This window comes from Pinus tabuliformis, chromosome Q (assembly GCF_031772625.1).
Source record: "Pinus tabuliformis cultivar Carrire ecotype Pingquan chromosome Q, CPIR1, whole genome shotgun sequence".
Lineage (NCBI taxonomy): Eukaryota > Viridiplantae > Streptophyta > Pinopsida > Pinales > Pinaceae > Pinus > Pinus tabuliformis.
The window spans coordinates 196,555,387-196,627,475 of NC_142296.1; positions in this window are offsets into that span (position 1 = coordinate 196,555,387).

The following is a 72,089-nucleotide window of genomic DNA, read 5'->3' on the forward strand; positions in this document are numbered from 1 at the left end:
AACAATGAAGATAATCAGGTAAAGCAGGGACGAATTACAAACAGAAACTATCAGGGACAATCCTTCTTAAGGGTGAACAAAAGCTACAACCAACCACAGGTAAAATCTTCTCAGTTTGGCACAAGAATAGATGAAAATAGAAATTACAATCAGTTGGCTGGTAGATTCAATAACCGCAGAAGCTTATTCAATGGACAATGCTTTTCTTGCCATAACTTTGGTCACAAAGCAGCTCAATGTGTTGCATATAAAACAATCATGACTAGGGAAGCTCAAAAACAAAGAAGTATGACAGGGATTACAAAGAGGACCTATAACAACTTTTCAGTTCTTGAAAATGAAGTTGAATGTTCTATTTGCAATAATTTTGGTCATAAAGAGTCTGAATGCAGGAGCAGGTTTCAGGAGAAAAAGGAACAAGCCACGAGCACCAAAAAATGGAGAATAAAAGAACCTCAGACAGAAAGATGTGGGATAGCGTTTTATGCAGAAGGACAGGAAAATCTATGGTACATTGACAGTGGATGTTCGAAACATATGACAGGTGATAAAGAAAAACTCGAATCTTATTCTACTTTAGAAAAGGGAAAGAAAGTTTCTTTTGGAAATGATACTCCTGCAACTATAAAAGGAAAAGGTATTGCTCCTTTGAAAGAAAAGGTTAAGGCTGGAAATGTTTTGTATGTTGATGGATTGAAGCATAATCTTCTAAGTGTCAGCCAAATGTGTGATCAAAAAACCGAGGTTATTTTTAGATCGAATGGATGTCTTGTTCGTGATCTTGATACAGGTAAAACAGTTCTCAAAGGCAAAAGAACTCCAAATAATCTGTACATATTTGAAGAAGGACAACAACAATGCTATCTTAGCAAAGATGAAGGTTACTCTCAAAGGCGAAATGATGAAGAAGAAGAACCTCAAGAAGAAGAAGAATCTCAAGAAGAACCAGTGGAGCAGACAAGAATAGAAGAGAAGACTCCATCCAGATATGTCCAAAAGAATCATCCAGAAACTCAGATTGTGGGGCAGAAAGAAGCAGGAGTACAAACAAGAAGGACACTTGCAGAAGCTTCAAGCTACTTGGCTCTACTCTCCTCCATTGAACCACAAAATGTGAAAGAAGCATGCAAAGATGAATGTTGGGTCAAAGCAATGGATGAAGAACTTGAGCAAATCGAAAGGAACAACACTTGGGAATTAGTTCCTAGACCAAAAGATAAGAATGTAATAGGAACAAAATGGGTCTTCAAGAATAAGTTAAATGAAAATGGAGAAGTAATCAGAAACAAGGCCAGACTTGTTTGTAAAGGGTATGCACAGCAAGAAGGAATAGATTTTGAAGAGACCTTTGCTCCTGTGGCAAGACTAGAGGCCATCCGAATGTTCCTTGCTCTCTCAAGCTTTCAAAACTTCAAGGTATTTCAAATGGACGTGAAATCAGCCTTCCTGAACGGAGACTTAGAAGAAGAAGTATATATTGAGCAGCCAGATGGGTTCATTCTTGGAAATGATCCAAACCTTGTATGCAGATTGAAAAAGGCACTCTATGGGCTCAAACAAGCTCCAAGGGCTTGGTACTATCGATTGGACAAATATCTTCACCAACAAGGCTTTTCAAAAGGATCAGCAGATAGCAATCTCTATATAAAAGTTGAAAATAACAAATTGCTAATTCTTGTTGTTTATGTAGATGATATTATTTTTGGCAGCAATGAAGAGACCATGAGTCAAAACTTTGCCTTGGTTATGCAGAAAGAATTTGAAATGTCACTTCTTGGAGAATTGACATATTTTCTTGGATTGCAAATCCAACAAAGTGAAGGAGGTATCTTCTTGTCTCAAACCAAATACCTCAAGCAGATCTTGAAGAAGTATGGCATGGAAGAGTCAAAGCCAGTATGTACACCCATGGTTACAGGATGCAGCCTCAGTGCAAATGATGAATCAGCAGCAGTCCACCAACCCACTTATAGATCCATGATTGGGAGTTTGCTTTATTTGACAGGTACTCGACCAGATATTACACATGCAGTAGGAATGGTTGGAAGATTTCAAGCCAACCCAAAGGAAACTCATCTTCAGGCAGTCAAAAGAATCTTCAAATATCTTCAAGGGACCCAAAACTATGGCTTATGGTATCCTAGAAATACTGATCTCACTCTTCATGCTTACACAGATGCAGATTGGGCTGGAAGTGTGGATGATAGGAAAAGCACAAGTGGAGGTGCTTTCTTCATGGGTTCCAGATTAGTATCTTGGTTCAGCAAGAAACAAAGTTCGATTGCCTTATCTACAGCTGAAGCAGAATATGTGGCTGCAGCATCTTGTTGCACACAACTTCTTTGGATGATGCAGACCTTGCAGGACTTTCAAATCACTTGCACTCCACCTGTCTCTATCTTATGTGATAATACAAGTGCAATCAGCATTTCAAAGAATCCTGTCATGCACTCAAAGACCAAGCACATACCAATCAAGTACCATTTTCTTCGGGAACAAGTGCTTGAGCAGAAGGTCAAGTTGGAGTATGTTCCTTCTAAAGAGCAAGTTGCTGATATTCTCACAAAACCACTGCCCAGGGAAACTTTTGAATATCTCAGACAAAAGCTGGGAGTAGTTGATGCTTCATCCTGTTGTTGAAGTTTGTTTGTTCTACAGAAAAGTTGGTATACGCAGGTTACGGAAGGGATATGAGCGTATACACGCGGATTCATACTGGGTAAGTCGCGTGTATGCTGGACGCTTGTTGCAGAAATAATATCCGCGTACATACGCTGTTTTGTACAGGATAAAACGCGTATATGAAGTTCTGAACAGCAAGGGAAAACTCTGAAGTTCTGAACAGTAATAGGAATGTCAGAATTCTTCAGACACAGTTTCAGGGAGTGCAACAGGCACAGGTTCAGGGGGAGCAGCTCAAAGTCTCATAAAGCATTGTTGGCATTCAGATGTTTTGGTTGATTGGTTTAAGAAGGAGCTCAGAAAGAAATTCTAGTTGCTAATCTAACAAGATGTTTATCAGATGCTGCTGGTGTCCTTCCTAAGTCTTGGTCTAGATCTGTTGTCTCTATGTCATGTATCTCTCTTGTCTCTTTTATGGTGTCAAGGTCATGTAACGGCCTTTGTTGGTTTCCCCACTATGCCTGGGATGAATGATGAAATGTTCATGTATTATCATGGTTAGATATTGATGTATCCCCACTTGGTTGGGTGGATGAGTCATTTTTTTGTATATCCTCACTTAGTTGAGAAATGGATGTATGTATGAGTCTTTGGTGATAGGAAGGTCTTTTATGATGTATAGAGTCATGTTCTTCTTGAAGAACATCTTTTGCAGATCTTGCCTACAGTCAAGGGGAGCATGAACAGCACTTGGTGAGCAAGATGGATAGATTGGTACTCTTTGGCATTCACAAAGGGGGAGCACACTTGGAGATTTCAGCATGTACTCAGGGGGAGTATGGACAGCAGTATGGACAGCAGAAGGATTACCAAGGAAGAGAATATCTTGGTCCTCCCTTTGCCCTTGATGTCAAAGGGGGAGAGTGACTTGGTGTGGTGGTTGCCATCAAGTCCAAAGGGGGAGATTGTTGGCATTATGGTTCAAGTGTTGTCCTTGATGGCAACTCACCCAGTGGATGGTACAGGTGCTCAAAGGTTAGTACAGGTGATGGCAACTTAATCAGAAGACAGATCTCAGTACAACATGGCAAGAAAGCTCATACACGCTCTTTCGTTAAGCCCAAGTCGCGTGTACACGCAAGTTCGATTCAGAAAAAGCGCGTGTATGTGGAAAGGTTCCTTTGGTTCATGGTGGTTAGACCTTGGAAGTTGTGCCTATGATTTCGGACCATTATGTCTCGACGGGCGTGTCGATCCCTAGTTTTAAAGTTGATGGTATTGTGTTACTATGGTTTTGGCTCTTGGTATTGAGAAAGGCCTAAGGCTATATAAGGAGAAGAAGATCATTAGGCAAAGATCATCTTTCGACAAGGCATGAATATCTAAGAGAGAAAGAGATCTGATATGCAGGTTCTGAGTTGGTTGATCTGAGCTAAGGAGAGATCTCATCGGTTGATGGAGAACTAGATCTAAGGAGAGATCGGGATCAAATGGTTTGAAATGCACTATCATGATATGGTTGATTATGCGTATTTCTAGATCTGCATATTGTCGCAATGTTACGTTCTGAGTCTAACTAATATCTGGTACAGCTGCAAATTGAGAAAGTTTATTTTTAGATCTGTACGCAGGTTGGCTTCGGTAAAAGCGCGTGTATACGCGGTTTCTGTTCATTAAAGTAGCGTATATCTTTTGAAGCTTGATTTGAGTTTACAGTGGGGTCTGACTGTTATTACAGAGTTCTGTAGTCTGCTCTGTGTTCTGGTAACTGGTGATTGACAGGGTTCAGTGGTTCAGTGATTCAAAGTTGGGTTGTTTTATGCTTCAATGATCTGTTGTGAAAATTGAATGAATTGTGGTCTTCAGATTGTAATGTTGTGCTTCAGGAATATCCAAGTCTGAAAATGTATGAAAAGTGATACCTGGAAGAAGGAAAATTGTAGGTCAGCACCTACGTACTAGTATCTTGGCTAGTACAAGAGCAAAGGGGGTTGGAGCTCCCTTCCAAGGAAGTTTGGAGAACGAGAGAAGGTTGAAGCCTTCTGCAGGTTGTAGCCTGCGTACTGGTATAAGGCTGCACCAGTACAAAAGATTGTAAACTGAAGTTTCATATTAAGAAAGATAGAGACAACTTGCAGCAGGTGGTTTTCACCCACATTGGGTTTCCACCTTATATCTTGGTGTTCATGTGTGTGGCTTTTTATCTGTTCTGTTATACTGCACATGTTTACTGTTAATATGATGAATAATGTCCTGATGCACTTAATTGAAGAATAAGCCAACTAAATTGTGAGTTTTCTGCTTATACGCTGTTTTACTTCGTCACAGTAGCGTGTACACGCTGGTTCACTTAACTGAAGTAGCGTATATGTTTTTGGGCATTTGAAAAGTTTGATTAATCAGATAATACTGATTCACCCCCCCTCTCAGTATTATTTCCAACATCAAGCCCCAAAACTTGACTAAGCCAAGTTTACCTAAACCACCCTAACACATGCCACCTGAAATAATTTGTTAGTGATCCATCTTGTTTTGTTTTTTTTAAGAAAAAGTACCTCTTAATCAATCACAAACAATTTGAGGACTTGAAATCATAAACACTTTGTGGTCATTATTGAAGCTACTTCCAATAGGGTAATATGCCTTCTAATGGCATCTAGCCTTAACCTCTTTTGAATGAAGAATCCCTCTTTTTTGCCCCTTTATTTTCTTGGGTAGGTAGCAAAGCCCATTATAAGTTAGCTTTCAATAAGTAGTGAAAACATCCATTAGTTTCTCTTGTAGATGAAAAACCTTGCTTCTTGTTTTTTGTCCTTTTTTTCTTCCATAGGTGGCAAAACTCATCCTAACTTAGTTTACACAATAAAACCAATGAAACTTTTTTTTTTTTTTCCTTTTTTTCTTCGCAAAACTCATCCTAACTTAGTTTAAAAAAGAAATAGTGAAAACAAAGATCAATAACTAGTATATGCCAATATAAAATTATTCATAATTATTATTAAAAAAACCACACTACTTAAAAAGAAGAAATATAATGGTACTTTAATAAAAAGGCATATTTTCACTTTTACTGGATAGGTTCCTAAAGACCAATAATTTTACTCATAGTCCTGGCATGTGGATCTAAATCTTCAAAATAAAATTAAAATATAGATCAATTTAAATAATATTTTAGAAAAAGCCAATATCCAGTAGTTATCTTCCATTTTAATAAAACTCGTGTATTCTTCCACACTTGCTCAATGCGAAGTAATATACTGTTAGCCAACGGTCACTACGTCCACAATCTAAACGCTCTTACTGTACATTTTGTCAGAACGACTGAAACTATTTCATAATCGACATGTAACAGCCTGCACTTGAGTTGTACAAGTTGAGGAGAATCATTATGAACTGCAAAAGAGATATGCCAATATTTATTTATTGAATCCTTTTTTATTCTGTTGTCCTCGCGGCTCACATGCCAATATTGATTTATTGAATCCTTTTTTATTCTGTTATTGGGCGGCACAGACCAAGTAAGATTTGATGGCGGTCCGTCTTTGTGTATATTGAACTGCCACATCAAAATAAGTTGCCGACCGTGATCGGGTACAAAGCGTTAAATGCAAAATCAGTCATATGAAATGCTTTCGTTTGATATCGTAATGTAGCGGCAGTACAAATAAAAAACTTGGGAACGCGTTATCAACTTTAAACTTCCCTAAAAATACGCAGTGCATTTCATTTTGTGGACGATCAGAACTTAACGCTCATGTCAATGGGATGTAAACCAAAATTTTTGCGCTAATTTCGTGCATATTGCGAATCTGTGCACGAAAAGAAAAGCAAATGTTTTGCTACTTTTGTGCATGTTGCTTTATGCGTAAAAAAAATATTGAAATTAAAGAGGAGGTGAGGTCATTACAACTTAGGTCAATGAGGGACAAATTTTATTAAAGGGGATATAAAGTGCCAGACAGACCTCTCGAAGAGAGGGCCCCCCTTCTATCAGCGATCTTTCACTGGCCTCCGGACCGAGGCAGAAAATCTTAGTTCACTGACGTCATGGTTGGCGAGCAGGATCTCCATGTGGTTGTTGCGGTTGATGTTGATGGATTCAAGATGCCTTGAGTTGATAATTCAATTTATTAAATTAATTTGGTATTTTTATTTTTTTCTACATCATGGTGTATTGGTCACACGTTAGGTTACAGTACTTTGGGTAAGGCTAAGATCAAATTGAGTTGTTATTATTATAACACTTAAAGTTTTTTTTTTTTTTTTTTTTCCGAAGGTGGTAAAACCTATCAACTCAGGTGTCAAACCAACAGTGAGGACAGCCATCTCTGGCTGCTATCCGCGAATGCTGGGTTTGACTCATCACTGTTAAATAGGAAAACCACGCCACCTGACATAACCCTGCTGGTGGTCCGTAATCGGGAGCAGGCTCTCACTCCTGCCAGATGCCTCTGGGTCTTGGGCCGTTAACCTATTTCCTTACGTCCGAGGAAGACGAGCTCTTAGCCAAGCAGAAGCAGTTTTACGGCATACTCCAGGCCGAATAACACTTAAAGTTTATTAAACAGTAAGTTGAGAATTTTTGAGTTGTTTTTTTTTTTTTTTTTTTTTTTTTTCAAAAGGTGGAAAAACCTATCAAACTCAGTTTGTCAAACCAACAGTGAGGACAGCCATCTCTGGCTGCTATCCGCGAATGTCAGTTGACACATCACTGTTATCAAGGAAAACCACGCCACCTGAAATAACCCGCTGGTGGTCCGTAAGGGAGCAGGTTATCACTCCTGCCAGATGCCTCTGGGTCTTGGGCCGTTAACCTGTTTCCTTACGTCCGAGGAAGACGAGCTCTTAGCCAAGCAGAAGCAGTTTTAGGGCATACTCCAGGCCCAAGTTGTTATTATTATAACACTTAAAGTTTATTAAACAGTAAGTTGAGAATTTTTTATTTCAAGAAAGTGAGAAATTAAAGTTATGTCAAAATAGTCAAAAATATTTTTCAATAAAATTTAAAACAAAATATATTAAATAATTATTATTATTATTATTTTTTAATTAATAATTTAATAAGATAAAGATATCACAAACTTCCCATAAATTACAAGCTATTTTATTGTTTATGAATAAAATATTTATTATTTTATAAAAAAAAAAAAACTGTGTAATCATGAATATTTTGAAATAAAGAAAAACACTAACAAAGATATATATATAAAACTTAAATGAAAAGTTCTAAGATCTCTATATATATCACTAGAACAAATAATTTCAAAAGAAAAATTATATATATATATAGATAAAGAGTAAAGAAAAATCACATGAATATTCATTAACAAACTAAGTATAAAATACATAAATGAAAAGTTGTGTAAACCATTTGTTTATGTCTTGCACAATATAAATAGGGGAGGTGTTGTCACTATCGTACTAGTGAATACAAATGGTGGATGTGATATGGCAACACCTTCCCTCTTGATAGGAATGATACACATCCCATTAAACTTAATCAAAATTCTTCTTTAACTCAATGCACATGACAAAGGTTTTTCCCATACAATGCCATTTAGTGCTCGAATTCTCTCTGCACACTAAGAGATTTGGTTGATTTAATTATGTTTGTCCTTGCTAGTTGATTGCCACACTTGCTTCTCAACTCAAAGTATATCGGTCATTCATGGACGTTGAATACTCTCATAGTGTCGAGAACCACCTCCCTCAACATGAGTTACATTGATCTCCTTTGGCATGTGAGGCGTGGGGGGCTTCACTCAATGAACCTCTGACATATCACCTGTGTTCATGGCATACTAAACATTACCCTTAATTTGACGACATATTGGAAAATACTTTTAAAAATTACATTATTTGACCCCCTACCAATACGAACCTAATGTAGAAATTCTCACTATAGATCACCTGATAATGCAATATAATAAAGCAAAATACTTGATCTACTTCTACAACCAATTTAGCGGAAGCTTATTCAAACCCGAGCAATATCAATAAGAACACATATAACTGATAAGAAGGAATCAATCACACATAACACAAAAGATATAACCCGGGGAAAGCCTTAGCCTAAAACCCCAACTCTGTATTATCATACAAGTGGAAATATAGCTAGTATTACAAAAAGAATCAGATCAAAAGCTATCCTGCTCTCTTTGCAATACCTCTGTTGCTCATAGACAGTCAAAGGCCTCTATCTAACCTCTGTTTTGCCCTCCAAGCCTCCTATTTCTTTGCGCAATTTTGATTGGGGTCCAGTGCAGCCACTTGCATGAATTGGCCTCTTTACACACTCACTAACCTCTGATCCAATTACGCAGTCCTGAAGGAGATAAATCCTCATCATCGATGAGCTTCCTTTATAGGAAAAATATTCATCCAACTGATAGTACAATGTCCCTTCTTTGTTCTCAACTGGGTCTTTGTCTGAACTAACATGCATGAGTTATTCATGAGAGAATCTTCAGTTATCTGAAGTGCAGAAGTTATATGCAAGCATGCATTAACTAACTGAACTCACATTAATTTAAACAAACTGTTTAAATCAATTTAACGGGACCTGACTCAGTTAACTGAGTCAACTAATTACAACTCAAATTATAACTCATCCTTATCTCTTTAATTGATGGATAAATTCCTTAATTAATGGAGAAACTGTTGCATGTCCTTACATAGACTTCAAGTTTGATTTTCCTTAACTAATTAACTCAAGATGAATTAATTAATTAATTTACAAATTGCTGTTAATATCAAATTCGAATTTTATTTTTAGTCCAGGGACTAACTAAAATAGGAATCCATCCTGAACTACAAAAAATAGCAATTCTATTTTTAGCACTTCCATTTTTCATTCCCTATTGCCCAATCCAGCACTAGTAACCAAACTGCTATTTATAGCAATGCTATTTTTAGCACTTCTATTTTTAGCATTTCTTGTTGCTATTTTCAACACTCCCTCTCAACAAGAAAGACATTCAACTCGAACCCGATCCTGTACCTTTGGAATGTTCTGCATGCAACACTTCTACCAAGTGTGGTTGCTCCAGCAACTCTAGAAACAACAAATTTCCCACCGACCTCTCTGTTGGGCTAGAAACATACTCTGATGTTGTAGCTCTACCTGCTGTTGACATGTGCTCCCTCTTTGACCTCTAAGCTGCTGCAACACTCCATGCATCTCGCACTGTTGCACACCTCTCTGTGCCATCCTGCACTGGTGCAACACTCGTGTGCCTCTCGCATTGTTGCAGCCTACTAGCTCTACACAGTCCTGGGACTCTTGCACTGTAGCTTTACCTGCCACTCCATCCGCATCTGTCTTTACCCAATCAGTTAGTCCTGCTACTCCTCATCGGGGCTCCTGTAGCAAAGTCGAATAAAAGAGGTTGGGTACCTCAAGGATCATGCCCCGCCTCCTTAGGACGATCACTCCACATCGCCCCACCTCCTACCTAGAGGTATGGCTGCATGTGATCCCTCTGCTCACCTGGCTGGAAGTTTCCCCCTACTGGAGGTCTCTGCATGAGTAGATTTCTCTACTCGATCTCCTCTCAGCTTCTCCTATTGTGGCTGCTCCACAACCTCCTGAAGCTACTGCACCAATCGTGGCTCCTCCATAATCATCGGAGACTTCTTCTGGTGCTACATGTTGAGAGGTAATGTACTCTCCCTCTCAACCACCAAGTCTCCATCAGTTGCCTTGCTCCTCAAGGCTTTGCATGCATCTTGAACCTCAAGAGCATACAGGTTCTTGACCCGTGAACTGATCTGCTTCACCTGTCTAGTGATGATGTGTCTAAGGAAAACTTTTCCCTTATTGAAGACTACATCATAGCCTCTATCTTCCAGCATCGCGATCGACACCAAGTTTCTCTTCAGCCTTAGTACATACTTGACATCGGTCAAGGTAAGGCGAGCTCCATGCTCCCTCTGAAAAATAATCATGCCTACACCTGAGACACTATACTTTTCAGCATTACCCATCACTATGAGTATCTGGAGATCTTTCTCCTCCAAAGTACTGAACAAACTCTTGTCGCCGGTCATGTGGAAAGAAGCTACACTGTCAAGAAACCAACCACTTCCCACCATGGATGAAACCATGCATGTGAACAGTGTGAAATCCAACTCGAACTGTGAGGCCAGTGCCTCACCTTATGATCCTTCCACAGATCCCTTCTTGGATTTCCTTAGTGGAAAATTTGTAGCAAAATGGCCCACCTCATGACAACGAAAGCATCGGACTTTCGATTTGTCAAACTTCTTCCCACCATGGGAAGAACTCGATTCGAAATGAGAAACCTTCTCCTTCCCCTTCTTCACCTTACTCGCTAAGCCACAATTTTCTTCATCCTCCATGGATGAAGAACCATCTCTGGTGTTTATTCTTATCTCCTCCTGCATCAAATCCGACCATTTAGTCGTTCCCAATCTGGTAGTTTCTCTCTTCCATTAACCGAGTCCTGGTAGCTATGCTAGCTCTTAGGAAGACCGAGGAGTGCAAGACTCACCATGTCATCATTAGCTATCGCGATCCCTACAGTTCCAAGCTCATCCCTACATGTGGTGAGCTTGTTCAGATACGTAGAGATCATGTTGCCCTTTTCACACTTAATCTTCCGAAGCTTGTCCTTTAGCGCCAGTTTCCTCTGATCGTTGCTATTCTGATATAGATCTTTCAATGTTTTCCACATTGAAAACGGTGTCTCCTTCCCATGGAGACTCGAGAAAATGTGATCTCGAACTCCCCCTAGAAGGATTCTCCTTGCTCTAGCCACACATTTCTTCCATTCAGCCAATTCAGCAGCACCAGTTGGCTTGGGGACTTCTTGATCAATGAAGTCCTTTAGACCATTATCCTCTAATACTGCTTCCATGTGATCCTTCCAGGCTATATAATTCGAACTGCCATCAAGGGCATATTCGAGTCTCAAACCATTGAACGCCATAGGTGAAATAGAGATGTGATAAGAACTCGATTTCTATATTCAGGAATCACAAACTTCAACTTCTCCCTTCTTGTATATTGTTCTTCCTTGATCACCTGTGCTTCAGTACCATGTAGAAATTCCCACTGTAGATCACCTGATAATGCAATATACTAGAGCAACATACTTGATCTACTTCTACAACCAATTTAGCAGAAGCTTAATCGAACATGAGCAACATCAATAAGAACACATATAACTAATAAGAAGGAATCAATCACACATAACACAGAAGATATAACCTGGGGAAAGCCTCAACCTAAAACCCCAACTCTGTATTATCATACAAGTGGAAATATATCCAGTATTACAAAAGGAATCAGCTCAAAAGCTATCCTCCTCTCTCTGCAATACCTCTGCTACTCATAGACAGTAAAAGGCCTCTATCTAACCTCTGGTCTGCCCTCCAAGCCTCTTATTTCTTTGCGCAATTCTGATTGGGGTCCTGTTGCACAAAATATTGTCACCATGACATTCTGCAATCGGTGTGAGTCTATCACCACTCATACTTTCCTCCTTTGCAAGTCTTAAACCTCAGTTCTTCATGTCAAGCCTTGAAAATAAGAGAAAGCCCTTAAAGTCTCTAAAACTCTGGTTCCGCACTTTCTCTTAGCATTACCTATGGTATCGCACCTAATGGTCATGTCCTCTACGCACCTGACCGCTCTGTCTCTGTGTAATGGGTGCGAACCCCTGAAAAAGTCAAAAAGACGCAAGTACATTCTTAAAAACTCACTTTGAGTCATTTTTGGAAGCTTCTAGAAGGAATCTTGAGGTGGCAAGTTCGCTCCTTTAAGGTTCATGCATCCCATACCTTAAGGAGCTAACCCCTTGATGTGAGGAGCTTATCCCTTTGAAGGAGGACTCTATCCCTTCATAGCTGGACCTGTAACCTCCTTCCTTTGCACTATAAAATGAAGCATTGGGCTAGTTACTTTGGAGGTTCAAAGCTGAAGATTTTTGCGGTGAAATGTTGCTGGAACATAGTCTTCCTAATTGAGCTTTTGTGAGGAAAGATTACATATCTTGTTGATCTCATTTGGAAGAGTGTGAGGCTTGTCAAAGTAGAGGAGATTCTTGTTTCGGACCCTGGGAGGAGCTTGTATAACATCAAGGCACCAAAGGTTGTAATGTTCTTCTATATTCAAAGTTAATACAATCAAGTTTATTTTTCTCAATAAGCTGTGTTTTACAGTTTATTTCATGGATTCCTTGATCACCATGATGAATATGATTTATTATATTAGCTATGTAGGTGTTATTTGATGTGTGCTTGTTTATGAATGCAGGTTCTCAAAAGGAAACTCTTTCGAACGTTTGAAGCATGGCTGCCACAAACTAGCATTGGACTTGAGGTAGGGTCTAAAACACCTCTTTAGTTTTTATTAGTGAATCGCAATATGTTTAGAGAAAGGTAGATTTGCTTTTCCTACTTGTTGCTAGATATCTGTTGATACTAAGGAGATCGGTCTTGTCCGCAAGAACGATTTATCCGGCCAACAGGTCCAGTGCAGCCACTTATGTGAATTGGCCTCTTCACACACTCACTAACCTCTGATCCAAGTATGAAGTCCTGAAGGAGATAAATCCTCATCATGGATGAGCTTCCTTTATAGGAAAAATATTCATCCAACTGATAGTACGTTGTCCCTTCTTTGACCTCAACTGGGTCTTTGTCTGAACTGACATGCATGAGTTATTCATAAGAGAATCTTCAGTTATATAAAGTGCAACAGTTATATGCAAGCATGCATTAACTAACTAAACTCACATTAATTTAAACAAACTGTTTAAATCAATCTATCTGGACTTGACTTAGTTAACTGAGCCAACTAATTACAACTCAAATTAGAACTCATCCTTATTTCTTTAACTGATGGATAAATTCCTCAATTAATAAAGAAACTGTTGCATGTCCTCACATAGACTTCAAGTTTGATTTTCCTTAACTAATTAACTCAAGTTGAATTAATTAATTAATTTACAAACTGCTATTAATATCAAGTTCGAATTTTACTTCCTATTTTTAGTCCAGGGACTGACTAAAATAGGAATCCATCTTGAACTGCTAAAGATAGCAATTCTATTTTTAGCACTTCCATTTTTCATTCCCTATTGCCCAATCCAGCACTGGTACCCAAACTACTATTTATAGCAGTGCTATTTTTAGCACTTCTATTTTTATCATTTCTTGTTGCTATATTCAACACCTAATACACCTTCCCAATCAAAACACCCCTACTTTCACTAGATATTGTTGGTATCCATTTTTTCATTAACATTTTTTATACCCCTTTATAATTTTTCATTAACTTTGAGCTCCACTTTTTATACCTACCAATGTAAAAACCCTTTACCCTCTATTATATGCTCAATATATTATGTCATTTTTTCCTCAATATATATCCCCCAAAATTAACACACGTGGTATGGTATTGTTCCCCTAGTGAAGCTTTCGTGACATGAGGTCATTTTGATGTTTATGGTCAACCATGGTAGAATTGTGCATGGATTTGCTCATATGGCTACATGTATTTCTATGATTCGAGTTCTCGTGGTTTGTTGTTTCTTGTTCCATTACATTTCTTCACTCGTTCATATTAGTGAAGACTTTGAACTCTTGGGATGTTTCTTCTTTCAGCATATGGTTCTCTCATTGTTTTCATGCTCGCTTCCTCTTTTGGTTCCTAGCTCATTTTTCCCCTCCTTTGGGTCCATATCTAACTTGGCTATTTCTTCTCATCTTTTGTAGCCCCCTCCACATCTTCTCTCTGCCCCACCCTTCCTTGCCTCTCTCCATCACTCTAGTAGTTTCCTCTCTGGCCCATGTTTTCTAACCATTGTTGATTTTGAACTCTCCCCCCTCCCATAGCCCTATATTTCCCTTTGGATGCTTTTCAAAATGCCTAGCTGACATGCTAGAGTGAGGTAATGCACAACCTATTATATCGAGAGTTGGGTGTTTCCTAGGCCCAACATAGAGCAGATTATTGCATTTCTCACTTTTGTGCGCACAATCTATCCCACATTCAATAAGAAAACATTCAAGTTGAGCGAGAAATTGATAATGAACGTCGATGTCTGAAGGATTCCAAAGTGTTCGTTGAGGTGGTGAATTGGATTCTAGATGCAAGACACTCTATGTTGGAAAATCAAAGTAGTTATATTAGGGTTTGATTCTCCTTTCTTGATAATTACTTGTGAATGTGTTGTCTTCTTTTACTTATTTATTATCTTATATTTCATTAAGCAATTGCCATACTATGTGTGTATGAAGATCACAAAACAAGAAACATAAGATATAGGCACATGCCAAGGAAAAACCCAGTCAAGATAATTTTTCCTTTCAATATTATTCTTTGAGACTCTTTACCCTAGAACAAGACTAGACTTTCCCTCCACATCATGTCAGCGTCCCAGATCTTTGATCCCTTCCAGCAACTTCGACTAGGCAACAACTTCTAGCAACATGCAGCTTCTGACAACAACAAAATCTTAGGAGAGTTCGATCTCCCAACCCAGACCATGAAACAGAGAGAGAGAGGCACCAAAATCTCGATTTTATTCCTCTCTATATGTATAATTTCCTGTATATTCACAAGCTCATGCAATTTACTAAAGCACGGCGCATGAATCTGCTTCTACTTTCAACCAACGGAAGCCAATAGATCAATGAAAACAATATGAACAAGGAGAAGACAAATCAATGACACAAAACAAAATTAGTTTTCCTAGGGAAATCCACTACTCAAAACCTCGCCTATCTATATTTCATTAAATCAGAAATATGAGAGAAGATACAAACCTTGTTCTCAAAAGAAAAATTCCAAACAAATATTCTCAACTCTCTGCCTGAAAAGCCTAATATTAGCCAACACTTAGCAATTTTCCACTGCCTACCAAGCCCCTATTTCCTTGCGTAATTCCTAGGATGAATAACTCATATTTAAATGGAATTCATGCTTTTAAAACTATGCAATCCAAACATAGGTCCTTCTTTGCTTCCATGCATGATATTTACAACTCAATAAATCATACAACTGATAGTACACTGTCCTTGCGCTCTAGTCTCAACTGGGTCTTTCTTTGAACTAACATGCATGAGTTTATCATGAGGGAATCTTTAGTTAATAGGAGTAACACTTGTGCATGCACCAGTGCACCAACTGACTGTTAGTCCTCTATTAGTTCCACAAACAATTATAACTAATTTAACTGACCATAACTCAATGAACTAAGTTAATCTAATTACAACTCAAATAAACTCATCCTAGACCCATAAAATTTAGGGAGAACATATACATGACTACATAAAGACTTCCAACTCGAAATTCCTAAGCTAATTAAGTTAGCTAAACTTAATTAACTATTTACAAGTTGTTATGAGAATAGAATTCGATTTTAATTCACAGTTTAATTCAAGGACAAATTAAACTAGAATTTCTTGTTGCCATTTCTCAACACTCCCTCTCAATAAGAAATGGATTATCTGCTACCCCAATCATGTCTCTGTGAAACTCGAATTTACATCTTGGCAATTCCTTTGTCAAAGTGTCAGCATCTTCCTCCTCTGTGGGAATGTACTCTAACGACATGATCCACCTCAATACACAATCTATGAGATGATGATATCGAATATCAATGTGCTTGGACCTATCATGAAAAATTGGATTTTCAGAGAGTTTGATACAAATACGATTATCGCTGTAAATCATTGTTGGATCCATCTGCTGACCAAACAGACCAACTAGGATCTTCCTCATGTATATGGCCTCACATGCTGCCTGACTTACAACTATGTATTCTGCCTCTACCGAACTGAGTGCAACCGATCTCTATTTCCTGTTGTACCAAGAAACTACAACTGACCCAATATTGAATGTGATCTTCTAGTTGAATGGTCTCCCTGCCCAATATACATCCATGAAGCCTTAAAGCTTCACCCCCTATGTCCATCTGTACCATAATTTGTACTAAGTATTGCCCCTGAGGTATCTCAATACATGCTTTGTCACCTTCCAATACAAAATGGTAGGCCTAACCATCGCTTAACTTAGCTGGTTAACTACATAGCATAAATCTGGTCATGTGTTCACCAAGTACATGAGTGAACCCACAAGTTACCTGTAAATAGTAGCTTCCACTACTTCACCTGAAGTAGCATCCTCCTTCCTCTAGTTACCAGCTAGAGGAGTCTCCATAGGCTTGTATCTCCACATGTGGAACCTCCTGAGTATCTTGTCAGCATACTTTCCTTGAGACACAAACAGTTCCCTATCACCCTGCCATACCTCCATGCCCAAAAATTAATGCATGAGCCCCAAGTCCTTCATCTCGAACTCTCTTGCAAGTTCCTCCTTGCAAGATTTGATTAGGTGATCATCACCTGCCAATATGAGATCATCAACATAAAGCACAATAATCAAAAGTTTACCTTCCACCACTATGTGGTACAGGTTCGCATTCATTTCACTCTTCATGAAGCCCAACCTAGTGAAGTAGTTGTCTATCATGGTGTACCAAGAACGAGGTGCTTACTTCAGCCCATACAACGCTCTCTTGAGCTGACACACATGCAATTCACAACCGAAGGTTTCAAAACCTTCAGGTTGCTCTATGTACACCTCTTCCTCAATTGTGCCATTAAGGAAGGTTGTCTTTATATCCATTTGATGCATCTTCCAACCCATCTGTTCTGATAGTGCCAATGTAGATTTGATTGATGAGTACCTTGCAACAAGAGAAAAGGTCTCATCATAGTAAATCCCCTCTACCTGTGAAATGCCATGGGCCACAAATCTAGACTTATGCTTCTCCACACTAACATTTGCAACTTGCTTTACCTTGTAAAGCCAACAGAATCTCACCACAGACTTATCCTCTGGTCTTAGGACCACATCCCAAACATTGTTACGAACTATGGAGTCATACTCCTCCACCATGGCATCAACCCAGATCGGCTACCACATTGCTTCCTCAAAGGAAGAGGGCTCTGTCACAACACATCCACTCATAAGAGCCATGTATCCAGTGTACCCTTCAGGTGACCTCCTCTATCTACGTTGTGAGGTGGGTGCTCCCACATTCTCTCTAGCATCCAACAACAATCTATCCGCCTCTCTGGTGTGCTTTTTCCCATCTTTGGAAGACTCTGCCTAAATGGATGTCTCCACTACTAGATCCTCTGCATGTGGCTGCTCCACATCAATCTGAGGCTCCTCAACCTTAGGAGATAAAGGCTCCTCAACCTTAGGAGCTAAAGGCTCCTCAACCGCATCTAGTTAACGCTCCCTCTCAAGGGAAACTAGCATGGCCTTCTCCTCATCGAATCTAACATCCCTGCGAACTAGTATCATCCTATTGGTCGGCAAGTGCACCTGATAGTTGTGAGGAGTATCGATGTACCCCACAAATATCCCCAACTCTGTTGTTAGCTCAAGCTTCTTCCATGCATCTTTGGTCACATGTAAATATACCGATGACCCGAAAATATTTAAGTGACCAACATATGGCGTCTTACCGGAATAAGCCTCCTTTGGTGTCTTCATCCCAAGTATCCTATGCAGGCTACAGTTCTGCAAATAAGCACTATGTTGCATGCCGCAACCCACAAGTGTAGTGATAGGCCCTGATCATGCAACATTGCACTTGCTGCCCCTACTATGATTTTTTTGTTCCTCTTAGCCACCACATTCTGTTGAGGGTTATGTGGTTCCGTCAACTCCCATTTAATCCCTTCCACTGCACAAAAGTTCTTAAACTCATTTGAGACATACTCACCACCATTATCGCTCTGTAGAGACTTAACCTTGTTGCCCGACTCTTTCTCTACAAATCATGGAAAATTTTAGGGGCTAATATTCGCAAGTGGGCTAATTTTCCATGGCTTTTCCAAAAAGAAGATTCGCCAATTTCCATTTTTTCTAAAAATGATTCACCCAAATTTTATGGTATAAAATTATTTCACCTTAAAAATTGCCAAAATCGTATAAAGACTATATATAATAATAATAATTTTTTCATGCTTTTACAGATATATTAACAAACATTTTATAATTTTCAATTTGAGGACTAGTAGGATTCACCAAGGTTTCTAAATTTTAAGACAAATTGTCATCGTTAAAATTTTCCTTGCTACCAATACTTTAAACTCACAAAACTTTGTGAAGGTTTGATCCTTTTTCTACATGAAAAATATCTAACATTTTCGAGAAAATTCATCAACAAATATAACATAATAGTTGTGTGATCCAGGTGGATATTGGTGGCCACCCACCAATTCCACTTGGACCCCCACCATTTCTTCTTTCAGTTTTTCAGTTTCCTTAATTGTAGCACAATTTACTATTTTTAGCAATTTTTCAGGTCCTAAACTTCCGGAGCCATTTTGAGGCCCTAAACGACATTTTTTTGGAAATCTACCTCCAACGATTTTTTGACAAAAGTCACTTTTTTGTCGTAGTCCTCGGAGAGATCTTTCCAATGGGTTATCATGCGCATCAAACAGAGATAATATGACCAATTCATGACCCTGGGAAGTTGGCAGTCCAACTCACCCCAATGGGGCCCATAAACTCTTGGTGTTACATCTCCTCGGGTTAGGGTTTTGGTTGTTTAGGGTTTGCTCTGATTGTTCAATCATAAAAAGGCCCTTGAGCCTCATTGTAAGGCAGTTCAGAGGCATGTAACTGCCACATCTCTTCTCAGAGATAAGCTATCATAGCCCGAGCTAGTTTATTTCCATTTTTGTTTGTAAGCATATTTCAGTATTCTCCATTAATGAAATGAAGTATTATTTTTGCCGTATCTTTGTATTTGTGTTTATTTCTGTACTTTATTGCATTCCTGTTTAAATCCAAATCATTGTGTTTGGCCGTGGATGCTGTCAAGAATGGTCCACACACATCTAAATGGAATCGCTCTAGAATATCCTCTGCTCGACTGTCTCCGTCGTGAAAGGAAGACTTTGTGTATTTACCCAAAGTACACCCCTTGCATGTATCAACTTGCTCTAGTGTACCTTTGGGAAAACCGGTGGATATCTACTGCATAATCTTCAAAGCCCCATGATGCAAGTGGCCCAATCGCCTGTACCACAACTCGCCAACGTCTCAGATCTACACCATCTCTTCTTTCGTGCTCAAAGAAGCACAATCCTATACCTCCATCTTATAGAGATTCTTCACCTGAATCCCTATCTTCTTTACTTGTCTTGTGGCTATGTGTCAAAGGAACACATGTCCTTTTGAGAAGATCAGGTCATAACCTCTATCCTCAATCATGGCAATGGATACTAAGTTCTTCTTCAGCCCGGGCACATACATAACATTCTTCAAGGAGAGTGGAGCCCCATGCTCCCTTTTAAAAGTAACAATGTGCAATCCAATAGCACAATACCTCCCGTCGCCACCCATCTCGATATGCATCTGGAGATCTTTCTCCTCTAGGTCATTGAATAACTCCTTGTCACTAGTCATGTGGAATGAAGATCCACTATCAAAGTTTCATACACTTCCCATCATTGATGACACCATGCATGCAATGAGGGAAAATTCCAATTCGAATTGAGAGGCCAATGCCTCACCCGCTACTCATCCTGAGGACTTCTTCTTGGACTTTGAGTGGATAATTTGCAACAAAATGGCCCAGCTCATGACAATGAAAGCATTTCAGTTTCGTCATGTCTTTCTTCTTACCTCCATGGCAAAAATATGATTTGGAATGGGAATCTTTCCCTTTCTCCTTATTGGCCTTCATCAATAAGGCATAGTTCTCTTCATCATCAGTCTTTGATGAAGAGCCATCCCTGGTGTTACTCTTGATCTCCTCCTGCATCAAATTCGACCATAGTCGTTCCTAATCTAGCAACTTCTCCTAACCATTAATAAAGTCCTGATAGCTATGCCAACTCTTTGGGAATCCTAGAAGAGCAAGAATCACAATATCATCCTCGAAAACCATGATTCCAACACATCCAAGTTCATCACGACATTGAGTGAGCTTGGTCAAGTATTTTGGAATAGTCTCGCCTTTCTCCATTTTGATTTTTCGAAGTTTTTCCTTTAGTGCCAATTTCATTTGGTCACTACTATTTTGATACAAGTTCGTCAATGCTTGCCACATAGTACACGAAGTTTCCTTGCCATGGAGACTCGAGACATTGTGTTCTTGAACTCCCTCAAGGACTATTCACCTTGCCTTTGCCACACACTTCTTCCATTTGACCAGATTCTGTGCATTCGATGCTACTGGCTTTGGAATGTCTCGATGAATGAATTTCTTCAAGCCATTATCCTCCAACATAGCCTCCATTATGTCCCTCCACGCTATAAAATTCAAGTTTCCTTCCAAGGCATACCCGGGCTGCAAATCGTAGAATGCCATCTTTCGATCCTAAAGTATGTATTACAAATTCGAATTTCAACTGTAACCCAAAACTCAAAACTTCAAAATCTCCTCTAGTGTATTGAATTCAACTCCGATACCATGTAGAATTTCTTGTAAATTCACAAGCTCATGAAATTTACTAAAGCATAGGACAAGAATCTACTTCTACTTTCGACCAGCGGAAGCCAATAGATCAATGAAAACAAATGAACAAGAAGAAGAAAAATCAATGGCACATAACACAATAATTTTTCCTAGGGAAAGCCACTGCTAAAAACCTCGCCTATTTGTATTTCATTAAAACAAAAATATGAGTGAAGATACAAAGCTTGTTCTCATAAAAACAATTTTGCACAAGTATGTTCAACTCTACCTCACAAGCCCACTAATAGCCAACACTTAGCCAATTTCCATTACTTTCGAAGCCCCTATTTTCTTATGCAATTCCTAGGATGAATAACCTGTATTTAAAGAGAATTCATGCTTCCAAAACTACACAATCCAAACACAGGTCTTCTTTGATTGCATGCATGATATTTACAACTTAGTAATCATACAAGTGATAGTACACTGTCCCTGCACTCTAGTCTCAATTGGGTCTTTGTCTGAACTGACATGCATGAGTTTCTCATGAGGGAATCTTCAGTTAACTAGAGTAACACTTGTGGATGAACCAATGCACCAACTGACTGTTAGTCCTCTATTAGCTCCACAAATAGTTAGAACTAATTGAACTGACCATAACTCAATAAACTGAGTTAATCTAATTACAACTCAAATAAACTCATCCTAGACCCCTAGAATTTAGGGAGAACATATACATGACTACAGAAAGACTTCCAACTCTAAATTCCTAGGCTAATTAAGTTAATTAAACTTAATTAACTATTTACAAGTGGCTATGAGAATAGGATTTGATTTTAATTCACCGTTTAATTCAAGGACAAATTAAACTGGAATTTCTTGTTGTCATATCTCAACACTATAGACTTCCCCAAAATGGCACTCTTTTCGACCTCTCGACAATATATTTCACACTTCTCCAGCTCTTCTTGAGATATCAAGCTTGCTTGAGAGTGAATGCTCCAAATGACTTCAACCTCCTTGTATATATAGGATCTTGTGGGTCGAATGAGGGTCCTTAGGCCGACTTGATCTCTCCTAGGCTGACATGATGTGGAGGGTACATAATTCATATTTGACTTGATACAAAACCTTTTACATGATTCAAAATCCCAAGAAGGGTCTCTTTGAATGTACAATGACTCTATAAACTCAATATTAATCCTAGGAGTCCACAATGGGGACTTTCACTAATATAATGATGACCCAAGCATGAAACCCATGCTTTAATAAGTCATTTTTACAATAATAAAAATATTTTCTTTATTCTTTTGATAATTACATTACATAATGACTCAAGTACAATATTGAAGATCGAACATAGTTACATTTTCTAACACTCCCTCTTAACTACGGATGTATGCATAATGTACACATACAATGGAAGATCTCAAACTATATGAAAGCATGAAGAAATTTTAGGCACCACAATGCCATGGACTAGATTCCTGACTAGGGCAATCTATCCAACTAGTCAGTGAACAATTTAGGCACCATAATGCCATGGACTAGATTCCTAACCAGGGAAATCTATCCAAGTGGACTCAAGATTTCATCCCCTCTGGGTACCTACCAGACTTACTTGCTAACCACAAACCAAAACATATATGTGTGTATCCAAAACAAAGCTCAATAACCAAAACCACCTTTTCAACTTTGGGATTCAGACATCAACACAAAGTGTCAACCATATGTCTCCCTAGGAAATGATTCACTCACAAAGCCTCAACAAACCCCTTCCATTTCCTTATCATCAATATAATCACCAATATCTACCAAACCCAATAGGTTCCTTAGATATTCAAACTTCTTATTAGGAAGAGCCTTTGTCAATATGTCTGCTACCTGTTCATCTGTCGGGACATACTCTAACTTCATGATCCCAACCTACACCAAGTTACTAATAAAGTGGAACTTATTATTGGTATGTTTCATCCTTGAATGAAACACGAGATCTTGAGACATCTTGATACAAGTTCGATTGTTACAATTAATCACAGTACGACCCAGATATTTCTCAAACAAATCTGTCAGAAGCTTCCTTAACTAAAAAACCTATTATTGTACTTCACATGTAGCCACATATTCTACCTCAACACTACTCAATGCAACGATATCTTGCTTCCTACTCATCCATGAGATCATACGAGCTCCCAGACTAAAGTATCCTCCAATAGTGCTCCTTCCATCGGTCTCATTGCCACCCCAATTAGAGTCTGTGAAGCTAATTAGCTTGACTTACTTACTATCATACTTTAGGTAGTGATGTATAGGGCCACATAGATACCTCAATATATGTTTGGAAGCTATCTAGTGATCATGACAAGGCTCCAACTGAAACTGACTTAGAATGTTTACTGCAAAACATATATTTGGCCTAGTATTCACCAGATACATTAGGGAACCCACCAACTAACGATATGAGGTAGGATCCACGAGACTAGAGCTAGAGCTCCTCAACTTGTTGAGGTTGGTGATCATAGGAGTAATCATCAGCTTGGAATCCATCATCCCAAATTTCTGCAATAAATTAATGATGTATTTTCCTTGCCCCAAATATATCTCCCTATGTCTCTACCATACTTCTAGACCTAGGTAATAGTGCATCAATCCTTGATCCTTCATTTCAAATTCAACTACCTTCATCTTCTTGCATTATTGAATTCTTCGCTCTACACCTATGATAAATAGATCATCCACATATAGTAGAATAATGAGCCCTTGCCTTCATCTTCTTGCATTATTGAATTCTTCACTCTACACTTGTGATGAATAGATCATCCACATATAGTAGAATAATGACGGGCTCATTATTCATGACCTTGATGTAGAGATTCTGATCAACATAACTCTTCACAAACCCAATTCTAAGAAGATATGCATCCATCCTTGCTGATCCAAATGGAAAATGGCATTCACCCATGGTATTCATCCACCCATAGTATTCATTCACCCATGGAATTTATCCATGGTATTGTAAGTGGAATCCACCCATGGTATTCATCCACCCATGGCATTTATCCACCCATGGAATTTACGCATGATATTGTAAGTGGCATCCACCCATGGTATTCATTCACCCATGGTATTGTAAGTGGCATCGACCCTTGGTATTCATCCTCCCACGGTATTTATCCACTCTTGGAATTTACCCATGGTATTGCAAGTGACATCCATCCATGGTATTTATTCACTGATTATATTTACCCACCCATGGAATTTACCTGTGTTATTGTGACCAAAAAAGGCTATAAGTAACAAGTCGCAGTTTGTAAAAGGATATATTGTCCACCATAATGTATCCTTTATAGTTATTATCTGTTTTAATAAAAAAAGTTTCTTTGTGGTTTTGTGATTGTGTGTTCTCTTCTTTTCTTTTGGCATTTCAATTTTTTAGATCTTGGGGTCCTCCCCCCAAGATCCAAATCACTTGCATACCATGCCCTTGAGGCTTGATTCAAACCATATAGGGCTTTCTTAAGTCCGCAATCATGAGATTCCCTTCTATTCACTTCAAATCCCTCGAGTTTTTTTGATGTATACTTCCTCATCAATGGTCCCATTTAAAAATGTGGTCTTAAAATCCATTTGATGGATATTCTAACCCATTGTAGCAACCAATGAAACCAACAATATAATGGTGGTGTACCTTATTGTAGGTGCAAAGGTTTCTTCATAGTCAATACCTTCCTTTTGAGAGAAACCCCTTGCGATGAACCTTGCTTTCTACTTGTCTATACTTCCATCAACAACATGTTTGATCTTATAAATCCACTTCGATGTCACAACCGATTTGTCACTAGGTTTAGGAACAATACCCCAAACCCCATTCTTCATGATGGATTGATATTCTTCCCGCATAAATTTCTTCCAAATCTCTTCATGCTCAACTTCCCTAAATGTAGATGGTTCGACTTCAATTAACTTTGTCATATATGCAGTGTAGCCAGAATATCTCTTCAGTTTCTTACATTCCCTGGAAGAACCTTTCACAACTTCATGCCCTTCAACATCTTCTAATGTATCTTTCAACCAATTTGGCCTCTTCCTTGTGGTTGGGACAACCACCGATTGAAGAGGTTCACTTGGTCCTTCTTCTTCAATATTTGTAGTATATTTCTCATGATGAACTTATTCTTCTTCAAATATGATAACTTCTTCATCATCAGAATCAATAGGAATATCCTTTGATTTCTTGTAAGCTTGATTTTCATCGAATATGACATCCCTTCTTACTTCAACATGTCTTCCTTCCTTTATGTAAATTCTATATGCTTTTGAGGAAAGACTATAACCAACGAATATTCCCTTGATACTTGTCGAGTCCAACTTCTTTCGCTTGTCTTTCAGAACATGGATATATGCTGGACTTCTAAAGATTCAAAGATGATCCACACTCGGTTTCTTCCCTGTGAATACTTATTTGGGTGTAGTATTATCAAGACTCTTATGAAGACTTCTATTTTGAATGTATACAATAGTCATCACTGCTTCACCCCATAATAATTTTGGTAGATCTTGATCAAGGAGCATAGTTCGAATGCCTTCTGCAATTGACCTATTCTTTCTTTTAGCCAATCCATTTTGTTCGGGATAGTAGGGAATAATGAGCCCCCTCTTAATACCTGCATCCTTACAATATGAAATCAACTCTTTAGAAGTGTATTCCCCACCATTGTTAGACCTTAGAGTCTTTATCTTTCTTTCAGTTAGGGTTTCTACTTCACCCCTGAACTCCTTGAAATTATCAAATAATTCATATTTAGTTTTGAGTAGGTAGAGCCATGTCTTTCTAGAATGGTCATTAATTAATGTTACATAGTAAAGATGACCTCCAAGTGATTTTTCAGACATGGGCCCACACACATCAGAATGAATGAGGTTTAATATTTCTTTAGACCTAGTCTCACTATTATGAAATGGCTTTCTAGTATGTTTCCCCAAAGAGAATTCCTTGCACACACCTTCATGACCTAACTTGATATTAGGAATACCATGAACCAATTGACTAAGAGTAGGGATGAACTTATAATTAAGATGACCATACCTCCTATGCCATAACTCAATGGAATTTATTTCCATATGAACTAAATCTTGAGGAGATGGTGTAATGAACTGGTAAAGAATTCCTTCTCGAACACCAATAACCCTAGCTTTATCAATGCTAGAGCCTTTTCCCCAAACTAATACTTTTCCATGATCAAAATCAATCATTTCCCCTTAATCTTCTAAACAAGAAATAGAAAGTAAATTCTTTTTCAAAATTGGAACATAGAGAATGTTGTTGAGATGCAGCTTCGATCCATTATCTGGATTCAATGATGTTGATCCCAGGCCTCTAATAGCATAACTTTTGTTGTCACCCAATTCCACTGCATGAGATGATTGATCCTTTGATAGTGTATGAATTTGCTTGCTTTCACCTGTCATGTCTCTCGATGCTCCACTATTAATGATCCATGCATTTTCATCAGTAAGAGAACCTATAAGGGCAACCAAGAATCCTTGACTCTTAACCTTGTTGAACAAGTAATAGTTGGCCTTCTTGATCCAACTTCCAGTAGTGTTGTAAACCAATCTTATGTAGTTCACCATAGAGGGAGAATCCATGTCAACGAAGTGATCTTCAACTTCTCTTGACCTTAGCTCTGATACCATGTTGGAAAATCAAACTAGTTATATTAGGGTTTGATTCTCCTTTCTTGATAAATACTTGTGAATGTGTTGGATTCTTTTACTTCTTTATTATCTTATCCTTCATCAAGAAATTACCATATTATGTGTGTATGCAGATCACAAAACAAGAGACACAAGGTATAGGCACATGCCAAGGAAAAACCCTCCTTGAGGGGAGAACCCAATCAAGATAATTCTTCCTTTTAATAGTATTCTTTGAGACTCTTTACCCTAGAACAAAACCAAACTCTCCCTCCACACCGTGTCAGCCTCCCAGATCTTCAACCCCTTCTAGAAACTTCGACTAGGCAACAAGTTCCGGTAACAACAAAATCTTAGGAGATTTCAATCTCCCAACCCAAACCATGAAACAGAGAGAGAGAGAGGCACCAAAATATCGATTTTCTTCCTCTCTATAGACTTCCCCAAACTCACACTCTTTTCTACTTCCCGGCAATAGACTTCGCACTTCTTCATCTCTTCTTGAGATATCAAACTTGCTTGAGAGTGAATTCTCCAAATGACTTCGACCTCCTTGTATATATAGGCTTCTTGTGGGTCGAATGAGGGTCCTTAGGCCGAATTTATCTCTCTTAGCCTAACATGATGTGGAGGGTACATAATTAATATTTGACTTGATACAAAACCTTTTTACATGATTCAAAAGCCCAAGAATGGTCTCTTTGAATGTATAATGACTCTATAAGCTCAATATTAATCCTAGGAGTCCACAATGGGGACTTTGACTAATATAATGATGACCCAAGCATGAAACCCATGCTTTAATAAGTCATTGTTACAAGAAAAAAAATTATTTTCTTTATTCTCTTGACAAGTACATTATTGAAGACCGAACATACTTACATTTTATAACACTCTAGAGGCTACTTCAACCTCTACATGCACATAATTGACCTCTATTATCATTTAAAAATATTGTTGGATAGGGTGTTGATCTTAATTAAAGCATTAATTAATATGAAGCCGAAGAAACACACACACACACACACACATATACCCTGGGACCACTTAAGAAGGTAATGCTAATGGTTTGGAAGTTTACTAATTCCTGTGGGTTTTGGTGTAATGGAAAACCTCAACATATAATTTATAATAAAAATTTGTTAATTTTTATATTAATTTTTAGTGGTTTGATGAATAATTTGTTTCTCCACTTGCTTGGGTTCAATTATCTGGAGAGGTTTTGTAATTGGCATGTTTGTGTAATAGCACAAACATGCCAATTACAACATCTCTCCAGATAATTGAACCCAAGCAAGTGGAGAAACAAATTATTCATCAAACCACTAAAAATTAATATAAAAATTAACAAATTTTTATTATAAATTATATGTTGAGGTTTTCCAATACACCAAAACCCACAGGCATTAGTAAACTTCCAAACCATTAGCATTACCTTTTTAAGTGGTCCCAGGGTGGATCTGAGAGAGGTGGTTAGTCCACGTAATCGATTTCCAATGAGGTGATTGTGAAAATCCAACACCCTCCCTCAAACACAAATAAGAGAATCAAACCTTGGCCAAGGTTCTGATACCATGTTGAGGTTTTCCATTACACCAAAACCCACACACATTAGTAAACTTCCAAACCATTATCATTACATTTCTAAGTGGTCCCAGGGTGGCGATTAGTCTATGTGATTGATTCCTAACGAGGTGAGTGTGAAAGTCCAACATTATATTGGGGTACAAACTTTGGTTGAACAATATTGTGAGATAAATACAAAATGCAATGATTTAATATCGATATACTATTTTTCTTACTTAAAAGTGAAGTGTTAGTGCACCTAGAGGCACTCTCAAATCTAGTATGGAAGAGATGTCATAATGTTATGTAAACATTTTGACATCAAATTACCAACGATTTTTGAACTCCGGGTTTTGACAACCCATAGGTTTTCCCATAGTATTCTTCTCTAATGTAACTTATTTAAAGGTATAAAATTCCAATATTTTTTTTTTCTTTTTCCAAAGAGAAAGATTTGGTTGGCGCTGAAACCAAGTGCAAATGCTATGCACCAATTGATATCTTGGAAAAATAGTCACTATATTCTATAACATGGGTATGGTGATGTTTCTACTCCGGTGAGGAGGGATTTTCCACATTATGAGTTCAAGCTGAATAAAGCGATCATCCAAAAATGGGTAACCCAAATATAAAAGCATTGAGGCCCCTTTTTGTAGGTATTATCTATTGCTCTAAAATATTAAAATTAAAGCATTTGGTCACTAGGAAAAATAAATAAATAATATTTTGGCTCAAATGATTTGACCATTTGTCTCTCAACTAATTTGGAGTGTACATCAACTGATTTCCCAAAATTTTCTGTCTTTTGGTAATTTAGCGACATTTGCCATTCCATCACCTTCAGTTGAAAATTTTCTTTTCCTCTGCTTATATAGGAAAATCCTCTCTCATGTAAAATAGTGGCTTTGATAAAGTTTTTGATCTTCATCTTCATCTTTTATGGGAAAAATCATGACCATGTGATTATCTTTGTTTAAAGTTGCCTCACCCTTTGAAAAATTAATACTTTTTATTTTAAAATTAACTTTTATGAAAGTGGGTCAAAATTGCATGTGAAGAGGTTTAGTGTACAGATGATGTTGGTGCAATAAGGTCATAGTTTAGTAGTAGATTTGTTAGAAGCTTACTCAATTAGAGGTAGAGGTAGAAGTAGAGGTAGAGGTAAGAGAAGATTTATGATTGAAGTATTGAAGAAAAATGATTTTATATTATTATAAAATTATTAATGGAATAAAAAAATGACATTTTCACTGTTAAAATTACAAAAGGAACTAATTAGAAAAGAAACTAATTAAGATGAATGAACATTGAAATAAAATAGCTTCAGTCATATATATATATATATATATAACCAAAATAGATTCATCTTAACTCCACCTTTATTAAAGGCTGAAAAGAATCAAATAATTTTCTCTTAAATTTTACACTAAAAAACGTATTTCTAGATCCGTGTAGATTTTTTATAAATCTAAAATTAAAATAAAATATATATATGTTAATTTTATTTATTAATTAATTCTTTCCATTTTATACACCATCGAAGAGCCAAAAGGGACGTGGCACGGATGGTTGTTCGTGCTTCTATTTAGACTGCTATGGCTTTGGATTATTATACCATTTGCTTGTTCTTTTGGGATATGCATAAGTGTATGGTCTGAGTTTTTATAAAGATTATGCAGATATTTTTTATTTTTGTATATGTTTAGCTATGATAACACAGAACTATGTTACATGTGAACTATGTTACATGTGTTTTTAGTGTTAATTTTTTTTATTGAGATGCAATTTTGATTTTGAGAAAGTTTTTCGACTTGGTTTGGTTTTATTAATGACCAATAATATTTAAAAATATTAATGATATATTTTATTTATTTAGATAATTATTAAATTTTTTAATTAAAAAACAAATAAATTATTAATTTAAAATAATATCAATTTAATTAAATATAAAATAACTTATTATATAAATTTTAATTATAAATTAATAATTGATTTTTTTATATAAAATTTTAAATATAAAAATAAATTTAACATTCTAAAAAACTTATATATATATATATATATAACACTTTATTTAACAACAACAATAATTATATCACACCAATTAAAAACAACACAACAATTTTAACTTAAATTTCCTTTAAATTATAAACACATACTACATTGTGTCTAAACAAACCTACAACCTACAACGATGATTAATTGATAATAATATTAATTTCCTTTAAAATATAAACACATACTACATTGCGTCTAAACAAACCTACAACGGTGATTAATTAATAATATTATTTATTTGATGAATAACAATATTATTAATCTTAAATACTCATTTTATAGTTCAATGTAAAAGTGATGGATAAGTATGTGTGTCTCTCTTAAAATAAACATAAAATATTTTCTAAATAAAATAATATGTGTAAATATGTCCATCTTAATATAAAAATAAAATATTCTCTAAAAAAAATATGTTACGCATATTTAATTAATTACATATAACCTAAATTAATTGAAAGTAAAAATAATGTGATTTCATGTAAGGTAATTAAAAGTAAAAAAAATATGTGAGTAAAATATTTAAACTTAATATCTTTTCAAAAATATTTTAATATATGATATTAAAGTGATATATATCTATAAATAAAAAAAATGTTAAAAAAATATATTTTAATATTATATAAATAAAATATCCAATATAACAGAGTGATTCACTACATATCTACTTATAATTAGTCACTACATATATACATTTAGAAAACAAGTTAATATAAAAAAAGATATTATTTTTTTTTAAGAATTAAAGAAACACATTAATAGTCTAAACTCAAAGGCATTTGACATCACTCTCAAGCCACCCTTAACCAAATTGCAGATTCTCACAATCTACTTACGTGGCTGGTTGGTCCCACCTCTCGTTCTCCATTTATATAGACAGACGTTGGCATCCGTTATCAGAATTGTTGTCGGAAAACTTTTGCAACCGGAAGCAATACGGTCTTATGTTTGACATAGTGATTGTCATCGCACCGTCTAAAGGGAAGCTCAAGGCATGGAATTAAATTCAAAGTGGCAGGTGATGTACTTGGAATTTTGCATGATGGAGGCGGAGGCCAGGGTGTCATCATCAAACATTTTATATAAAAAAATTATAATTCTTATCACCTTCCTCATTTCAGTATCAGTGAAACCACACCCAAAAAGTTTTCGCTCAATGATGGCTATTGGCTATTAAATCAAGGAAATTTTCATTTACTTTTAATAATTATAATTTTTATTAAAAAATTAAAAAATGATTAGTATTGGTTAATGGCAAGTTGCGTTTAAAAATAAGATTATTAATGGTAATATTATTTAAAATTTAATGAGAGATTCTTCGGCGTAAATCACATGAAATTTCATTTGTCGATGCGTTTCGAACCAACCAGTGTAGTTCATTGTCAGGACAAGTTGAAGAATCAGACCAAGCTTTGCAAATTAAATAGTTAGAGTAGAACATCCAATGGCTATATAATGGCTAAATTTGTTTGAGCGAAAATCGGGATGATGGAGGAGTCCCTACATCTTCTAAGAAACGCTAGATCTGACTTCAACTTTGAAACCTGCAAGCATGCCCATTCAAATGGATGAACCTTGGCTGCAATGGCTCTTCTGTGCAGGGATTCAATTGTTAAATTGAGGCTTCTGTGATCCATATCAAATGAGATTCTTCGGCGTAAATCACATGAAATTTCATTTGTCAACGCGTTTCGAACCAACCAGTGTGGTTCATCGTCAGGACAAGTTGAAGAATCAGACCAAGCTTTGTAAATTAAATAGTCAGAGTAGAACATCCAGCGGCTATAGAACGGCTAAATTTGTTTGAGTGAAAACCGGGATGATGGAGGAGTCCCTGCATCTCTTAAGAAACGCCAGATCTGACTTCAACTTTGAAACCTGCAAGCGTGCCCATTCAAATTGATGAACCTTGGTTGCAATGGCTCTTCCATGTAGGGATTCAATTGTTGAATTGAGGCTTTTGTGATCCATATCAAATGAGAGATTCTTTGGTGTAAATCACATCAAATTTCATTTGTCGACGCGTTTTGAACCAACTAGTGTGGTTCATCATCAGGACAAGTTGAAGAACCAGACCAAGCTTTGCAAATTAAATAGTCAGAGCAGAACATCCAATAGCTATATAATGGCAAAATTTGTTTGAGCGAAAACGGGGACAACGGAGGAGTCCCTGCATCTTATAAGAAACGCCAGATCTGACTTCAACTTTGAAACTTGCAAGCGTGCCCGTTCAAATTGATGAACCTTGGTTGCAATGGCTCTTCCGTGCAGGGATTCAATTGTTGAATTGAGGCTCCTATGATCCATATCAAATGAGAGATTCTTCGACGTAAATCACATGAAATTTCATTTGTTGACGTGTTTCGAACCAACCAATGTGGTTCATCGTTAGGACAAGTTGAAGAATCAGACCAAGCTTTGTAAATTAAATAGTCAGAGCAGAACGTCCAACGACTAAATTTGTTTGAGTGAAAACCGGGATGACGGAGGAGTCCCTGCATCTTTTAAGAAATGCCAGATCTGACTTCAACTTGTCCTGACGATGAACCACACTGGTTGGTTCGAAACGCGTCGACAAATGAAATTTCATGTGATTTACGCTGAAGAATCTTTCATTTGATATGGATCACAGAAGCCTCAATTCAACAATTGAATCCCTGCATGGAAGAGCCATTGCAACCAAGGTTCATCAATTTGAATGGGCACGCTTGCAGGTTTCAAAGTTGAAGTCAGATCTGGCGTTTCTTAAAAGATGCAGGGACTCCTCCATCATCCCGGTTTTCGCTCAAACAAATTTAGCCATTATATAGCCGTTGGATGTTCTGCTCTGACTATTTAATTTGCAAAGCTTGGTCTGATTCTTCAACTTGTCTTGACGATGAACCACACTGGTTGGTTCGAAACGTGTCGACAAATGAAATTTCATGTGATTTACGCCAAAGAATCTCTCATTTGATATGGATCACAGAAGCATCAATTCAACAATTGAATCCTTGCACGGAAGAGCCATTGCAACAAAGGTTCATCAATTTGAACGGGCACACTTGCAAGTTTCAAAGTTGAAGTCAGATCTGGCATTTCTTAAAAGATGCAGGGACTCCTCCATCATCCCAGTTTTCGATCAAACAAATTTAGCCGTTATATAGCCATTGGATGTTCTGCTCTGACTATTTAATTTGCAAATCTTGGTCTGATTCTTCAACTTGTCCTGACGATGAACCACACTGGTTGGTTCGAAACGTGTTGAAAAATGAGATCTCATGTGATTTACGTCGAAGAATCTCTCATTTGATATGGATCATAGAAGCCTCAATTCAACAATTGAATCCCTGCACGAAAGAGCCATTGCAACCAAGGTTCATCAATTTGAACGGGCACGCTCGTAGGTTTCAAAGTTGAAGTCAGATATGGTGTTTCTTAAAATATGCAGGGACTCTTCCGTCATCCCGGTTTTCTCTCAAACAAATTTAGCTATTATATAGCCGTTGGATGTTCTGCTCTGACTATTTAATTTGCAAAGCTTGGTCTGATTCTTCAACTTGTCCTGACGATGAACCAAACTGGTTGGTTCGAAACGCATCGACAAATGAAATTTCATGTGATTTACGTCGAAGAATCTCTCATTTGATATGGATCATGGAAGCCTCAATTCAACAATTGAATCCCTGCATGGAAGAGCCATTCCAACCAAGGTTCATCAATTTGAGCAGGCACGCTTGCAGGTTTCAAAGTTGAAGTCAGATCTAGCATTTCTTAAAAGATGCAGGGACTCTTCTCTCATCCCAGTTTTCACTCAAACAAATTTAGTTGTTATATAGCCATTGGATGTTCTGCTCTGACTATTTAATTTTCAAAGCTTGTCTGATTCTTCAACTTGTCCTGATGATGAACCACAGTGGTTGGTTCGAAACGCGTCGACAAATGAAATTTCATGTGATTTACGCCGAATAATCTCTCATTTGATATGGATCACAGAAGCCTCAATTCAACAATTGAATCCCTGCATGGAAGAGCCATTGCATCCAAGGTTCATCAATTTGAACGGGCACGCTTGCAGGTTTCAAAGTTGAAGTCAGATCTAGCATTTCTTAAAAGATGCAGGGACTCCTTTGTCATCCCGGTTTTCGCTCAAACAAATTTAGCCGTTATATAGTTGTTGGATGTTCCGCTCTGACTATTTAATTTGCAAAGCTTGGTCTTATTCTTCAACTTGGCCTGACGATGAACCACACTGGTTGGTTCAAAATGCGTCGATAAATGAAATTTCATGTGATTTACGCCAAAGAATCTCTCATTTGATATGGATCACAGAAGCCTCAGTTCAACAATTGAATCCCTGCATGGAAGAGACATTGCAACCAAGGTTCATCAATTTGAACGAGCACGCTTGCAGGTTTCAAAGTTGAAGTCAGATCTGGCATTTCTTAAAAGATGCAGGGACTCCTCTATCATCCCGGTTTTCGCTCAATCAAAGTTAGCCGTTATATAGTCGTTGGATATTCTGCTTTGACTATTTAATTTTCAAAGCTTGGTCTGATTCTTCAACTTGTCCTGATGATGAACCACACTGGTTGGTTTGAAACACGTCGACAAATGAAATTTCATGTGATTTACGCCGAAGAATCTCTCATTTGATATGGATCACAGAAGCCTCAATTCAATAATAAAATTTAATGGTTACGAATTACTATTTTTGAAAAAATATTTAAATATATATATATATTTTAGGAATTTATCTATTTAAAAGTAATATATATTTTTGGATAGGTAAGCACCCACAGGGATTTGAACCAGTGACCTATTACAAGGAGTGCCTTAACAATGCGCCCACTCACCATCAATCCAAAGTCCCATGGGCTTAAAAGTAATATTATTTTTCATTAAAAAACAAATCTTCAATATTTTAAAAGCTATTACCGTTTTTGAAGATACATTTTTACCTTTTAGTTTGATCAAGATGCGCAATTGTTTTCCTGCTCAACTTTGAGTTAACATGTCCCTTTTAAAATAAAAATGAAATAGTTTTTAAATAAAAAACAATGTCATATATTTATGAATGATTAGTTTTAATTAAAAGCGTTATAAAATATCAATTATAGCACTTTCATTATGTTTATTGCGTTTTTTGTTAAAAACAAAAATGAATATATCTATTTAATTAATTTTAAACAAAAGCATTATAAAATATCAATGATCATATTGCTATTGTTGTTGACATGTTAACCTAAAAGATATAAAAAAATCTCACTCTTAACCATAAATTATTTAGATATTAATGTGGAATAACATAATTTATATCAACTTTTAAAATGACATACATACATACATACATACATACATACATACATACATACATACATACATACATACATACATATATATATATATATATATATATATATATATATATATATATATATATATATCTATATATGGGTTTCTCTGAACAATCCTACACGAAATGGCTTGGCCATCTATATTTTTTGATACAGTTGGTTTGAAATGGCCATGGGAAAACGACACTTGCATATGCCTTGGGCATTACTACATGTAATTTTCCCACATAATGAAAGATTACGATTTTTCGATTGGAAAAAAAAATATATATATATATATATATATATATATAGATAATATTTTTTTAAATATTTTAATTAATTCAACTATTCTTAATCTCTCACTATTATCATTTCGGTCTCTTTTTAGGTATATTTTTTAGTCATTTGCAATCTAGAAAACATTTATTGCAATTGTAAGTTTAGGTTGTGTATTCTACACAATCCAAGTGCTCAAAGAGATTTTCAAGGAATTTAATCCATTTATACATTAAAAAATGCAATATAAACAATAAAAAAAATATATTGCACTCTAAAAGAGATTCACACATCAAGAGATTTGATCCCTCTTAGAGCTTGATAGCCTACTTACAATAAGATTCAAAAAGAATAAAAATTAAAGGGCTACAAAAGTTTATTAGATCACTAGGATTATGTTTTCAAGAGAACTTTGTATACTCCAATCATAGTCTATTGTTTAGCATCAGAGACATTAAATGGTTCTATGATTCCTTAAGAAGCACTTATGGTCTTCAACTTTGAGTTCCTAACTTTTGTAGGGGATCCACACTTTACAATTATAAGATAAAATTCAATCAGGAAGAAAATAAAATGTTAAAGTTTTGTTGGATAACTAGAATTATGTTGATAAGAGCACTTTACAAGATCCAAACACAAAATGTTGTTTGCATTAAATGCATCAAGTAATTTTGCAAATCTTAAAGAACTTCCATTTTTCAACCTTTAGTGCCTAACATCTATAGGGAATCCACACTTTTTCAATGAAGGACATGAAAGTTCAAGAACTAAAAATGGCACTGAATAAAAATATTGATTTGTAGAACATAATTACAAATACAAATTTTTCTAATTAGCTAATCTAACTAAGAAATAAATGAATTTTCACAGCAAACTAGGTAGATGGTCCTACCTACTGACTTGTGCTACAAAGGAAAACTATAGTATAAGTACTTTTCTATGAGATATAACTTAGAATAGCATCATTTATATTAAAAGAGGAATACACATGTTCACATTACAATTATAAAGATAGTATGCAGAGACTCAACACAGATCCACATATGCTCCATCATCAAACTACAATATACACCATCATATGGCCTTCATATTGGAGAATTTGAACAACTCTGCAATACATAAATTGATTGCTTCCTTGACCAATCTGGACCTACCTTTACTTTTTATAGAGGTTATATAATATAGGGCAAGGTGTATTAAACCATGAATAGCTCGGGAGGATTTTAAATTGTTAACTGTTTACATCCAAAAACAAGAGTAGAGCATAATACCATTGACAAACACAACTCTCTTTGACATGGTAACTACTTATATGTTTGCATAGGATATTTTCATGACATGGCGTGCATGAAAATATCCATGCCACTTGCTAAAACCTCAAAGTTAATTAAGTATTCAATTGTTGCTATGTTGTATGCATTTCCACCCTCCATTTGGTTTGAGCATTTATTGTGAGTTGGTGCCTTCCCTGTCTAACCTAGGAGCCATCTCGATCCACCAACACTAATCCATATTGATCCACTTAACAACAAAATCCATGTGGCATGTTTCACCCGAGGGGTGCATAGATATGACAACTAACAATTTGGGTTACTAGATCTTTACCAGGTTACATGATTTGGCACACACATTAGAAAAAGCAAGATCTAGATCTAATAACTTGTTAAAAATAAAGGAAAAGCATTGAATTTAACAACATCAAACCTCATCAGCATGTGATGACCATAATGCAAATGACTGTGACAAAATGGGAATGATAATAGGTTATAAGAGGCAGTAGAGAGGGAAAAAATCACACTTATGATAATATTAAAGGCCTCAAAATGAAGTCCCAATGTCTTCCCCAAACCAGACAAGTCCTAATGCAATCTTCGGTGCATAACCAAAGCTGACCAAAGAGGTTCCTCAAAATGGATCGAAACTATGTTGCCAACACCTCCCTTATTATCATAATACAAGGGTATATTCACATATCTCAGCTTACTTGTCTCTCTAATCTAATTTAATATATTTATAATACTTGTAAACCTAATTTACATTTTAGATATATGGGTTATGGAACACTACACATAAAAAGTGAAAAAACTAATAAAAGCATAATAGGACAAAACCATTTTATAGTGTGAACCCAAGGATGATAAAACCCACTCAAAACAATGATAATTAGTAGTTCAACAAAGTTACAACTTCTAGACAAGTTGGTCACCATTTAAATGCCCATAGATCAAACTTAGAACACCAAGGAAAAATACTCATAAGCCATTTAATTCACTAATTAGTAATCTCAAACATTGTCTCATATCATTGCAACTCTCAACCCTATTGTTCTTATGGTCTTGGTTTCCTACCAAATATTTAACTCTTTATAGTTTCCTTCAATTTCACTTCCTCACATGCTCTTTATTCATGCCAATCCAAAAAAGACTCTTCTTATTATACCTACTCAAGTCAATGCAATGGATGTTCTATTAAATGCAAGCCAACCATGGGATTGCAAACAAGTATAATTAGTAGACCTTTGATTAAGGGATAATAATAAAAACTCCTATTTGATGCTCTTATCACTCTTGTTATCTTATATAGATGTGAAGTTTGGGGATGAAGTATCTCTAGAGAATAATGAAGAAGGACAGATCAAATCAAAAATAATTTTATAACTTATAATATTATTATTAAAAGTGTGCACCTTATCCTATATTCCTTATAGAAGCAAGCCTCTCCCTCATTGAGTGTGTGGCCTAATATGCTTGACTTGATCATTTGAGGTTGATGACATATCATCTTTCTTGTGATTCAATGCTAATTTTATAACCAAGTTATCAAATTCCAATAAATCAATCCTTTGATTCTATTGAATCAACAAATTCACAATGTCAATGTGCAACATGATACAATGGTGCTCCAATTCATTGATATTAGAGTAGGCTTGCAAAAGAGTCTTCTTATTAAAATGAATTAGCTCTTTGAAACTTCTTAAATTGGATTCATTGATATCATTTTTTTCCATGTTGGGATGATTTTCTATCCAATATAGATGACCTCAATCCCTAATGCAGAAACTCTTTTGAATATGGCTTCTAAAGATAATCCTTTTTGAGATATTTAGAGGAAGAAAGAACTTGAACAAGGTTAAGGAGTACAAAGTTATATACTTCCAAGAGGAAAAGGGCCACTTTGAAAACTGAGCTAGGGTTGAAGTTAGGGTTGTATCGTTGGGAACCATGCCAGGATGCGCAGGGGGGAGTGTCGCTCCCTCCTACAGTCAAATAGTGGCGAACAGAAGCAAGGAGGCTAGAACGCATCGTTTCAAGAAACCTATGGAGATGGAAATAGAGGGTATTAACATGGAAAAAATGGGAAAAAATAAACCTCAGGAACAGGAAGGGGATCAATAGGAAGCCAGTAGAGAGAAGAGGACACGGGGCAACAAGCAGAAAACTGTTTCCATGAGCACAACTGGGGTTTGCAAGCCCAAGTCGACCATAATTCCTCGAGTCATTTTAAGCGACCCAGTGCTACAAGCGCACATAGATCACATGAAGGAATATGCAGTTATATGCAAATTCATGGGGATATGGCTGATGGAGAAGGTGTTGCACATATGGATAAGGATCCACTAGAAACTCAAGGGGGTAATAAACCTTCACCTGGGATCCAAGGGCTTCTTCATGGTGGTTTTCACAAGCCTAGAGGACAAAGACAGAGTGTTCGAAGGAGGACCTTATTTCTACACTGCTGCAGGCCTCTACATGTGACCATGGATGATGAACTTTGTCTGAGAAGGTGAAACATTCACATTGGTACTGGTATGGATTAGACTCTACTCCCTTTCTCTAGATTATTGGTTGTTGAAGTCTCTGAAGACAATAGGCAACAAACTAGGGCATTTTATAAAGATCTTAGATGCGACTATGAATGGAAAATATACCTCCTTCACCCGGATATGTGTGGAAATGGACTTATTTGGGGCACTTCCAAACGCGATCATTTTAGAAGTGTATAACGAAGAATGGGTGCAGGCAGTGGACTATGAAGATGTCCCTTTTAGGTGTCGTAAATGCCATGAACATGGACATCTATATAGAGACTGGCCAACAAACAAAATGGAAATAAATGTCAAAATCGCAATAGATAAAAATCTTGAGGGTTTCACCAAGGTTGGGGGCAAAGGGAAAGGCGAGAAGCAGCAACAAAAGAAGATCGATGAGGTCAAACAACCGAGCTAAAGTGGTTTCAAGATCCCAGAAGAAGAAGTTGGAAACAAAGGAACAAACTAGGAATCAGAGATCACTCCTACTCAGAAGGAAAGTGATGCAAGAATGGAAAACATGACAGAGAATAGCCAGCAAAAGGAGGATTTGCCAAGCGGTATGGAGATAAGTAGGGACCATGAGATGACACCAAGTGAAGCTGGAACGGAGGACCATGAACTGCAGGAGATTCTAGAAAGGGAGAATTTAGATCTAGCGAAGTCTCTGGAACAAGGTATCTCCAAAGGAGTGGATTCCTTGCCAAAAGAGGATTTTGACAGGGTTCAATAGCTCTTCCTCTGGAGATCATAATAGAAGGGCTCTGGAGTCAAAATAAATCATGAAATCTAGGAGCATAAGGGGGTGAAAACGATGGAGGACTCACAGATACAATCTCCCAAGAACCCAGGTAGGAAGAGAGGAAGAAAAAGATAGAACGAGCTACTAAACGAATGTGGGAAACTCATGATTAACTCATGTAAGATGAGAGATCTTATTAGTTATTCCTTGACAAATATTTCTTAATGAAGCTTACAACCTAGAACATTAGAGGATACGAAGTAGAGGGAAACAAAGAAATCTTAGCAGTATAATAAAATAAGAAAAACCAGATATGGTTTTTATTTAGGAAACAAAATGCTCGATGGACAAGATTAGAGAAACACATAAAAAATGGTTAATCAAGTATGAGTATCTAGAGGTCAAAGAAAGAAACTAGGCGGGGGGGATTCTTACGCTCTGGGATCCCCAGAAATTTGGAATCTTGGATGCTGAAGCATCCAGGAACTATCTTTCTTTCATCTGTCAACCTCTAGGGGATTAGGAGAGTTACATGATCACAAATGCCTACGGGCTTCAAAAGCAAGAAGACAAGCTCAAGCTTCTCACAGCCCTTGAGGAGCTAAGAGCGAGACACCCTGATGTGCCCTGGATTTTTGCAGGAGATTTCAATATAATCAGATCCGTTACAGAGAAAATAGGCGGTATCAGACAACTAGGCAGAGACTCCATCGCCTTCCAAAACTTCATAATGAACATGGGGCTAGTGGGCACTGAAGCTTTAAATGGCACCTTTACCTAGAATAATAAGATAGGAGGGGCTTCTCAATTCGCCTCCAAGATGGATAGATTTCTAATCTCAGAGGACCTCTTTCTGTCAAGCCCTGCTATGTCAGCTTCTATCCTTCCATTTGGAGGCTTAGACCATTGGCTTGTACAGCTTGAGGCCACTTTTATGGGCACACCTAGAAACAGACCCTTCAGGTTTGAAAATGCATGGCTCTCTCACCCTGAATTCACCAGCAATATTGACACATGGTGGAGGGAGGATCTGAACATTCATGGCACTAAAATTTTCTTGCTCCAGCAGAAACTCAAACACATCAAATCCAAGCTTAAAGATTGGAACAAAAAGGATTTTGGTAACATTTTCAAAGCCAAAAAATAAGTTGAGCAAGAACTCCAGAAGATCAATCAAATCATCATCAAAGATGGTTTCACTGAGGAGCGGAAAAATCTAGCTGATTCTCTACAGAAAGAATGGGGAGATAGATGCATGCAAGAGGATATTTTCTGGAGACAGAAATCAAGGGTGCAGTGGATTAGAGAGGGAGTAAGAAACACGAAGTTCTTTCATAAATCTACCATAGATCACAAGGCACACAACAGAATCACAAAACTCAAGGATTCTCAAGGGATAGAGCTCGTCGCTCACAAAGAAATGGAATTTGTCCTTATTCAACACTTCCTCAACATAGCAGAGGAGCCTCTCGTCGATAGATCTAGGTTCATCAGTAATTTCACAAAGCACATCCCTCAGATGGTCACCAGAGAAGACAACCACAATCTTAACAGGCTAGTGTCAGAAGAGGAGGTCAGTGAGGTGATCAATGAAATGCAAAACGACAAAGCTCCATGCCCGGATGGTTTCAATGTGGACTTCTTCAAAACCTGCTGGAGAACAGTCAAACAAGATATCCTTGAGGTGGTGGAAGACTCAAGAAGATCCAAATCAGTTCTGAAGGCTCTTAATGCCTCTTTCATAGCTTTAATCCCAAAATAGGAAAATTCCATGACTCCAGATGGTTTCAGACCCATAGCTTTATGTAATGTGGTGTACACAATTATTTCCAAAGTTATAGCCAACAGAATCAAGCCCCTTCTTCCAGCTCTCATCTCAGACGAGAAAATGGGCTATGTGGAGGGAAGACAGATTCTCAATAACATCATCCAAGCTCACGAGGTGGTACACTCTCTCAAAAGCAATAAACAAGTTCGTATGATCAGTCAGCTGGACTTAGCGAAAGATTATGATAAGTTAAGTTGGTCTTACATAAAGGCAGTACTAAGAGCTTATGGCTTTCACCACAACTGGATAAGATGGGTTATGGCACTAATATCCATTGCCAGTTTTTCCATCTTGCTTAATGACGCTCCTTCAGGAACCTTCATGCCCTCAAGAGGTCTCAGACAAGTGGATCTGCTCTCTCCCTTCCTCTTTGTTCTTATGATGGAAGGGTTAGGCAGAGTGATCAAAACAGCAAATGCTGAAGGAAGAATCCAGGGTATCAAACTCACCTTGGATGGAGCGGCAAGTACTCACCAACAATTTGTGGATGACACGATGCTGCAGGGTATACCCATAGTCAGGGAATCTAGAATGATCAAACAAATCTTAAACGACTTTGATATGGAGGCTGGCACAAAGGTAAGCCTCAACAAATCAAAAGTTTTCTTTGTTAATACTAACATTTCTATCCAGAGGAACATCACCAAAATTCTTGGGTTTTAAAGGGAACAGTTACCTTCCAAGTACCTGGGAATGCCTCTTACAGACAAACCTCTAAGCAAGGGAGTGTGGGAGTCGATAATGAATAAGCTTCAATACAAGATCAGGAAATGGACATGCAGGTCTTTAAATTTGGTGGGATGCCTTGTGCTCACACAGGCTATCTTGCAGGCTATTCCATTTTTCATGTTCTTGGCACTTCCGGCTCCTAAAGGAGTTATGCAACAGATCAGGAGCATACAAAGGGATTTTCTATGGGGAAGAGGGGAAGAGAAAAATAAATTGGCTTTAGTAGCATGGGACAAGATCTGCAAACCCAAGTCCCATGGTGCTTTCGGGATTCATGACCCTGAAACCCTCAACAGAGTTTCGGGAGCTAAACTTTGGTGGAGGTGGCTCAAGGAATCGGCAACACCTTGGGCCAATATCTGGAAACAAAAATATGCAAAAAATTGGTAGGATCGGGACCACAACCAAATGTCAGGGTGCATTAAGAGCTCCCACATTTGGAATATGGCATGGGAGAATAGAGGTATTGTCCAACAACATAGTTTCTGGGAGATTCGAGCTGGGAACCTGGCATGATTTTGGGAGGATAACTAGCAACAGGAACCCAATTTGTTTAAGGACGAATTAGCCGCTCTCAAAAATGATACTGGCAATAAAGGTTTACTTATGGTAAGAGACTTCTGGGATCAGGTAAGGAATAATGGTAATTGGAGAATTTGGAAGGATTTAGGCCACAGTGAAGATAACCCTTTGAAGGCCCAGGCAGATACTCTTGCTCAGGATTTGGAGCAAAGGAATATTTTGGTGTCCTCCTTGTCTAACCAACTAAGATGGAGAAGGAACACTGAAGGAAACTTTATCTCAAAGAAGCTAAAAGAATAGTCATAGGGTTTATCGACCAAAACCCTGATTAGGTATGGAAGAACCTTTGACAGAACCCTCACTGGATGAAATAAAGTTGTTCATTTGGCTTGTTCAACAAAAGAAAATTTTAACTTGGGAGAATCTGTTGAGAAGGGGTTTTGTTGGCCCATCCAAATGCCTCTATGTGGCTCACAATAGGAGATGATGAATCACCTACTCAACCTCTGTCCTTTCACCTCCATCGTATGGGATTGGGTGGTTTCAGTCTTCAGGCATACTGATCGGGACAGATTCAACATAACCAACACTTTGAAGAATTGGAGGAAAAACTTCTCAGGCAATGAACTCGTCAATAAAGCTTGGACTATGATTCCAGGCTTTTTCATCTAGCATGTTTGGAAAGAACAAAATGGTAGGATTTTTAAAAGCAAGACAGGCATGCCCCAACACATAATTGCAAAAATTCTACGACAGCGCAAAGAAACAGTCAGAGGTTTGTTGTGGAAACTTGCGAAGAATCCTCCTTCGCCCCAGGAAGCTTATATTCTATTGCAGTTGGGTATCTAGTCAATAGTCCCACAAGGCATAAACAAGGGTGTGAGCCAAACAAATGAAAGTATGGATATTTGGAAGCCTCCTCCATAAGGCTTCTTAAAAGTCAATATAGACGGAGCGTCCAAAGGAAACCCAAGATTAGGTGGTTTTGGGGGTGTTACACGAGATGAGTAGGGACACATAAAGGAGATCTTTCATAGTCACTTGGGGAAAGCCACTAACAACATGGTGGAACTGATGGCCTTAGAGCAATGCCTGGAAACCCTGGTGAATTTAAATTCACACAATGTCATCATTGAAGTAGATTTAGAATTGATTATCAAAGCGGCCAAGAAAATGTGCAATGGAACGACACCAGAAAAAGTGTTGAAACATTGGAGGTTATCGAAGGTCTTTCACTATATTCACACCCACCTGCAAACCTTAAGAACTGTCAACTTTGTCCATGTGAAAAGAAAAGAAAACAAGATGGCTGATCGTCTGGTGAATAAAGGGGTGATTAATAAGGGCAGTGGTACTCGACACGTTTGCGATTCGATACCCCCAGGAAAACTATGTGATGATTGTCTCTGTTAGGCTACCAAAGATATGGAACACTTCCAGATATCCAACAGAGAGAAGGAGAAAGACTAGAGAAAGGCGAGAAGAGCTGAGGTCCTTGGGTTGTGGTCTCTCCAAATTTGTAAAACTCAAGGAAAAGAAGATGGAAGAAGTGAAGCGATTATACAGTTCCTGGTGGAATAGAGGTCGTGGGTTGTTATGGATGAGCGGCTTCAGGAGGGTTTTAAAATGAATAATGGATCTCAGTCTAAACACGGGAGGATCAGGAACAAAGGAAATGATATGGAGTAATCGGGAACAAGGGATTGACAGGATGGACCGATGATGCTCAGGAAAACTACAGGAGTAAATCGCTACTTAACCCGTTCGTCAGTTGAAAGGTCGAAGTCCGCAGGTTCTTTTGGCCTTAGTCATCTGACGGATTTTGGGCCAGAAAGAGATTGTACGTTAACCACTTGGATGGACCCAAAATCCCATAGGTTGAGGAGATCTACTCCTTTTTGGGTTCGGATTTGTGTTATTCATCGTGCTGTTGTTTAAGCCGAAATCACGGTGGATTGTTGGATTAAATAATCATTGATCGATGGTGCCGTTTCCCTGCGCAGCTCTTTTGATCGTAGGATTTGTGGACCGTCGGATTGGGAGTTTGTTTCTACGATGGGGATTGTGAGTTCAGGTTCGGGCGTGGGGAGCGGGTTGGAGAAGATTGATTGGCATGATTTTGGTTTTTTTTTTGAAGTCTGTTGGTCTTCGTAGTTTGTATGAGAAACCAATGAAAGAAAGGAAATTATTCCTTAGTCTTGTGCTAAAGAATTGATATAACCCCGTGAAATACTGTAACCTCGTGAGACATTGTTTGATCTTGGGTTTTGTAAACCCTGTTAATGGTAAACCAGCATTGGGCCTATCTAGTGAAGGTAAACCAGCAACGAGCTAGTCTTTACATGAGTAAAGACGTGTATCATATGTATTTCATTTTATGGCTAATAGAAGGTTCCACTCTTACTTCACCAAAAAAAACAAACTTATATACTTCCACAAAATTTCAAGAAATGTTTTAGTAGTTCTCGAACCAAAGGATGAATTCTAAAAATAACCGAAATAAGCATAGACACAACTATTCGAATACAAGAAATAGTAAGAGTTACCATAAATTAGAGAAGCCTCAAGATGAACCGATGTCTCGTTCTATGCATTTTCCCACAAGTTTTTTGAGGTAACCTTCCCCAATTGTTTCCTAGTGATTCTAGGATTAAGAAGATACAAAATGAAGGATGGAAAAACTAGAAGGGTTGAAAAATAAAGAGATCCCACAAATGAAAATAAGTGACTGAGAGAAGGGAAGGAGCTAGTATAATATGGCCAGACTCCTTCACCTAAACATTATCAAACCAATCAAAGGATGTTCCTAAACCAAAAGGACAAATTCTAGGTTTATGAAAGGGAATGGAGAGTGAAGAATCTTCAAATGGAGACATAAATTGTAGAAGTTGGTGTTTTTCCCCAAAAGCTATAAAATTCCCCTTAGAACAAATCTTTGCAGATGTAATTGAGCCCTAAGTTTGCATAGACAATGTTAATGGGAGGTCCAAGAGAATTAATAGGCATACCGAGGTTGTTATCCCCACCAAAAGTAGGATGTGCAACTGCCCAATTCTAACACCTACACACTCCATTACCCTATTGATGAAACACATAGTATAATGGGACCCTTCAATAACCAACACTAAAATTAATGAACATATGATTAACGGATACAAAGGATCCTTCAATTTCCCAAACTAATGCAAATGGAATGATGAACTATCTTCTCACTCGCGAGAGAATAAATGTGATTTGAAACCATCAATTTGAACTAAGAGCTATGGCATATAACATGTAGTTCTACCCCAATTTTTTAATAGTATTCCAATCTCCTGGTTTGGAGATTTGTTAGCCCACTTGTCTGCCACATAGTTGATGTGTCTTTTGACATAGAGATAGGAGGAATGCATAAGGAAGTTGAAATCCTTTTTAATCCAAATGATAATATTTGTTAATTTATTTCTCTTCAACATCACAAAGTATTGATGGCTTTTATGATGATTATGGAATATGGAATCTCCAACAATTTAAAAAACAAGTTGACATAATCAATATCCCTTACATGGTGAGTAAGCCTTTTCCTAGTTATAATAACTTGTCCTAATCCCTATGCAAATTTGGATACTATTTTTCTCCCAATATCAAGAATTATTAATCCCCTCATAATTGTCACCTTTACATCCTTAAATCAAATTTGAAATATATTTTGCTAATATTATAAAAGTAGTGTTGCATAATTTATTCATTTATGGTAATGAAAATTTTAAAATTTATAGGTCTTTAAAAAATATATCAAATTTATATAAAGTAATATTTTTTAAATATGTGTTACAATTTTTTATTAGTTTTTGGTAATGAAAATTGTAATATTTATAGCCTTCTAAAATATGGAAAATTAAGTACAAAAATGTTAGGGATGCATGGGAAGATAGTAGATAGTTGGAAATGGGAGCATGTGCAAGTACATGTGAAAGAGAGGAGGGGGTAGAAGGATACAAGTCATCTTAGTTTCATCCCAACACATCATGACTCTCCATCACATGATTTCCAAGGTATTATTATTGCAAGAAGTCAAGGCTAACATATTCAATTAGGAAATTATGGGAGCAATAAGGTTCACAATTTGCTTGATTATGTATCAAAAATGTAGAATAGAGCTTAGAAGTTTTAGTGGCAATGTGGTAAACATTGGCTATTTAAATGGATGCTAGTAGTTACAACCAACTATGAAAGTATGCCACAAACGAGATGGGTATATGTAAATATGCCAATAGACAATCTAAGTATATATACCAAATTATAATGTGTAAATAACATGCAATTATATATACTGGAATATATTGGTTGTGTGTGTGTGTGTGAGAGAGAGAGAGAGAGAGAGAGAGATAATATTTTAATATGATATGGGTCAACGAATTTTGTGGTCTAAGGTTTTTAGTTGCTATTGATTGAAAATTGGAAATTTTGGAAGATAAGGGATAAAAAAGTTGTGGGTTAATCCTCTTAAATATCGAAGGTTTTTGTAGTTATTTACACCAGTGCTTAAGGGTTATACTATCTTGGATATAAAGTTTTGAGTTATAAGGATTAGGGTTTATGTTATGGGTTATAGGGTTTAGTGGATGGAGGTTAGGGATTATATGCATTAATATTGCTTATGGGATTGGTGTAAGATATTAGGGGTTAAATGGTGATATAATCTTAGTGGTTAGGGGTTATAGGGATCTAGGGTATATAGCGGTTAAGAGTGAAAGGTGTTCGATGTAAGGATTAATGGCTATGGAGTTTATAGGATGAGATTTACAAGCTAGATGCTTTATACTTATTGAGAGTTAAAAGAATATGTGTGTTATTTGATATATATAATTAAAAATGTATCATCACTCTAGCAATAAAGGGGTAAATGAGAGAGTTGAACCCACCTAAGATTTTCTAAGTGAATATCCACTTACAAGTCAAAATATAAAGTCCAATAATTTAACTACATTTTTCTTGGTTGCATGAAGTATGGACCATTACAAAATAGAAGGTTTGTATCATCCCTTAATTCAAAGAGAAAAGTGTAATAATATATAGCTTGAGGAGATGGGTAAAGACCATTGAAATGACCAATGAGGGCTCAATTTACAAAAATGGCACGACATAGTCTTCTAAGAATGGAAACTTTCCATGCATAAATACTAGATTAGTTATATAAACTTCTCAAAGAGCTCTCAACATTAGTGACATGTTTCATATGATGTGGTTGACCTTCAAATGTATAGTTACTTCTTATCTAAGCTACAAATAACATACTTTTCTTTTGCACTTCCTCTCACCTTGTATCTAATGAGGGGAGAATTGATAGTCGGCTACCAATTTCAAAGTCATATCAAGTGAGCTTGAGCCATTGCCAGAACAAGAGATAGTAGTTATATCCTAGGGATAGATTCAACGAGAATCAGAGTCTGAGATGTAGCCAGAGACAAACTCATGTTCCATTAACACAATTTGGTGAGTGGTCATCCCAAAACATCTAGTTGGTTTGTGGTCCTCCTTAAACCACCACTTAGTAGAAGACTTACTGTTCCTACTATACACAAATTTATGGTCGTCTACAAACCACTATTTCAATAATTTTTGGTTGTCTTTAAACCATTATTAAAAATCACCTCCACATTGTAGAAGACATCAACTTCTAGCCAAATTAAGAATTGTTCTAGGAATTGCTTCAAACCAAGTTCTAGACTTGGTGATTAGCCTTAAACCACTATTGATAGAAGACTTTGACTTCTACATCTTTCTAGTTTGTGGTCTTCCTTAAACCAACACTAGTAGAAGAATTCGACTTTTGCTACCCCATTTGGTTTGTGGTCTTCCTTAAACCACTAGATTTAGAGATCATATCTAGGTGTTGATTGTTATTTACCTTCATATTTCAGTTCTCTTCTTGGACTCATGTATGCCTTTCAAATTAAGGTGAGTCCATGGTTGGGTGAATGTTGGAAACATGATCCTTAGGGGACAATGTAAATTGCAATATTCACTTGTGTGGAAATCGAAAAGCCACAAGTGAACATGAAGAGTTATGAAAAATCCAAGAGACCTCTTGGAATATGAAACCAAGTGTCATAATCTTATGTATTTATGTGTATCTTATGGATAGTGTTTGAATCTCACATTTATCTAAAGTTTCAGAAGGGCCATTTGCAAACATGAAAATGGAACCATCTATGAAGTATCTAGTCAATGTAAAAAGACAAAAAGTGTATCCCTTCTCAAATGTGATGATAAAGGGAGGGAGATGGTTACATGGCAATTTCGATGTATTTATTGCTATTATAGTGAAGATATACTAAATTGATTTCAATTTTACCATTATTTTTAAAATTTGATATACATCATCATATTTCTTAAAATGGAGAAAGAAAAAGTTTAAATTAATTTTGAAAAATTTAATATAATCAATTTAACCTTGAAAGTTCATTGGGTCTGGCTCAAAGGGTTGAAATAATAAATTATTTTGATCTCTATCCAAATTCAAATCTTATGATATGATTACTCTTGAGAATTAAAAACGTTAAACTGAAAAGAGTTATTGGAATTGAAAATATCAATAGTTGAGATATGTAATTAAATTTAATTGCAAATTTCACCAAGAATTATAAAATAAGAGGTTGATAATAATTTTTAAAAAAACTAAAAATCCCAATATTCATTAAATATAATATTTAATTTTAACTTACACTTTTGTAAATGATTAAGTTTATATATATATATATATATATATATATATATATAAATATAAGATCAAATATTTAAAGAAAAAATAATTTATTTTAATTTTTCATATTTTTAAAAATCCTTTTGATATCTCTTTTTAAATTTATTTGTTCCTTCTTTTTATATTTTTAATACAATAACGTTAGATCCAATTACAACAAAGTTCCTTTATGTTATAAGGGAAACTGAATTTCTGTGAGAGACGAATATCATTCCTCACACTCACTTGATAAACTAGCATATATTAGATAAATTTACATTCATATTACATTTTTTAATTTTTGTAATTGTTTTTATTCAAAATAAATTAAAATGTTTAAAATTATTGGAATTGTAAAATTAATGATTGAAATTGCACAATACAGTGTCATTAAAATTATATAACAAAACTCCAATAATATTTTTTTGAAAAAAATTGAAATCATATAATATAGTCAATTTTTAAAAATAAATTTGTAAAAAATTCCATATTTTAAGAAAATACATTTAACAAATATTATATTCAAAAAACTTGATAAATAACTTTTCAGATTAGCTATTACACCTTCCAAACAAACTTGAAACCTTAAAACTAGATAAACAACTTTTCATTTAACGGTTTACACCATTCAAACAAACTTTAAATTTCTGATTTTAAACCAATCATTATATTTTTATAAATATAAACATTTAAAAACTAATAGTACCGAATAATATTAAAATTTCATTTATAAAATATTTTTAAATACATTTTACATTGCTGAATTGAGGCTTCTGTGATCCATATCAAGTTTACGAGAGATTTTTCGGCGTAAATCACATGATATTTCATTTGTCGACCCGTTTCGAACCAACCAGTGTGGTTCATGGTCAGGACAAGTTGAAGAATCAGATCCAGCTTTGCATGTTAAATAGTCAGAGCAGAGCTTCCAACGGCTAAATTGGCCAACAACTAAATTTGACTGGGGATCAGTTAGTTGGACGAAGGTCATAAAAATAAGTTAATTAATATATTAAATTGGAAGTTAGTTATATTAAGTGACCTCACATTATATATATATATATATATATATATATATATATATATATCTATATCTATATCTATATCTATATCTATATCTATATCTATATATATATATATATATATATATATATATATATATATATATATAGTTAGTTAGTTAATTAAAAAAGGTATTAACTATTTAATAAATACATAAAAATATAAATATTAGAATAAAAAAATAATATTAAGTTAATTGAGTATCTAATTGTTAAATTAACCTAGAGGATAATTTAAAAATAAATAAATAAATAAATAGATAAATAAATTATCTAATTTTTAATTAATTGTTTATATGAATATACCTAAAAGTTTAAACTAACCTATCATATATATATATATATATATATATATATATAAAATAATAATAATAATAATTAACTTTATTAAGATAATAGTTAGTTATAAAAGGTATTAATAGTTTAAAATATTAGAATAAGTCAAGGTTTGGAAAGAATAAAAATATTTTAAATAATCAAATAAAATAATTGTATATCTAAATGTTAAATTAACTTATTATTATACAAGAATTATATTTTCTATCCGTTAAAATTAATAGATGAGTCAAAAAACGAGGGGGCGGGGGGGTGCGGAGGGTCGGGGGAGAGGAAAGAAACTAGGAAGAGAGTGCTGGGACCCAACAACTACTGATCTTCCAGCCATCCTCTCTATTGAGATTGCTCGACCTCTTTTCAATCTCAAGGGCTTCCCTAAATTTCCGATGGTGGAACTGTGAAACTCTAGCAATGACACTAGCCTCCTCAATACAAACATGATGCTTGGTTTTTTTTTACATGCTCAACTAAAGTGGAAGACTTGGTTCTCCTATGTTTAAGGTCAGCTGCGTGCTCACTAATCCTTTGATTAATGGAGCGACCAGTCTCACCAATATAGGGGGTCCCACAGGATCAAGGGATAATATATACCCCTTTCATATCTTTAGGGTCGATAGGATCCTTCATTGATCTGAGGGACTTACGAATGGTGTTAAGGGGCCTAAAGGTCACGGGGACACTATGTATCTTGAGAATCCTTGCAATCTTATCAATGGTCCCTGAAAAAACGGAAGATGGACACCTGGAATCCGTTCCTTCAGTTCCCTTTTAGTTAGAGAATTCTTGGCAGCTTTGAGGAAAGCCTTCTGACCCATGTATCTACTATAACCATTCTCAACAAAGACATCAAGGAGATGGGATTTTTCTTTCTCAAAACTCTTTTTATCCGAGATCCTTAGGGCCCGAGTAGCAAGGGTATTGAGAACACCCATCTTCTGAGCTGGGAAATGGTGGGAACCGGCAAGAAGATACTACTTCATATGCGTTTTCCTTTGAAAAACCTGGTGGGAGAGGGAACCATCACTATTCTTAGAAATAAGAATATCAAGGAAAGGGAGGCAACCATCAACTTCCTGCTCCTTACTGAACTTAATGGTCGAGGATTGATTGTTGAGATGATCGAAGAAGAGATCTAATTCGTCTTGCCGTGAGACCAGATGACATTGGTGTCATCCACATACCTTTTCCAAAGCTTGGGCAGGAGGCAAGATGAGTTAAGAGCCTTGGATTCAAAATCTTCCATAAAACGATTAGCAACGACATGGGATAGGGGTGAGCCCATGGCAACCCCACAGGTTTGCTCAAAGAACTCTCCCTCAAAACTGAAAAAGGTGGAAGTGAGGCATATCTCAACTGACCGAGCGGTGTCAAGATCTGTTAGGCAGTTGATTACCTCCATGGCCTCATTTATAGGGATGCAAGTGAACAGGGAAACTACATCAAAACTAACAAGAATGTCCCCAGGTTCAAGCTTAATGTCCTTGAGTTCATCAATAAAGGAAGCAGATTCTTTTACGAAGGACTTCGTAGGACCAACTAAGGGCTTAAGCCTTAACGCAAGGAACTTAGCAAGAAGGTAGGTAGGACCTCCAATAATCTGTAATAATCTAACTTGTAATAATAATAATAATATTAATAATTTCATTAATAATGATAGTAATAATAATAATAATAATAATAATAATAATTATAATTATAATTATAATTATGATTATAATAATATTCTTAATAATAATAATAATAATAGTAGTAATAGTAATAGTATTATGGTCGATATTAATAATAAGAATAATGATAATAATAATAAAAAGGATACATTATTTATTAATACAAACAATTTTAGTTCTATGATAAATAACATAGAAAGTAATAAGATATTTGATAATAATAATTTAAATCATAGTACTAATAGTATTAATAATCTTCCCCCTCCTCATTTTAATAACACGGTTATCAATTTATCTAGTTTCTCCTTTCCCCCTTCAATTTTTAAAGTTTTGGGTAAAGGATTAAATTTTTCCTTAGCCGCTAAGAAAATCCCTGTAGATGATATCATACATGACATAGAGTTTGGGATCAGAGGTTTACCTGATAGGATCAAGGACACTATTAGGCAAGATTGTGCTATTGTGTTGAGAAAGGCTAAGCCCCCTAAGAGCAACCTTAGCAGGGAAGAATCAATAGCCCTCAGATCCTTAAACCAGAACAAAGATATCACTGTTCTTAAGGCAGACAAGGGTGGAGTTGTCGTCATTCTTAACAGCGTTGATTACCGCAATAAGATGTTGGATCATCTTCATAATAGTGGTAGCTATAAAAAGCTTCCCAAAAACCCGTTAAAAAAGGTTGCTAGGAATGTGGCTCTTGCCATTAAATCCATTAGCTCAGTGAGTTCCCTGCACCATAAACTCATTGAGAGCAACCTTATCACTCCTAGAATCTATGGGCTCCTCAAAATTCACAAGGAAGGAGCTCCCTTAAGGCCCATTGTCAACACTATTGGAGGTCCTACCTACCTTCTTGCTAAGTTCCTTGCGTTAAGGCTTAAGCCCTTAGTTGGTCGTAAAAGACTCTACTTCCTTTATTGATGAACTCAAGGACATTAAGCTTGACCCTGGGGACATTCTTGTTAGTTTTGATGTAGTTTCCTTGTTCACTTGCATCCCTATAAATGAGGCCATGGAGGTAATCAACTGCCTAACAGATCCTGACACCACTCGGTTAGTTGAGATCTCCCTCACTTCTACCTTTTTCAGTTTTGAGGGAGAGTTCTTTGAGCAAACCTGTGGGGTTGCCATGGGCTCACCCCTATCCCCTGTCGTTGCTAATATTTTTATGTAAGATTTTGAATCCAAGGCTCTTAACTCAGCCTGCCTCCTGCTCAAGCTTTGGAAAAGGTATGTGGATGACACCAATGTCATCTGATCTCATGGCCAAGAGGAATTAGATCTCTTCTTCGATCATATCAACAATCAATCCTTGACCATTAAGTTCAGTAAGGAGCAGGAAGTTAATGGTTGCCTCCCTTTCCTTGATATCCTCATTTCTAAGAATAGTGATGGTACCCTCTCCCACCAAGTTTTTCGAAAGAAAACGCATACGGAGCAGTATCTTCATGCCAGTTCCCACCATTTCCCGGCTCAGAAGATGGGTGTTCTCAATACCTTTGCTACTCAGGCCCTAAGGGTCTCGGATAAAAAGAGTTTTGAGAAAGAAAAATCCCATCTCCTTGATGTCTTTGTTGAGAATGGTTATAGTAGATACATGGGTCAGAAGGCTTTTCTCAAAGCTGCCAAGAATTCTCTTACTAAAAGGGAACCGAAGGAACGGATTCCAAGTGTTCATCTTCCGTTTGTTCAGGGGGCCACTGATAATATTGCAAGGATTCTTAAGATACATAGTGTCCCCATGACCTTTAGGCCCCTTAACACCATTTGTAAGTCCCTCAGATCAGTGAAGGATCCTATCAACCCTAAAGATATGAAAGGGGTATATATTATCCCTTGATCCTTTGGGACCCCCTATATTGGTGAGACTGGTCGCTCCATTAATCAAAGGATTAGTGAGCACGTAGCTGACCTTAAACATAGGAGAACCAAGTCTTCCACTTTAGCTGAGCATGCGGAAAAAACCAAACATCATGTTTGTATTGAGGAGGCTAGTGTCATTGCTAGAGTTTCGCAGTTCCATCATCGGAAATTTAGGGAAGCCCTTGAGATTGAAAAGAGGCCGAGCAATCTCAATAGAGAGGATGGTTGGAAGATCAGTAGTTGTTGGGTCCCAGCACTCTCTTCCTAGTCGCTTTCTTCCCCCCTACCCACCCCCCTTGTTTTTTGACTCATCTATTATTTTTAACGGATAGAAAATATAATTCTTGCATAATAATAAGTTAATTCAACATTTAGATATACAATTATTTTATCTGATTATTTAAAATATTTTTTCTTTCCAACCCTTGACTTATTCTAATATTTTAACTAACTATTATCTTAATAAAATTAATTTAATTTATTATATATATATATATATTTATGAATTAATTTTTATAAGGTAGTTTAAACCTTTAGGTATATTCATATAAACAATTAATTAAATCTAGATAATTTATTTATCTATTTATTTTTTAAATTATCGTCTAGGTTAATTTAACAATTAGATATTCAATTAACTTAATATTATTTTCTTATTCTAATATTTATATTTTTTATGTATTTATTAAATAATTAATACTCTTTTTAACTAACTATTATTACTTATATATATATATATATATATATATATATATATATATATATATATTAAAGGTGAGGTCATTTAATATAACTAACTTTTAATTTAATATATTAATTAACTTATTTTTATGACCCTCGTCAAATTTAGCCGTTGGTCAATTTAGCCATTGGAGGCTTTGCTCTGATTATTTAACATGCAAAACTAGATCTAATTCTTCAAATGCAAAACTGGATCAGATTCTTCAAGTTGTCTTGACGATGAATCACACTAGTTGGTTAGAAACGCGTCGACAAATGAAATATCATGTGATTTACGCCAAAAAAATCTCTCGTAAACATTTTACATTCATAATTACCAACAATAAATAAATAAATAAATAAGTGAAAATCCCATCTAAACAAATATTTATATTAATGTAATAGCTAATTTTGATGGTGGAAATGGATTCAGCACCATAAAAAAATGTGGGCTTAATGGTTAAGAGCATGTGTTTTTTCCTAAGAGGTCATAGGTTCAAAACTAGAGGGGGGTAGAGTATGTATGCCTTTGTAGACTTAGCAGTGAAATCGTTGCGCGGAGATGGGTCCTTTGTTCCACAAAGAAGGGGGTCTCATACACCAATTTGGTATCTGGCTTGGGTCCCTTGTCCCACAAATAATGGGGTCTCATATACCAATTTGGTGTGTAGCTTGGCCATGACCTTAAAAATAGATATTATTATTATTATTATATTATTATAATTCCTTTCAAATACATTTTACATATAAATAAATAAATAAGTGAAAGTCTCATTCAAACAAATATTTACATTAGTGTAATAGCTAATATAAGTCCTTTCAAATACATTTTACATTTTATATTCGAAAAGTAATTAAAAATTCATGCAAATTCATAATACCATAGAAATATAAAAAGTATAGATATTATTATTATTATATTATTATAATTCCTTTCAAATACATTTTACATATAAATAAATAAATAAGTGAAACTCCCATTCAAACAAACAAATATTTATATTAGTGTAATAGCTAATATAATTCCTTTCAAATACATTTTACATATAAATAAATAAATGAAACTCCTCTTTAAACAAATATTTATATTAGTGTAATAACTAATATAATTCTTTTCAAATACATTTTACATTTTATATTCGAAAATTAATTAAAAAATTTATACAAATTCATAATACCATAGAAATATAAAAAATAATTAAAAATTCATACCAATTCACGATACTATAGAAAAATAAAAAATAAAATTTTTCTTTTTTAAAAGAATTTTATATTCCTATAATTTTTTATTTTTTATTTTAAATCATTCGTTTTAAGAAATCCAAGAAATATTATTATCCCAAGAAGAAAACCAAAACAAAAAATACATTAAACGCTCCAATATTATGGCAGCATAATCAATTTGTATGCCATAAAATCAATCACCCAAAAAAAATACAGAGATCGCTGTGGTGCAAAAAGGGGCCGTTTTTGTGATTGCATATAATAAAACGTGAAGAACTCTATAGGCGGCAGAAAAAGGGGCCGTTTTTGTGATGGCATAAAATAAAACATGAAGAACTCTATAGGCGGCACGCGGCTGATTTCTCAGGGTAATTAGTTCAGCTGCTTGACTTAATCCCCACTACATCGCAGGTTGGACATTAAACATTTCCAACTAGCTCATATGCTCTACAGCAGACAACATCGGAATAAGGATTTCTCGAAAGGAATCGTGGTGGAGGAATGGTCCAGACTATTAAAGGTGGCTTGAATTTTGGCCAAAAAAGTTTAAGATTTTTTTGAAGTAATGTTTGAATCTTGTTTTTAGGATGGAAATGGATTCAGCATTATAAAAAAATATTTAGGATATCAAATTTTTTGAACTTTAACAACTATAATTTGGATTTACAAAAATTCTTGCCAGATTTTCTTTAAATATGATCAAAATTTTCATAACTTTCAAAGCGATTCCTCTGACTAATTAAACTATGACTTTTTTGTAAGCTCTCAAGGCAAGGATATCTTGAAAAAAGTGCTCCAAAGCTCCAACTCTTGCACAAAAATACAGATGTGAAGTGATTGGGAGCAAGGCATGGAATACGGACACAGACCTCAAGTGATTGCAATCAGGGGATGGGGTCTCCGTGTTTATGTAAACGGACGGTAACTTGGGGTAGAAGGGCCCGGCTGACCACGTCGACAAGTCCAAAGAACCTGCAATCGAGATAAGCTCGTACCAAACTATTTCAGAACCTACTTCTAACAGACTGCACCTTCAGTTGTACAGGTTGACTTGGATCTTTGTGAATTATATGATACCAACAAGAGAAAAGATATATTGAGTCTTTTTGGATTCTGTTGTGGTGGCTCACATGCCAAAAATGATTTGATTGCAGTCTTTGTTTATAATTCTGGAAAAAAAATTCAAAAAATCTTGTAGAGGCAGTGTTTGAATCGTGTTTTTGATGGTGGAAATAGATTCAGCACCATCAAAAACCTCCAAGACACCTAAAATTTGAAGTTTAACAACTATAACTTTGATTTACAAAAATCTTTGCCAGATTTTATCTAAATATGATAACTTTCCTGGCAACTCCTCCACCTTGTTAGACTACGCGGTTTTATTGGGGAATTGCTGAAAAAGTTAAAAGTGGTTAGAATTTGGATAAAAAAAATTTCAAGAGATTTTGCACTAGGAGTGTTTGAATTATATTTTTGATAATGGAAATGGATTTAGCACTATAAATTTCTGACCCACTGGAAATCTTGAAATTTGAGCCACTAGAAATCTTGAAATTTAACAACTATAAACTAAATTTACAAAAATGCCTACAAAATTTTAACAAAATATTAACTGAATTTCCATAATTTTCCCGGAAAAAAACAATCTGTTTAAGCTACTGCAGTTTGAACTGTCACATCAAAATCAGTTGCCAACCATGATCGGGTATGAAACATTAAATGCAAAATCGGTGACATGAAATGTTCTGGTTTCATCAATCATAATCTAATATCTGTGCGGCCAACTTAATGTACCGTTGCGCTACTTTCGTGTATATTGCCAGTCTATGAGCTAAAAGAGAAAAAAAATGTGTCACTATTTTTGTGTATGTTGCTATACGCATAGAAAGACATCGAAATTTAATGTAAGAGTTGAGGTCATTACAACTCAGCTCAATGAAGAACGAATGCGAACCAATCACAGAACATCTTTTTATTAAGCGAGATACAAAATGGCAGACAGACTTGAGGTAGAGAGGGTCCCCTTCTATCAGCGATATTTCATTCACTTGACGTCATGATTGGTGAGTCGAGCGAGATCGATTCAAGATGCTTAAACTATTTTTCGAGAATATCTACGAGTGTTGCTGCTCCCGGTTTTTTGTGTGGTGGGGAGATGGGGTTGTTTTCAATTTTATGAATTGAAGGAATTAGGGTATCACAAAACTTACTATAAATAATTCTTCCACAAGTTTGCATTAAATTGTATACTTACCCACTACCCTAATATTTATACCCACTACCTTAATAATTCTTCCACAAGTTTGCATTAAATTGTGTACTTACCCACTACCCTAATATTTATAAACAGAATATTAATTATCATTTATAGAAAGTTTTGTAATGATGAAGAATAACACTCACTAAGATTAAAATGAGTTTATTAATTAAAAAAAATATTTTTGAAAAGTAAAATTTAAGTTCACTTTTATAGAAATTTATAATTAATTTTTAAAAATAAAATGGCAATTTATAATTATTTTTTAAAAATAAAATGGTAATTTAAAAAAAAAATCAAAATAATTGAAATAAAAAACATAAAAAAAGACTTAAAATTAATTTAAAAGATAAAAGAAATATATTAAATAATTAAATATCTATTTAGTTGTTAATATAAAATATTAAGTAAATAAATATTATTTTTATTTTTGTGATATATTAAAATTTGATTTTTTATTATTTTATTGGTGCATAGAATTAAAGCGATATTACAATTGAGTTACCCTAAGTAAATTGGAGATAGTAAAACACGTAATAAAAAATGACAAATAAGATAACTAAAAAAATCACAAGACTTTTTATTAACAAACTCATTACAAAACACAAAAATGAAAAGTTGTGCAAAACATGTGAAGACCCAAATGGGGTGATTTGAGGGGAGGCATTTTTGGTTAATAAAGATGGTGAACATAACAACACCCTCCCTTCCCCCCTCAATAGAAATGATACACATCCCGTAAGGCCCTACTAATAGAATGTTATTTAGTGCTTGAACTCTTCGGGCACACTAAGGGATTTGGCTCGTTAATTTTTTTTTTTTTTTAATCCTTGTTGGTTGATTACCACAATCAATATGAGCTCATGAAATGTATTGGTCATTCGTGGAAGTGGAGCACTCTTATAATGGTCAAAACCACCTCCCTATACATTAGTTACATTGATTTCTTGTCGCACGCAAGGTCATTTCATTGTTTGTGGTTAATAATGGAAGAATTGTGCATATATTTTCTCATCTGGCTATAGGTATTTCTATGGCTTGAGTTCTCTTGGTTTTTTTCTTCATGTTCAGTTCCATTTCCTCACTCATCCATCATGACGAAGAGTCTAGACTCCTCGGTTGTTTCTTATTTCAGTTCTAGTTCTCTCCTTGTTTTAATGCTCACTTCCTCTTTTGGTTCCAAACTCTCTTTTCCCATCCTCTAGGTCCCATCTTTGACTTGGTTATTTCTTCTCTTATGAAGCCATTTTTGTTTTCTTTTTACCCCACCCTTCCTTGCCTCACATCCCCCCACTGCAGTTTCTCCCTCACCAAACCCTACTTTTTAGCCTTCGTCGATTGCGAACTCCCCCTACCCTAGCCTTGTATTTCTCCTTTGGTTGACTTTCAAAATTCCCTACAAACATGTTAGAGTGAGGTGAGGGGCAACCTATTATTGAGAGTTGGGTGGCTCCCAGGCGAGAGAGAGAGCAAAGAGCCTTGCTTTTTGCTTTCGTTCCCATACTCTAGCACACACTCAAGAAGCGATTGCTCAAATCGAGCTAGAAATTGTAAATGAATGTTGGTGTGTGATGAATTTTGAAGTGTTAGTTGAGGTGGAAAATTGGGTTCCAGATATGGGACACTCTCGAGGCTACTTCAACCACTGCATGCACATTATTGATTTCTATTGGCATTTAAAAACAATAGTATGTAGGGTGTTGATCAACATGAAAGAGGATCGGGAATAAATTCTCCATTACTTACATGAAATTTAGGTGCTCTTGCACTCCATGGATTGCAAATCAACAAAATTGAAGCCTGCTTTGGCCTAACTCATGTTGTAGGTTTCTCTCTAAAAGGCCACAAAGACCCCATCCCAGCTGAAGCCTTTGAATCTGATAAGTCTCAAAAGGTTTCTTGATTAACTGATTTTTCATTTGTCAAACTTAGTTTCTTAGTTTTTTTGGTTAAGAATGGCCTCAAAGCTTTACTATTTTTCTTATGTTTTGGTTTGAGCTTAGCAAATTACTCATATAGTTATCATGAAAACTAAAATTTTGTGCTTGATCTAGTTTCCTTAAAAGCACACCAACAAAAAAATCTTATGGTTTTGATATAAAATTTTGTTTATAAAAATGTAAAACTTAACTTCCAAAAAAAACATTTGGTTAAAACATGAAGTCAAAAGAAAATTAATTAATATATATTATATCCCATATGAAATATTTTTTTCCGAGGAAAAAAATGAACTTTTTTATAAGAAATAAAAAAGTTACAAGCACATGAGTTAACATTCAGCAGCTTCTGTGATCTTGAGACCATCATCAGTCCTCAAGGAGAGAAACATACTTCCCCTTGACTAATCAAGTTCGACAAAAATGAAAATAAGCCCTTTCTCGCTTACTTTCAGCACTGTAACGTTGCCTGCTAGAGACAACTTTGTCAAAAGATTTTTAAAACATGCCAAAAATAATACATGGGCCTCCTTTTAACACAGGAAAACGACCCACGGATCTGTTTTTGAGTATTTGTTTCCAGCTAATACATATCCGAAAAACAGGAAAGAAGTAACCAACAGAGTTTTTACTTTACCGAAACAAAAAGTACGGGATATAAACAAAACTGATTATAAAACCAATATCCTGTAACAGCTGAAAAATTTATGATAAAGTTAAGGATGTGGAGGGAGATCCGACACACGGATCTGGTCATGCATTTGTTCTGTAATCCTCCACGAATCCACAGCGAGCTGCAACCCCTCTTTAGAAAACCTGTCTGCCTCTTCGTTCCTGTCCCTGTAAATATGTTCAATGGAAAAAGGATTAAAATGGAGCTTTAAGTTTTGAATCTCTTCCAATAGCGGCCTCAGCATATAGTTTTGACATCTGTATTTCCCATTGACCCAGTTTATTACATTTAAAGAATCACCAAAGATCTGAACCGAGAAGATGTTTCTGTTTATTAGCCAGCATAAAAGAAGTTTCAGGGCGGATAGTTCAGCAAAATTGTTGGTGCCGGGTCCTAATCCCACAGCGGCTTTGAGAGAGTGAGAATATCCCATATGAAATATGTATAAAAACTTATTTCATATTAATAATTAAAAAATAAAATACAAATTATATTTAAAATATTTTTAAATACATACAACATAATATAAATTATTAAATTTAAAATAAATTAATATAAAAAACAAGTTATAAGTAAAATTATAAACAACTTTCTTTAAATATAATCAATTTATTTTTTAAATACAAAATAATATAAATTAATAAATCTAAAATAAATTTATTATTTAATATAAATATATTTTAACATTAAATACAATTATCATAACAGTTCTAATACATGACATATCCTTTTAATAAGATCTCATAACCATTTCCTTTTCTTTTTCCCTGATATACCAAATTTGTCTTAACCTAAAGAAGGTACAAAATGGAATGATTTAATATCAATACATTATTTAATAGGGAAAGAATTTCCCTAATTTAAAAACAAAGCATTAATTATATTAATAGGAAAGAATCTCCCTAATTTAAATGGTTTTATTCTTGTAAATTTTATATAATATAAATAATGTAAAATGTTTTTAATAATTTAAATTATTTGAAATATTTTAAAATGAATAAGGATTTTATAAAATATTCTTCAATGGGGGTAGGAATGAGCTCATAACACAATTTATATTGAAATTTTTAATGCTATTGATAGGTGTCCACACTAGCTCTATACGTGGAAGCACAATGATATGAGGGAGGAGCACCAACAATCGATAACACTTCCTTATAATTTATAAATGTGTGATGGTAATTGACGATGTTTCTTCACATTCAAAGACAATTGAGAATTTTATGGTTTACTGTGCTTAATTTTGGGTTATATTATTTGACATTGGTCTTTGTTAAAAAAAATCGGTAAGTAGTCAAAGATTTCGTGGGTAGTCCATTTGTGTCGAAATGTCACCACAAGGCTAATGAATCTCAGTTGTTCGAGTCTCGCAACAAAATTTGGTTTTTTAGGCGAGGATTTTTTTAATTGTATTAGGTGGGTAGTCGTGTTATATCGATTTGTATCCATAGAGTTAAAGGATTTTGGCTCTCCAAGGTTTTGAGACTGTATATTTCAACGTCTTTGTGGTTCAGGGAAGGTATAACTTTGCTTGGATTAATCATGTTTGAGCATTGCCCAATACATTGTTCAATGAGTTTTGGGGATGACATAGTCTTGTTTGGTTGTTGTCCAATTAATTGCTCTGTGATTTAGTTTATAAGTCATGGGGTCAGTGAAGTTAGTGTCAATATTACGTATCTTTGTCTGACTATGCCACTTCATCAAATAATGGAAAGTCTACGGGGAGGTGTCAATAACAACTCTATTTCTCAATACAAGTGTTTATTTGGATGGAATTTAGTGGCAAACTTGTTTGACATGGTTCCTCTGGAGATTAGAAAGGAGATTCGACACCTCGAAGCCAAAGAATTTGGCGAGAAGGCCTACTTCTCTGATTCAAAGGTGGGCAACCAAGATCTTAAATGGATTCTTGACCGTGGGAAATTTAGAAGAAGAGGACTACATTTCTTGCATTCTATCCCAGTACATCAACAACTGGACACTTTATTTCGTTTGGTGCTCCCAGAAAAACATGTGGATCATTACAAGGTTTTTGTGGGCTAAGAGGACATTAAAGACCTCTTAAGTAATATTTGTCTACGTTTGGATCACATACTCACACATTTGCAAAGGGTGGAAAAGTATGTAGTGTCAGATTCTGATTCTGACTCTGAAGATATCACTAACACCCCTGATGTGATGTATGCTCAACCAATCAACATTACTCCACCAACGAATGTAGCTCCCCTCTCTTTAGTTGTCATTTCAGACTAAGGTCAGCGTTGTGGTTGCAAAGCATCCCTTTGGCACTTTTCCTTAGCACAGACTCCACATTAATGGTTTCGATGAGATTCATGGCATCAATTAGGAAAACCAATGGTGGGTTTTTACTTGTCTCTTGTTTCATTGTACTCATTAGAAATTTTCGTGTTAAAGTTTTGTATTTTGGCACTGAGACTATTGCCATCTTTTTATGTAGGAACATATATAGTTATCACTTGTGTGATGTTTTGTAAAACCAGTGGTAAATGATGTTTAAATTAGTCTTTTCTTTTTGGAAGATTTGATGTTATTCAAAGATATCTGGTTAGAGTTTTGCACTCCGAGATTAGTCGTTTTTGGATAAGCATGTTTTCAATGTAAAATCCTTTTATTAATATAAAGTTTTGTACCAACTTAATTTTTATTTTATTTTATTTTATTTTTTATAAAAGATAAAAAATGATTTTGTTTGTTTATTAATTTAATTAAATATAAAATATGGTTAAATACATATTTTAATTATAATTTGATAACTATTTTCTTAATAAAATTTTAAATACAAAAATAAATTTAATATGTTAAAATATTTCTAAAACATTTAAATTAAATAAATTTAACAATTTAAAAACAAAAACAAAAATACTAATTATACTATACTAATTAAACAACTTTGACCTAAATTTCCTCTAAATTTCAAAAAAATATAAATACATATTACATTGTACAAGAATGCCCTATAACAATTATTAATTGACATTTATATTACTAATTATATATATATAAACAAGGAAAAGTGACATGTCCTATATTATACATATGTTGAGAAGGAAGGTGGGGCGGTGGGGATCGTTGTTGCATGTGAAATCGCCTCGAAGAAGTTGGGATTTTTTGTATAATGATCACATGTTAATAGTTGTATGTCCCTTTTGTTAACTTGCACAAAAGATCATTTTGATACATAATGTATAAGATCAATATTCGTAAAGATTTGGTTGAAAAATGAGTTAAAGGTACTAATGACGTAAGTAACATTTAATTGTAACACCAAATATATTGGGAAAGTAATTATGTAATGATATAAATTACTTGGTTGCACATATACTGGAATTTAACCAAGAACTTTGTTAAAAAAAATGAGTGAAGAAAATCATTGATGGTAAATTATTTGTTTTTAAACCTTATCGGTGTATGGTAAGGAAGTCGTAAAGAGACAGAAGCAATGGTAACATTATAAAACACTCATAATGATAAATTCATTCTATGTTTTCTAAAAAAAGAGGAATATACATAGAATAAGTGTATATAGAAACTAGAAAAGAAAATAAAGAGGAATAAAAAAACTTTGTAATATATAAAGTAAAATAAATGGTATACTGATATACCTTAGAAAGCCATTTGAGCATACCTAAGGATGACCTTTGTCAAAGTTGACTCGAGATATAGGACCCTTATGATTACAAAATGTATGTATGAATATGAGTCAAATGGAATTATCTTGGGTAGTTGGTGAGAGTGGTTGGAACCCTTTCACTAATTAAGAATTAGTAAATGACATGGTAGACACCAATACTGATGATTAGAAAAGATAAAAGCCTACATGTTAACAATATGACTTAGGCATAATAAATCCAATGCAGATAAAATAGGCTGATACAAATCTCATGATTGATGAGAACAAAATAGTAAAGGAATTAATGAACTTTCTCGCTAAAAATCCTCTTCATGAAGGGAGTCACAAAAAGATGGGTCACAACAACATAATAATTGGCATAAACCACCAACATAAAGTTTGCAAATGTCAAGAAATTAAGAACTGATTCTTGTTTTAAAAAAAAGTACAGCGAAATAAACGTAAGTTGTGATAAACTAACATAAGAACTTGTGATGTGAAATGAGATTAGTCTCTAAATAGTGTAGTGAGTCGTATATTTGAGACTTTTAAGTTGGAAGTGATAGAATAATGGTATATGGGTTATTTCAAGGCATTAGATAAACATAAAAGACTTTAGTAACAATGTTGTTGATATTCAAATAGATATATGTTTTACACCAAATTTAGGAAGGATTAAGTGAGAAAGGTTAGAGTTATACCCAAGAATAGGAAAATCTTCTAAAAAATAATTTAGGCAACTTCTATTTTTTTTTGAGTTACGAACTCGTAACACCAAATTATGGAATCATTCGCTAATTTTTTTATTTTATAAACGCCTCACCATTGAAAAGTTTAAGTTTCATCTAGTTCAAGATGACAAGATAATTTTGGTTATGACTCTCAATGGAAATTTCAATATTTTCCGAGTTGGTATAGCAGGATAAAATAGGAGTAGATGCAGGTTAGATTCCATGAGAAATGTAGCAGAAATATAGAATATATATATATATATATATATATATATATATATATATATATATATGGGGCCAAAGGTTACAACCATAAATTACATGAGAAAAAAACTAACTTGGTCGATGTTGGTCTAATTCTTTCTCTTTAAAAGTTCTTGAAGATAGTATGAGCCAACAATAAAAACAACATAGGATATCTATATATATATATATATATATATATATATATATATATATATATACATATATGAATGATAAGATATACATAACAATGATTGTGCATATTAAAAACTTTGGGATTTTCTCATCCTAATATGAATTGTAGAATTGATGATGGAGATAGATGATTAAACGAAAGTGTAGCAAATAGCCGAGTAAGGTGTTGAGAAATGGTAACAAGAAATTCCAATTTAATTTGTCCTTAAATTAAACTGAGAATTAAAATCGAATTCTATTCTCATAGAAACTTGTAAATAGTTAATTAAGTTTAATTAACTTAATTAGCTTAGGAATTTCGAGTTGGAAGTCTTTATGTAGTCATGTATATGTTCTCCCTATGTTTTAGGGGTCCATTATGAGTTTAAATTGAGTTGGAAATTAGATCATTCAGCTTACCGAGTTAAGTTCAATTAAATTAGTTCTAAATTGATTTTGGAACTGATAGAGGACTAACAGTCAGTTGGTGCACTAGTGCATCCACTAGTGCTACTCCATTTAACTAAAGATTCCCTCATCAGAAACTCATGCATATCGGTTCAGAGAAAGACCCAGTTGAGAGTAGAGTGCAAGGATAATGTACTATCAGTGGTATTATTTACTGGAGTGTAAATATCATGCATGCATCATAGATTGATCCTATGTTTGGATTATGCAGTTTTGGAAGCATCAATTCCCTTTAAATATGTGATATTTATGGTAGGAATGATGCAAGAGATCAAGAGCTTGGAGAGCTGCCAAATTGGCTAAGTGTTGGCCAAGAGCTTGCTTGTGAGGTGAGAGAGTTGAGCATACTTTTGCGGAATTGTTCTAGTGAGAACAAGCTTTGTATCTTCACTCATATGCCTGATATATGGAATACAGATAACGGGGTTTTGAGGAGTGGCTTTCCCCAGATACATCTTGTGTTATGTTCAATTGATTTATATTCTTCTTGCTCATATTATTTTCATCAATCTATTGGCTTCTGCTGGTTGAAAGTAGAAGTAGATTCTTGTCTTGTGCTTTAGTACCTTGGATGAGCTTATCAATCTACAGGAGTTTCTACATGGTATCAGAGCTGAGAACAATACACTAGAGGAGATTTTGAAGTTTTGAGTCTTGGGTTATATGAAAAATTCAAATTTGCAATACATACCTCAGGATCGACAGATGGCGTTCTATGGGTTGCGGCTCGAGTATGCCTTGGAAGGTAACTTGAATTTTATAGCCTGGAGGGACAAAATGGAGGTTGTGCTAGAGGATGATGGCTTGAAGGAATTTGTTGATCAAGAAATTCCTAAGGCAGCAACATGAGATGCACATAATTTGGCTGAATGGAAGAAGTTTGTGGTGAAGACGAGATGAATAATCCTTGAAGGAGTTCGCGACCACATTGTCTCGAGTCTCCATGGAATGAAAACTCCATATTCTATGTGGAAAACATTGACGGAATTGTATCAGAACAATAATGACCAAAGGAAATTGGCACTGAAGGACAAACTTAAAAAAATCAAAATGGAGAAACGCAAGACTATTCCAAAATACTTGACCAATTTCACTCAATGTCGTGATGAATTGGAAGTGTTGGAATCATGGTTGTCGAGGATGATATGGCGAGTCTTGCTCTTCTAGGACTCCCAAAGAGTTAGCATAGTTATCAGGACTCTATCAAAGGTCGGGAGAAGCTACCAGATTGGGAATGACTATGGTCAGATTTGATGTAGGAGGAGATCAGGAGGAACACCAGGGATGGCTCTTCATCAAAGACTGATGATGAAGAGAACTGTGCCTTAACGATTAAGGTGAAGAAGGGGAAAGGGAAAGCTTCCCATTCCAAATCAGATTCTTATCATGGAGGTAAGAAGAAATACATGATGAAAGTTAAGTGCTTTCATTATCATGAGCTGGGCCATTTTGCTACAAATTGTCCACTCAAGAAGTCCAAGAAGAAGTCCTCAAGAGGAGCGGTAGGTGAGGCTTTGGCCTCTCAATTCGAATTGGACTTTTCCCTCATTGCATGCATGGTGTCATCAATGATGAGAAGTGTATGGTACTTAGATAGTGGAGCTTCATTCCACATGACTGGCGATAAATATTTATTCAGTGACCTAGAGGAGAAAGACCTCCAGATGCATATTGAGATGGGTGACGACGGGAAATATAGTGTTACTCGATTGGGCAAGATTGCTTTTCAAAGGGAGCATGGGGCTCCACTCACCTTGAAGAATGTTATTTATGGGCCTGGGCTAAAGAAGAACTTGGTATCTGTTGCCATGCTTGAGGATAGAGGTTATGATGTGCTCTTCTTGAAAGGAAAGGTGTCCCTTCGACACATAGCCACGGGTCAAGTAAAGAAAATAATGATTCAGGTGAAGAATATCTATATACTGGAGGTAGAGGAGTGTTCTTCTTTGAGCAAAAAAGCAGAAAGGGTGTAGAGTCGAGAAATTGACAAGTTGTGGCATAGGAGATTGGGCCACTTGCATCATGGGGCTTTGAAGATATTGTAGCAGATCTCTATCGGTCTTCCCAAAGGTACGCTTGAGAAAGTTGATACATGGAAGGGGTGTACTTTGGGAAAATATACTAAGTCTTCCTTTCACGATAGAGACAGTGGAGCAGAGGCTATTCTAGAGTGAGTCCATTCAGATGTGTGTGGACTATTCTCGATAGCATCCATGGACAAACACAGGTATTATGTTATATTTATTGATGACTATTCCTGTAAATGTTGGATATTTTTCATGTAGAAAAAGGATAAAACTTTCACAAAGTTTTGTGAGTTTAAAGAATTGGTGGAGAAAGAGTCAGGAAAGAAGGTTAAATCTCTATTGACTAATAACGATGGTGAGTATGTCTCAAATGAGTTTAACAACTTCTATGTAGCAGAAGGGATTAAATAGGAGTTGACAGCACCCCATAACCCTCAGCAAAATGGGGTGGCCAAGAGGAAGAACATATGCATAGTATGGGAAGCAACAGAGATGTTTCATGATCAGGGCCTTCCACTACACTTATGGTCTGAGGCATGCAACACAACAGTTTATGTTCAGAACCATATCCCACATCAGATACTTGAGATGAAGACACCAGAGGAGGCTTATTCTAGTAAGAGGCCATATGTTGGTCACTTCGGGATTTTTGGGTCATCAGTATATTGCCATGTGACCAAAGATGCATGGATGAAGCTTGAGTCGATAATAGAGTTGGGGATATTTGTGGGGTACACTGATACACCTCACAACTATTGGTTATACTTGCTGACCAACAAGATGACAGTGGTTCGTAGGGATGTCAGATTCGATGAGGAGAAGGCCATGCGAGTTTCCCTTGAGAGCAAGCTTGAGCTACATGTGGATGAGGAGCTTCTAGCTCCTAAGGTTGAGGAGGTTCAAATTGATGTGGATAAGCCACATGCAGAGGATCTGGGAGTGGAGACATCCACTTAGGTAGAGTCTTCCATAGAGGGAAGAAAGTGCACAAGAGAGGCTGACATATTGTTGGATGATGCACGAGAGAATCTGGGAGCACCCACTTCTCAGCACAGGAAAAGGAGGTCACTTGATAGGTACAATGGATACATGAATCTTATGGGTGAATGTTTTGTGATAGAGCCATATTCCTTTAAGGAAGAAGTGCAGTAGATGGTTTGGGTTGATGCCATGGTGGAGGAGTATGACTCCATAGTTTGTAACAATGTTTGGGATTTGGTCTTAAGACCGGAGGACAAGTCAGTGGTAAGCTCTTGTTGGCTTTACTAGGTAAAGCAAGCTGCAGATGGTAGTGTGGAGAAGCACAAGGCTAGATTTGTGGCATGTGGCTTTTCAAAGGAAGAGGGGATTGCCTATGATGAAACCTTTGCAACTGTTCCAAGGTAGTCATCAATCAAATCTATATTGGCACTCTTAGCACAAACGGGTTGGAAGATACATCATATGATTGTGAAGAGAGCCTTTGTTAATGGAATGATTGAGGAAGAGGTGTACATAGAGCAACCTAAAGGTTTTGAAACCTTTGACCGTGAGTCGCATGTGTGTGCCGGCTCAAGGGAGCATTGTATGGCCTGAAGCAAGAACCCCATGCTTGTTACACCAGGATAGAGAACTACTCCACTGGGTTGGGCTTCATTAAGAGTGAAGCAAATGCAAACCTGTACCACATAGTGGTGGAAGGTAAAATGTTGATCATTGTAATTTATGTTGATGATCTCATAGTGAAAGTTGGTGATCAGTTGATCAAGTCTTGCAAGGAGGACCTTGAAAGAGAGTTTGAGATGAAGGACATGGGGCTAATACATCACTTTCTTGGCATGGAAGTATGGCAGGGATATAGGGAGTTGTTTGTGTCTCATGGAAAGTATGCCAACGAGATACTCAGGAGATTCTACATGGAGAGCAACAAACCCATGCAGACTCCTCTAGCAGGTAACTGGAGGAAGGAGGATGATACTTCGGGAGAAGTAGTGGAAGCTATTGTTTACAAGCAGCTTATGGGTTCACTCATGTACTTAGTGAACACACGACTGGATATGTGCTATGTAGTTAACCATATTATTCAAGTGATGATTAGGGCTACCAAGCTATATTGGAAGGTGGAAAAGCATGTGTTGAGATACCTAAGGGGCACTTCTCAGTATGGATTATGGTACAAATGGACAAAGGGAGTGAAGCTTCAAGGCTTCACCGATGCAGATTGGGTGGGGAGTCCATTCGATAAGAAGAGAACATTAGGAGGATCTTCAGTATTGGGTCAGCGGTAGTTTCTTGGTATAGTAGGAAACAAAGATTAGTTGCACTCAGTTCGGTAGAGGCAGAGTACAAGGTTACGTGTCAGGAAGCATGTGAGGCAATCTAGATGAGGAAATTCCTAGTTTGCTTTTTCGGTGAGCAGATGGATCCAAGTGTGATTTACTGTGATAATCAGAGTTGTATCAAACTCTTTGAAAATCCAGGTTTTCATGATTAGTCCAAGAATATTGATATTCGATATCATCATCTCAAATATTGTGTATTGAGGCAGATTATGTTTTTAGAGTACATTCTCACAGAGGAGCAAGATGCTCGCATTTTGGCAAAGGCATTGTGAAGAAGTAAATTCGAGTTTCATAGAGACAGGTTCGAGGTAGCTGATAGTCCCTTTCTTGTTGAGAGGGAGTGTTGAGAAATGGAAATAAGAAATTCCAGTTTAATTTGTCCTTGAATTAAATTGAGACTTAAAA